The sequence below is a fragment of the Rhododendron vialii genome, chromosome 3a, assembly GCF_030253575.1.
Source record: "Rhododendron vialii isolate Sample 1 chromosome 3a, ASM3025357v1".
Classification (NCBI taxonomy): Eukaryota; Viridiplantae; Streptophyta; class Magnoliopsida; order Ericales; family Ericaceae; genus Rhododendron; species Rhododendron vialii.
The window spans coordinates 9,325,054-9,384,852 of record NC_080559.1 but is presented as its reverse complement, the minus strand read 5'-3'; the positions used below and the strand labels follow the sequence as shown (position 1 = coordinate 9,384,852).

At 38.0% G+C, this 59,799-nt stretch overlaps 7 protein-coding genes across 13 annotated transcripts; 4 read left to right on the top strand and 3 right to left on the bottom strand.

The window, feature by feature from the left end:
- The first annotated feature begins 3,345 nt into the window (after positions 1–3,345).
- On the top strand, positions 3,346–7,624 carry LOC131318901 (large ribosomal subunit protein uL1). Its single transcript, XM_058348940.1, has 6 exons — positions 3,346–3,424; positions 3,557–3,593; positions 4,942–5,161; positions 6,138–6,303; positions 6,777–6,982; positions 7,366–7,624. Exons 2-6 carry the CDS (start codon positions 3,589–3,591, stop codon positions 7,417–7,419), a joined length of 651 nt encoding a protein of 216 aa, XP_058204923.1. The 5' UTR covers positions 3,346–3,424; positions 3,557–3,588; the 3' UTR covers positions 7,420–7,624.
- Positions 7,625–8,099: 475 nt separating this feature from the next.
- Positions 8,100–14,019, bottom strand: LOC131318903 (iron-sulfur assembly protein IscA-like 2, mitochondrial). Its single transcript, XM_058348945.1, has 4 exons — positions 13,595–14,019; positions 12,796–12,926; positions 11,717–11,825; positions 8,100–8,374 (listed from the first exon to the last, which is right to left on the bottom strand). Exons 1-4 carry the CDS (start codon positions 13,763–13,765, stop codon positions 8,312–8,314), a joined length of 474 nt encoding a protein of 157 aa, XP_058204928.1. The 5' UTR covers positions 13,766–14,019; the 3' UTR covers positions 8,100–8,311.
- Positions 14,020–14,801: 782 nt separating this feature from the next.
- Positions 14,802–18,244, top strand: LOC131318902 (glucosamine 6-phosphate N-acetyltransferase). 3 transcript variants are annotated; one of them, XM_058348942.1, is made up of 3 exons: positions 14,830–14,892; positions 14,943–14,963; positions 17,493–18,244. In XM_058348942.1, exon 3 carries the CDS (start codon positions 17,537–17,539, stop codon positions 18,011–18,013), a length of 477 nt encoding a protein of 158 aa, XP_058204925.1. In that variant the 5' UTR covers positions 14,830–14,892; positions 14,943–14,963; positions 17,493–17,536; the 3' UTR covers positions 18,014–18,244. The 3 variants fall into 3 exon arrangements, with proteins under 3 accessions (XP_058204924.1, XP_058204925.1, XP_058204926.1); XM_058348941.1 differs by having other exon boundaries at positions 14,802–14,963; positions 17,512–18,244; XM_058348943.1 differs by lacking the exon at positions 14,830–14,892 and having other exon boundaries at positions 14,905–14,954; positions 17,510–18,244.
- A 1,110-nt stretch (positions 18,245–19,354) lies between these two features.
- On the top strand, positions 19,355–24,669 carry LOC131318894 (uncharacterized). 2 transcript variants are annotated; one of them, XM_058348929.1, is made up of 5 exons: positions 19,355–19,770; positions 20,547–20,682; positions 20,758–21,486; positions 23,542–23,740; positions 24,216–24,669. In XM_058348929.1, exons 1-5 carry the CDS (start codon positions 19,694–19,696, stop codon positions 24,239–24,241), a joined length of 1,167 nt encoding a protein of 388 aa, XP_058204912.1. In that variant the 5' UTR covers positions 19,355–19,693; the 3' UTR covers positions 24,242–24,669. The 2 variants fall into 2 exon arrangements, with proteins under 2 accessions (XP_058204912.1, XP_058204913.1); XM_058348930.1 differs by lacking the exon at positions 19,355–19,770 and having other exon boundaries at positions 20,545–20,678.
- A 686-nt stretch (positions 24,670–25,355) lies between these two features.
- LOC131318892 (pentatricopeptide repeat-containing protein At2g36240) lies at positions 25,356–28,679 on the bottom strand. Of its 2 annotated transcripts, none has more exons than XM_058348926.1 (2): positions 26,123–28,679; positions 25,356–25,633 (listed from the first exon to the last, which is right to left on the bottom strand). In XM_058348926.1, the coding sequence occupies exon 1, from the start codon at positions 28,672–28,674 to the stop codon at positions 27,214–27,216; it is 1,461 nt and encodes a 486-aa protein (XP_058204909.1). In that variant the 5' UTR covers positions 28,675–28,679; the 3' UTR covers positions 25,356–25,633; positions 26,123–27,213. The 2 variants fall into 2 exon arrangements, with proteins under 2 accessions (XP_058204909.1, XP_058204910.1); XM_058348927.1 differs by having other exon boundaries at positions 25,356–25,571.
- Positions 28,680–31,579: 2,900 nt separating this feature from the next.
- LOC131318898 (uncharacterized) lies at positions 31,580–32,490 on the bottom strand. The gene has a single exon (XM_058348937.1). It carries the CDS (start codon positions 32,389–32,391, stop codon positions 31,894–31,896), a length of 498 nt encoding a protein of 165 aa, XP_058204920.1. The 5' UTR covers positions 32,392–32,490; the 3' UTR covers positions 31,580–31,893.
- Positions 32,491–45,810: 13,320 nt separating this feature from the next.
- LOC131318895 (uncharacterized) lies at positions 45,811–56,343 on the top strand. Of its 3 annotated transcripts, none has more exons than XM_058348933.1 (13): positions 45,811–46,217; positions 49,067–49,131; positions 49,470–49,542; positions 49,746–49,764; positions 50,703–50,822; positions 52,035–52,104; positions 52,522–52,565; positions 52,656–52,697; positions 52,899–52,958; positions 53,087–53,154; positions 55,372–55,429; positions 55,856–55,972; positions 56,317–56,343. In XM_058348933.1, exons 1-12 carry the CDS (start codon positions 45,925–45,927, stop codon positions 55,943–55,945), a joined length of 1,002 nt encoding a protein of 333 aa, XP_058204916.1. In that variant the 5' UTR covers positions 45,811–45,924; the 3' UTR covers positions 55,946–55,972; positions 56,317–56,343. The 3 variants fall into 3 exon arrangements, with proteins under 3 accessions (XP_058204916.1, XP_058204917.1, XP_058204915.1); XM_058348934.1 differs by having other exon boundaries at positions 56,289–56,343; XM_058348932.1 differs by lacking the exon at positions 56,317–56,343 and having other exon boundaries at positions 45,812–46,217; positions 55,856–56,198.
- The last annotated feature ends 3,456 nt before the right edge of the window (positions 56,344–59,799 follow it).

Sequence of the window (59,799 nt, the reverse complement as noted above, 5' to 3'; positions counted from 1 at the left end):
ATCTCTCAGTTGAACGGTTTGGTTTATATAGGGTTTCATGTTTTCTCTTAGTGATCTGAATACAGATTTTCATGTTGTTTCGTACAAGATTTTAAGCCCTAACTACGATCATGGATTCATTGTACACTAATTTCTCTATCAAACACATACAAAGAAAAAAATACAATAAAAGTTAGGGATTTCATACCTGAGTTGCAAACCAGACATAAAACGAGAGAAGAAATTCCAAGGATGAAAGGAAATCTTACCACAAAGAGAGAGAGAGAGAGAGAGAGGGAGAAAAGGCAGGAGAAGGTGGGAGAAAATCATCGTTGGAGAAGTGAAGCGCGCAAGAATAAATTGATAGAATATGGGATTGCTCCTGAACAGTTCCTTTGTAGAAGAAGCGAGGTCAGGGCATGTACATCAAACTAGCAAACAGAACATTTGTAGCCATTTTACCTATTGAACACACCAAAAACAGTTTGCACCAGCCTAGCAAAACACTTATCTACTTTTCCTTTCCGAGAAAACCTCGGTATTAATACCGAGCTCCTGTTCATCGGCAGCCTATTATTTTGATTATACTAATACTCTATCTCTCTCTCTCTCTCGTATTATAATATATAGACTAGTGCTTGCCCATGCCTACGGCACTACGCAGCTCGATTGAAATTGAAATTACCCTTTGAATCTTGATAGTGGCTCAAAACATTATTTCAATTTGTAGGTAGCTAAAATTTTTTAGGTAGTTCCAATTTGCTGGAAATTAACCCATTTTTCTTGAATGGCGAAGATTTTTTTTATTGATATAAAAAAAAGGATTATCCCGCGACAATCATCTGCAACTCAGCACAAATTTGATAAAATAAAAAAGGAACAGTACAAAGCAAAAAAAGGAAAAGAGTTTTCAGATCACAACCCAACACAGAATGTGCATAAACCCAACTAAGAGATAGGAGAGCACAAACCAACTTGAAGTATTGATCCAAAATTAGCCCCTGTCTGCTTGAAGCATGAAAATGCCGAGCACCACCTAGAAATTAGTGCAGCAACCAAAATCAGTATTGATCCAAGCTACCAGGGTATTGTCCATAAGCCAGAGCAACCAAGCATTTTGGTACTGAATCATGTAAACACCATCAGGTGTCCTAGAGATAAGAAAAGTTCATAAAAGTCTGAGGTACACCGAAATAAGAAGCTAAATAAATATGACAGTTCAAGTGTCGGCCTCCAAAAGAAATCACCTTAAGAAGGGAATCATTGAGCTACGGTCTCCAAACAAAAGACCAAAAAATTATAAGAAAAAAAACTCACCGAACCACCACATAAGCAACCCACCAAAATAAATAGAATTTGTCAATCTTTCTTGTCAACTCAGGCCAAGAATGTAAGAGCGCTAAAACCATCAAGGAAGAAGGATTATTGGTAATCATTAAAGCAAAATTGGTTCCCATGCAACAATGTACAGTTCCACAGCATCAACCAAAAGTTATAATGTATAAGAAAGGTGTGAAGATTATTACTCGAAACAGCTGACCTGTCAACTTGTATATGCAAAAATAGGCTTCTTGACCACAATTTAAGGGAACAAAAGGAAAAAGACTATTGGATCAAGTGAATTCGAGCTTTTGGGTCCTTACACTTCCCGCGATTTCTTTCCAAAACTATTTTCTGTTTTTCCTCGGGGCCTATTCTGCTTAATTGGCTTAAGAATACTTCTCTTGCACCAGAATTGCCAGTAAAAATTGATCAAAAAAATAATGTTGGTAGGTCTTTTTTTTCTTTGAGTTCTTCTTTTCGTCTACAATTTGCTGCTTATTTCATTTCATTTTGTTTTTTTTTAAAAAGGGATGGGGAAAAAGAGCCTATAAGCTGGGGAGTTTTGAATGATGTTTGGAATTTGGAGAGCCCATAATTTTTTTTTGCTTTTGTTTCCTTGGCTTTTTTTAAGATGTCTGAATGGAGTTTATTCTATTTCTACCATGCATTTTAACAAACACCTTGAAAGCAAATGTATGCCATGGGTGATTAATAAGAAACCGAAAACCCAACAATAATTGCAAACTTCAAAACAGAAAAGGGTACTAAACGAATAAAACATTGAACTTACAAAGGAGGGAGAGAGGACGATGGTGATGGAGGTGGTGCCTTGAGAGAGAGAGAGAGGAATTCTGGCGTGGCGGTTTCAAAAGACGAAGTACGGTGAATACATTTTGAAATGTGGTGGCGAGGCATGTATAGCAGTTGTGTAATTTGCTTTAAAATGTGGGTTCTTTAATGAAATGGGCTCTTTAATGAGATGATGAGAATGCCTCTCAGCCATTGGATCAAATCAATCCTAGCCATTCCAACAACTTGTCCCCACACCCTCATGTTTTATAATAGAGATAGTAGTAACAGATTTAATTGATAGCAATTGAATAATATTTTATATAGTATTTTATAAAGATAGAGATAATAATAGAGATGATTGTTATGGGGTTGAGAGAGATTTGAGTAGGTAAAATGAAAAAATGAATTGTTAGATAGGTAAAATACCTATTCCTTTGTGTGCATGCTCTCAGAAGGCTGAGGTAATATACCGATGTATTAACAGAGGCCGGTGTGAGAGCCTTTTTTTCATTTTGGTAGCTAAAATAGCTCAAAAGCATAGTTTGGCTATTCTGATGTACATGCTCTAAAATCCTTATTCTGTCAACTGATCCTTTAAAACTATCGGAGTTATGTGAATGTGGTACTAAACTGTTCGTCCTCCATGTTATCGACGATCATGTAGGAGTAAGACACCGTGGTGCCACTGGATGACCCACGTGGAGAGCCACATTTCATCCACTCATCCCACATGGAAACTCGGCATAAAATTGTCTTCATACCCTCTCCCCCTCTCTTTATCAACAAAGCACTTGACCCAAAATAGAGGAGAGAGAGAGAGAGAGAGAGAGAGAGAACAAATCATTGACTTCGTAGACAAAAAGTCAATTGGGAGGCTGTGGGATGGGAGACATCAGTGAGCACGGTAAAATGACTTATACGAGAGCTTTCGCTGTAAAAGTCATTTCCCCTTAACATTCCAAAAACATTTTATAGCAAAAGATAATTTAGTCTATAATTTGTACAACCATAAAACGAAAAATAGGTCATATATTACGGTCCCAAAAACGGAGTCTATATGTTAAATGTGGGAAAAAGAAAATGGGACTAGAAACAAATTTTTCATACTTTAGAGATTCAGTATAAGATAAAAAAAAAAATTTAAATTAGTACTTCATAGATTCACTAGAGTAACGGAGTTTTTGCCGTTAAAAAGAGTAACGGAGTTAAGAAAAGACAATTTACGGGGTATAAAAGACATTCTGCAGCCGTCACTAGGGTTTTTATTTGCGAAACTGATGACACACACTTCTCTCCCGCTGTTTCTTGGCGGCGTTTCTCAGACCATCGAGTACTCTCTCTCTCTCTCTCTCTCTCTCTCTCTCTCTCTCTCTCATTTTCGAGTTTGGATCGCATTTTACACCTTATGTTTTTTTTTTTTTTTTGTCAAACCTCTCATATATTTATTCGATGTTGTGGACAGGTAGTTCCCATCGAAACCATTAATCTTTCGCCATGAGGTACTTCGTCTACTCCTAAATTTCTAATCATTTTGGTTTCAAATTTGATGGGTTTTTTTTTTTTTAAAAATATGTTCTTGCTGTTATGTTTGGGATTGTAATTAACTGAGGTTTGGCTTCAGTATTTTTCTTAATTGTTTGCTAGCTTAATTTCAGACGTATATTTGTGAGTCCGAACTACGTGTACCTAAATACATAGGCTATCTATGTGGCAATGCCCAACTTTGAATTGGGTCAATGTGATTTCCCTAAGTCTACATGCATAACTCTCGACGAGAACTCCAGATACAACTGTGTTTAGAGTATGCATTGGACGACTCCGAACGCAGTTTTGTTTGGAGTTTTGGTTGAGAGTTGTGTAAGTACCATTCGTCATGTGATTTAAGTGTTATATATACTATCATGTCCAGAATCAATTGGGTGCCAATCCAAAATTTGAATTGGGTCAATGTGATTTAAACAACTGATAATTGTGTTTTTCCCCCCACTGCAAATCCAAAATTTGATTAAGCCCCACTTAACAACCACTCCAGTCTTTGACTCCGATCTATACCAAATTGAGTGTTACTCAAAATTCAGAATCCTATTTTGTGTGCTAAGCTTTAAATTTACGATTATGCCATTAATGATGTCATGCTTCCCTTTGGTACCCCGGGGAAACGTTGTACCATGAAGGAAGGCTGAAAAGAACCCTCTTTATCCCGACGGGAACAAGAGTAACAATATAGTTTATAATGCTACAGCAGTGGATATAGTAAGCAAAATCATATGAAAAGGAAAAGGGCGGCACAAAATAACCATAGAGGATGCATCAATGAAGCTGAAATTATGGTTAGATTTGAGTTTTCCCAGTTGGACATTTATCGAATTGAAGATTTTGTGTTATCTACTTAAATGAGTAATAAGCTTTTTTTGCTTTGTTTTACATCATATGTGTCCTGGTAATTCTTTGTACTTAGTGTAGTCCGTGTCCACAATGCGTTACCATCAGATCATATGTTGCCAGAGCTGCTTAATTTTCAATTAAACTCTGTGGTTTCTGAGAATCATTTCGTATACCTAGCAGGCTTCATGTGTTGCCTTCTGCATGATGGCATTTCCTTGTTTGTGTCTATTTAATTGTCGACTAGGTTTTTCAAATTTTCTAAAAAGCTTGCTGCTTGTTTATCATGATGACCTGTGCATTTTGTTTGGGCTCGTACTTTTCTGATGGGTTTATTTTTATCATATGTATATGGTCATCATCCTGCGGTAATTTTATTTGTGATGATATAAAGAATGAAGCTTGTCCAAATCTAGTTTGGTCTGATTGTGTGATATGATCTTCTGTGTATTTTTTGGCTTGCAGTAAGCTACAAAGCGATGCTGTAAGGGAAGCCATCTCCCAGATTGTTGCAGAGGTGAAGGAAAAGAAGCGTAACTTTGTTGAGACCATTGAGCTCCAAATTGGTTTGAAGAATTATGATCCGCAGAAAGATAAGCGTTTTAGTGGTTCTGTGAGGTTGCCGCACATCCCTCGTCCTAAGATGAAGGTCTGCATGCTTGGTGATGCTCAACACGTAGAAGAGGTATGTTGAACCCGTTGATTACTAGTGGGGCACAGTTGTCAGAATTCACGATTCGATTTGCGATTCAAGCAAAAATGATACGAATCTATAGGTGAAGCAAGGAATATATAAAATTGTTGGTGAATAATCCATAGTTAAAAACTTAAGATAGAGGATACATATCTTACGACTTGTATCCCTCCTTCGAAAACTGTAGGTATCCCACCCCGTATCCCTTTTGCATAGAAATCTCACGATAGAGTGACATATCTACGCGTATCCCAGTTTTGTACATATCCTGCAATTACTCACTGAGAAAAATTGGAGCTTATTTTCCGATGTGGAAATCCAAACGCATTTTAAGTCGTCTGATCTAATTATGGCGACCTTCAAACCATATCAAGGAAACTGATCAACGTCTATTCCTTCGGATCAAATAGAAGAAACAACCATACTATGTTCGTGTTTCACATGAAGGATATAAGGGCTCTTCTTTTCTTTCCATGGCGAAGGCAAAGAAAGCTTCAATGTGATATACCCCCACTTGGGAGACTTGGAATTTTGCATCCTAAAAACTTCTTTCATATATGCAATAGATTTTTGGTTTGTTAGAACTTGGAAGATTAGATATAAGTTATAACTATTTTAGAACTGTATATGAACTCTTGTTTACAACTTAACATATCTTACATCTCCAGATACCATGCATAAAATGAAATAAACGATATACTATACGTATCCAGATTTGAAAGCATTGGGTGAATTGTACGGTTCGCGGTTCAATTCACGATTTCATTTATGATCCACGCAAAAACGATACGAATCTATGGGTGAATCAAGGGTTAATGTCCTTTTGAAACCAGACTGGTTTAATGTGCATTGTTAGATAAATAATTACTGTTTGTCAACAATAATTACCGGATAGACACCGATTAGCACACGGACATCTTGTATGGGATGAACTTCTTTGTTTAATTCTTTCTTTTTTCCTCAACAGGCAGAGAAGATAGGATTGGACTACATGGATGTCGAAGGACTAAAGAAGCTTAACAAGAACAAGAAACTGGTCAAGAAGCTTGCCAAAAAGTACCATGCCTTCCTAGCATCTGAAGCTGTTATCAAGCAGATCCCTCGTCTCTTGGGCCCTGGTTTGAACAAAGCAGGCAAGTGCTTGATTTTATTACCATCCTTTTGTTGCTTCTGTAAAATTGAATCTTCGGGCCGGTTTTGATGCACTGGTAGGCCTGATCATAGTTGAGTATGTGGTCGTGAATTGTGATTGCATGTGATATTTGGCAATAAGCTGAACTAGTTTGCTAGCTATCAAAATTGATGTGTCGTGATTAAAATTTGATGTGTTTGTTGTTTTACTCTATTGACCTGTTTATCAATCGATCTGTTAGCTTGTCTCTGCTTTGTATGTGCTTATTTTGGTGGTGATCTCTGTATTCAGAAGTATTACTCTTCCTCCTACACTCAGAAGTGTCTGAACGTCATAGTACTTGCGTAGTTAAGTTGGATATGAATTTGCTGTCAGGACCACACTCCCACTTCCAAGCTTGTTGTCTTGGAGGCGCTTCAAATATTTGTACATTTATATATTGTATTTTGTTGACATTCTGATTCTGCATTTCAGGAAAGTTTCCAACGTTGGTGACTCATCAGGAATCCCTTGAGTCAAAAGTTAATGAAACAAAAGCAACTGTGAAGTTTCAACTCAAGAAGGTTCTGTGTATGGGTGTTGCTGTCGGCAACTGCGGTATGGAGGACAAACAGATCTTCCAGAATGTTCAGATGAGTGTAAACTTTCTTGTGTCGTTGCTGAAGAAGAATTGGCAAAATGTGAGTTGAACCTCAACACGTAAACTGAACACTTTGTTTGTAAAGTTATCTGCTGATTAAAAAAACTAAAGACTTTTCAACTGAAATTTAAATGGATAGCCTGGCCTCTTTAAGTGAACTTTGTATTATGAACTTGCTGTTGGAAAACTATTTCACTGGAAAACAAGGAAGTAGCCCGAATTTTAATGTCATGACTTTTGACTGCTTCATCTTAAATTTTAGTAGTTTGTTTCTTTATCATTCAGCAACGAACATCCATTGTTATTATCTTTATATTTGAAAATTTTCCGTGTACACTTTTTCTGTCACATATCTACTTTAGATTTTTTTTTAATCAATTTTGTCATTGTTTATTTGTTGCGATTTTGTTTTCTGAAAACTAGGTGAGGTGCTTGTACCTGAAGAGTACCATGGGAAGGCCAGTCCGCATCTTTTAAGTGGTTATATACTTGTGGAAGCTGCATAGTGAGTGTAGGCGCAGCCAAGACTTTACAGTTTTCTGGGTTTCTCAGATAGTCTTTTTGTTTTTCAGTTTTCTGGGATATCTTTGTTGTCTGAAAGTGGTCAATTCTGTGACTTCAATTCTAGTTGTGCTTCTTTTGGTGGTTGAGAAAGATGGAAGTATCACCGCGCTTGGTTTTATTTCTTATGTTCGTGGTGTGAATTGCTCCAACTTAAACTTCCTACACATTGACAGTGTTTCTGCCTTGGTCTAGTGAACTAGAGGGCTCTGGCAGTGTTTGGATTTCGGATTTCTTTTAAGGAAAACAGAAGATACGGGATTCTACTTAATTGTTAGGTTAGGATGCCTTTTGCCTTCCAAAGAGTATTTCAGGATGTTAAAGGAGCCTTTCAAAATATTAAGGTAGTTGGCAGAATTCAGTTACTAAGGACTGCTTACATGAAGTAGGAATCACAGAGTTGGCTTCTGAGATTGGGCTATCCTAGGCACGACACGTCCTAAACTCATAAAATTTCCAGCGTATGATCGTCTTCAGTTTTTGGTCCATGTCATGTACTGCAAATCCACATAAATTTTAACAAGAATAATCTACTTCGTGTATTTTCACATGCACCAGTGGGATCATTGTATGTATCTCATAAAGAGGAATTTGAATTGATCAAACATCACCCTTTTATTTCTAGTCTGGAATAATTTTTCAAAAAGGCGTACGATAATATGGTTGGATATGAGACTAACAAATACAAAGAACAAAATTTGCAAAAATATAAGACATCTCCACAGTTGCCCCATTTAAGCCAATGGTCTCTTGGTCGCGCTGATGGATAGAGAAGGAATTTGGCAGTCGATATCGGCCGCACAAAAGTCTACTTAACCATGAAAGAACTTTTACAGCTACAGCCACCAACTGCACTTGGATTAGTAGCTACCTGCAGATCAACAGGACCTATTAACTTCATTGCACAAGGACCAGAGTTGCCTTCGGGAAATTCATTAGTGAAAACAAAAGTTACAGCACGAAACTAAAAATCCACCGCACATGAGCAGTTGCCTCTTGCAAAACACCAGCAACAACAAACATATAAATGCATCGGCGAGGGAGGTAATGCAGCGGTCCCAATAGAAAATTGCATGCAGGTAAGGGATAAGCTGCCTATGGTGGTTCCCAATTGATGTCATCTTCAACAATAAGCAATCACCTAAGGGAGTAGACTAGGTTCAAAAAGCAGCGATCTTAAGAGCAAGGTCTATCATCACTCCCACATCTAGAGCCGAAGAAATCCAAACTTACCCTGCTGGAGTCACCTAATTTAACTTTAGGACTTAAACAGCTCAACTAGGGAGGCACAAATCATTAACACAAGAATCAAATTTTCTTGGCCAAAGCATCATCCACATAGGTCATATGACGCGTATACTAAAATTGGAATCTAATTTCTTGAACTGAGACTTCAATCCACTTTAACCATCCAGAAAACAGTCAATATCAAGATTAAAGAATATAATTAATGGAAAACTACCAATGTAAAGGGAAAAGTGTTCAGCATGAACGCAAATCTTTATGTAACAGTAGAACTTTTGACCTTAAGGGTTTCTGTTCGAGTAACTAAAAGTCAGAAATGTGATCGTCGAAGTCTGAATCAGAAAGATAAGATACAGTAGCTGTATGCCAAGCCACTGTTGGAGATATCACAGAGCAAAGGGGCATGTTGAACTAAATACTACTTAAATTAGAAGGCTTAATTGCATGAACACCCCCTTAACTATCACTTTTTGGCAACTTCACCCCTTTAACTATCAAACTGCCCAACTACACCCCCTTAACTACCAAATTCGAGCAACTTCACTCCCTCCCCCATTTTCCGTTTAAAAAATGGACGGACTGAAAGAAAATGACCAATGTACCCCAAAGTTTAAAAAAAATAGTTTCAATAGGAGTTGGTCGTGAGAGGGGGCGCTAGGTTTAGGTCAGGTGGTGTAGAGGGAGGAAAGAGATTGTGCAAAGAGAAGAGAAGATCTGGTGTGGAGGAGAGAGAGAGGGGGGGTATAATTTGGTGTAGAGGAGAGGAGAAAGAGAGGGTGTTGTATAACACCCCAAAAGGGCATTTTGGTATGTTGAATTAATTTTCCATCCAACTTTGCAATTTTCCATCCAAATTCCTAAAAGAATTGGACGGAAAATGGGGGAGGGGGTGAAGTTGCTCGAATTTGTTAGTTAAGGGGGTGTAGTTGGGGAGTTTGGTAGTTAAGGGGGTGAAGTTGCCAAAAACTAATGGTTAAGGGGGTGTTCTTGCAATTAAGCCAAATTAGAATCCTATTGCTCATTGGACCACTTCAAATGTTGAGGTGAAATATCTGGTTTGGAGAATCAAGCCAATAAGCTGAAACACAACTTATTGGGTACTCCAGGAGTTCCATGTAGCATCGCTTATGTAGTCTCCAGAACAATTTCTCAGAACACACGCTATGCAGGACCTGTCCCCTAACAACTAAACAAGAGTGATTGTTGATATCTCAGCCGTAAAATCTGGCCCCATATGATTTGTTGGAGTACCATGCGGACATGGTACTCCAAGAGCGTCGACAAATTATCCAAATAAACAATCGTTAATAGCAGATACAAACAAAGGTTGATCAGTTGCCAAGTGGTTACTTAATCCTGATTCGGCCATCAAATGAATGTTAATCAACCAATAATCACCACTACAGCTGTTAACCCCGATAATGCAACTTGATATGTTTCTCAAATTTAGACGACAATATTAGACCCAAAAAGCTCAACAATTTAGCTTGCCCCCAGAACCGGTGGATTCTTATTTGGACGAAGCTGATTAACAACATTCAATGCTGAAATGTGTGCCACACATATTCTTTCTTCCTCCCTCCTAAACTACAAAAAAAAATGAGTTTTCTTTCCGATCACTAGTTTCTTTTCGATCACTCCTACGCTAAAATTCAAATCTGTGCTATAGCTTAAAATCAACATGCAAAATAGAATCTAATATTGCTTCATAACCTGTCATGCTCAGAAGTCAGTACTTTACTTAACTATTAGTATCTAAAATCAAAATTTCAATGCCTAATCAACAAAAGAAAAGTTTAAGGTATCTATCCTCAGTAAAGGGTTTAAGATCAACATACTATCAGCACCAACCACAAACACACAATAACCACCAGGTCCACCACCCATGGCAGAAAGTTGTAGGGTTAGGTATCCGTGTCTACAATGAAGGTATGGTAAAGGTTGATGAAATGGAGAGTACGGCGCAAAACCATATAAAAAGCCTATTCTCATGCCCATGCAACACTGTCCCGGATGCCAATCACAACACCAGAGAAGAAGCCCAACCTATTCAACACCTTTAACTTTCAAAATATAACTAGTAACTCAGGAACATTCATCAACTGATCAAACCCTGCTAAGTAACTATTCGAAATGATCGTAATCAAGTGGCATTATGCAAAAAAGCATTGTTAATGCCCTTGAACAATAAGAGAAACTCTAATATCATTTTGTACACTAAATCTGCACAGCATGGGTTTGGGTGGGTGGGTTCCACAACTTTGTAGACCCACCCATGTATGTATGGTGTGCACTGTGCGCAGGGACGGATTCAGGAATGTATCCTAGTGGGGGCAGCTGTTAATTATAATGACGAAAGTTTATTTTTTTAGTCAACCATAGTATGATTGTTCAAAATTATAGCATGCAATACTAATTACAAAAGTTTATAAAGTGTACTTTAAGTTAAATTAGGTAAAAATGAGCACAAAATCTCAGACACAATTTTTAAAGTATGTTTTAAATGAACATTAACAAATTTTAGAATGATCGAGTTAGTTTTGCTAATATCTTTATTTTAAAATATTTCTCCGAGACGGTTAAAAACAAAGAGAATCAAGAAAGAATAGCTCCAAATAGACAAACAGCTCGTAAAGTAACAAGTATAAATGCATCATATGATGAAATTAAGGCATAAAACTAATTCTATATGTGCATTTTCGGGATATATACAAGTGTGTATGTTTATAAATTAGCATACTGTCATAATTATGCTAATTTATACATAAATATTCTTTAAAAAATATTTTTATTTCGAGTGGGGGCATGCGTTCGAATGGGGGCACGTGCCCCCGCGTGCCTCCATGTCCGTCCGTCCCTGACTGTGCGGCTGTGCAGAGTTAGTGTACAAACTACAAAGTGAGTTGAACCTATCTTTTCCAAACAGTAAGCATAAGGCATGCATACCAGACAAGTTACAATGACATACCTGGAAAGCAGAACGGATCAACTCCTCAACATAATCAACAGTTGCACCTTTTACAAAGCCTAGTGAAATTTTATCGACCACCAATTTAACTCCATCTTTCTCAAAAATTCTACAAGGTTGAGGAATGATATCATAGTAAGTGGTAAATACAAATGAATCAAAGTTGCAAGATATACTAAATATCTTACTTCTCAACAGAAGCTAAGGTTGCAAGTGGACCGAGTACTCATGCACAACTTAGGCTTGGCAAATAGCGGGCCCAAGCACAGGTTGATGAACATCATTTGATGTCAGCAATGTATTGTGAGATTTAAGTTTCTTTTTCTTCATGTGTTGGTACAGATATATCTATATGCTATTCCATGCTTGGACTTTCTGTAAAGATCTGGTGTCATATCTAGGTGCGTAAATCATCTTCATTGTCACTTTTTCTTCAACCTTTTTGTGGTTCAGTAAATGATATCTCTAGCATTAGGCACCCTAGCATTAACTAGGAAGCTACAAGAAGCAGAAATAAGAAGACCTTCAGCAGATTTCATGGTAAGCAAACCAAGCTCTCAGTGAAGGCCAAGTACAGTGCAAACAAGCATTCTCCAGCTGGATTATAGACTGAGCTAAGCTTAAAGCTGGGGTCTGGCAGTTATTTTGAGTTGCAAGATTAGGGTTAACTTTTGGGTTCTCCCTCAAAGCTAATAAGTCTAAGTGACCTGCAGGGGTGCAGAGGATTAGGTATAGATTGGCTAATTGACAATTAAATATCTTGCTACAGGACAGGTCAGCATGCAACTCTTGCTTTGGGCACTGTCGTCCAACTTGACGACCAAATTTATGTCTCTTTTTTCTAGGCCTGCTTCTAGTCCGCTTCAGAAATTGATAGGGAAATCTTAAGGGACGGGTTAGGAAGGAGTTTACTTATCATCATCTGAACCCCCATTTTTTGAGCACTTCTAATGCCGTAACTTATGCAAAAAACAGCTGAGACTCAACTTGGTTCGGTTCATTTGCAAGTCTAACGGAAACTACATTTAGAAAGGCAGGTAAAAAAATCATCTGATCAGAAAGGAGGGTAAAAAAAAAACCTGTCATCTGAATCGGTTTTGTCATCAAGAGAGAAGTTGTACTGGAACCCAGAACATCCACCGGCTTCTATGCTAAGACGCAGCATTTTTTCCCGTCCCGAGGTTTCATCAGATTGCAGATCTTTCATTTTCTGCAAATTACTTCTGGAGTTAGCCCTACTGGATGCAGTCTTTACATGAAAATCAAAGCATCTCTGATGTCCAAACATTTGAAACACATAAATCATAAAGTTACCCCTTTCTCTAAAAGCTTAAGCTTTAAGACTGAGTTGGTGGTTATCAAATTAATATGGTATCGCAATAAATCCTTGTTCAAACCTCACCACCTACCAGATAATTACATATTTGCATGTCGTTAGGCCACCTATGTAGGAGAGCTTGGTTAGAGGGCGTGTTAAGGATATAACTCATGAAGTTACCCGTTCTCTAAGGGCTTAAGCTTTAGATGAGTTTGAGGTTATCAATTTAGTAGGGTATCACAGCAGGCAATAAATCATGAACCTCACCGCCTACTTGATAATTAAAAATTTTTGCACAGGTTTAGCCCACCTGTGGGGGTCGGAGGAGAGCCTGGCTACTCATGAGGTATCCGTGTTAAGGATATAAATCATAAAGTTACCCCATCTTGCTTACCCCCAAAAGTTTCCCAATCTCTTAACTTTTTAGACCAGTTGGTGGTTAATAATCTAATAGAACGCGCATGACTCGATAAATTATTTGGAACTATCTATGTGTTCATATATGCGACTGATTCATCTATGTTTTCATATATGAGACCGACACAGAGAACAGAAAGTACCCGAACGCAATTGTCAGTCATGTGGATTGCATCGAGCGACGGAGATGGAGACGGCAATTGATCCTCAAGCAGCGCAGAAGGAGAAGAGCTCAGGAGCCTCTGATTTTGACGAATTCGCGCCACAAACAGCGGCGTAATTCGACGAATCAACGATCTCGAAGACGACGACATGGCTCTTCCTTCATTTACCTTCCCTCCAAATCAATCAACAGTCAACACACACAAATATCTAACGTACGTACGTATGCCCGTTTGTATGGAAGTATAGACGGCGATTCCTCGAAAAGGGCTCCGAATTATCGAATCGAAGGCGGTGGATTTTTTTACGCCCTCTGGATGTTCGAAGAAATGATTCTACCGAAAATCCCTTCGCAGTCGGACTAAACAGGAAGGAACAAGAAACACACAAACCGTTGTGCGTGTTATCCACGTGACATGCTCCTGATCGCTGGAACATAGTAGCAATATTCACTCTTTTGCCCCAAAACTATGAAGTTTCGCTCTTATTTCCCATAAAAGCGAAACTTCATATTAATCAAGACTGTCTTAACTTAGGCCTATTTTAGCAAAAATAAGTCACTTAGTTCCTACTATTTTTTTTATCAAGTTTTTCAATATGTGGTTGAAATTATGTTAATGTCTCGAGAAGAAATGAAAGAGTAAAATGAATATATAAGAAATTTAGAAAAATAATTCCGGATTAAAAATTTAAAAGAACTTATTTGTTAACTTACTAGAATTCTTGATTTTCTTAAAAAAAATGAAAACAAACTTTTTCTCTAGTATAAGAGCATCTCGAGACCTGATTCATTTTTTACACACGTTTGGATAAAAATTTCTCTTTGGTTCATGTTTTGGATTGGAGGAGACAATGTATTTTGGCAAAAATAAGTCAAGTGGCCTATTTTTTTTTTTTTTTTGTCTTTATTCAAAAAAATTGAGTTGAATTATACTTTTTCAATTCCTAACGTTGATATGAATAAACAATTCACAAAAATTTAACGCAAAATTAATAAATGCGGGGGCAGAAGGTTTGAACCTATGGAAACGAAATAAAAATAATTTTTCCCGGTTTGGTTTGAGAGGAAACAAAAAGGAAAATAACAAAACAAAGAATAATTTTCGTCCCTACTTTCCTCCCCACTTTTCTTTCCTTTTTTTTTTTCTTATCTTTTCTCTAAGTTCCAAACAGGCCCTTAAGTTCCGGATCAAATATGTGATATTCACAGATTGCAGGGTAAATTTTGTGAAACTAACGTATAATGTGTGTCAGCCCTGCTGCTGTTCGACCAGAATCAGAACCCCCCATCTTCTTAAATCGCACAAATCTCAGCAGCTCCGGGGACGATCGGCGGCTCCTCTGGCAACGGTATGAACAGTTTCTTCTTCTTCTTCTTCTCTCTGTCTCTCTCTCTCTCTTTCTCTGTTAGTTGTTTCTTATGGGCCATGTTTCTGTTCAGAAATTATATATTTTTTAGGTTTTCTAAATGAAAGGATTAAACATTGAGTCCTTCTTTTGAGAATTTCTATTGGGGCCTGGAATGGGTATGACCAATTGTGTTGCAATGTGCTTCACCAGTCCCCTAAGCGAACTCTTGAGGATTGAGAATGTTTTTCACTGAACAAAGTCAAACGATGAAATCATTTGCATAAAGAAACCAACTTGCTACAGTTCAAGAAGATAAAAACTAAGAATTACTTTTGATTTCAAGAAGTATCACCTAAACATTACTCTTCTTTGTATTCGCCCATGGTTTGATTTTGAGCTTATTAATCGATTATTGGTGCTAAACTTAAGGTAGATGTAGTAAAGTTAAAATCAAAATGGGGTATTGATGCCCAATAGAAAACGTTATTTTATTTGATCCGTGGCCGTGTGCATTATTCCCGGAACCTGTTGTAAACATATCCTGGTTTCTTGTTGTGATCTTATTATTCTTGATGCTATTGTGTGTGTGCATTTCGTTTGTAGCCCGACTTTGCCAATTGGGTCTTCAATTGCTTCTAATGTAGCTGAAATAATTTGTCATGCTACTGGTTTCCTCAATTGTCACGAGCGTATGTTTGAGGATTTTCTGTTATGCCCCCAAGCCCAAGGATCCCTTAATATAATTAGGGGTAGGCGAATTCGTAAACTTTAACCAGTTCCTCAAGGACATGAAAGATAGATTCGATTACACTCTTGATGTTTTTTTTTTTTTTTCCTGATATTAGCTTGCTTTAAGTAAAGTCCAATTAAAGTTCATGAGACATTATCAATCCACGTCTGCATAAAGTTGGACACAAGGTCTGTTGCCTATGCTAGAATACTATTTGGACGAAGTTCAGTTGTTCCTCTAATTAAAATGTGTCAGATGATGATGCAATGGGGATCGACATCAATGCAATATGGGAAATATTATTTTCGGAAAAGCATACGGTTTTTATCCAGCGGAAAGTATCGCATTAAGTTGTAGCAAGTATGGCACGCAGTTAGTGAAGAATGTAAAAGTACAGTTATGCCTATTACTGATTTATTTTTCCAGTTCTTTACTTGGTTTGGAGATGGCTTGATGAGAAATAGAAAAAGTTTCCTATTGAGGTCTCTTCAGTGTTTTGTCTGTGAATTTAGAGTTTTGGGTCTCAAAAATCTTGTAAAGCTTGTAAGTGCCATATGATATTTTATGGCTGGTATTAAGTACAAATTCCACCATTTGGAGCGGTCATTTTTGCTGGGATTTGTTATAAATGATTGAGAAGTTACATTATTAGTGTTCTTGTCTTGTAAATGAAGAAAGTGAGAAGTGATTTTCATAGCTTGTTGCAAATAGTGGGTTTATGTCTGTTGTAAATAAAATCATGAAGGAAAGAAACTACTAAGTGCTTGTACTGCTAGTTACATTGGCAAATTATTACTAAAAATTGTAATTTGGGCTGGGTGATCAGGTCTTGCTCGTTGTGTATTATCCCTAGAAAGTGTTGCTGAAAAGGACAAGGGTTTTTTAGAAGTTTTTAGTCAAATGGAATATTAGGTTCAAGATTGGTTATTTGGAAGTAGCGGTCCTTCGACTGAGACTCGTGCTTTCATTGTAATTAATGTGATGTTAATGTGTTGGTTTACTGTCATCCTTACTTATTATATAAATAAGATGCAAGGAACAACAATCTATTTCTGTTCAGCAGCCTCCCAGATTATTATAAGAACATGTTGTTTTCCTTTGTCTTAAAGGTTGATATGTTTCTTATATTATGAACCATACTTGTATTCTCAAAATTCAAACACTGTTGTTCATTGAGGTTAGTAGACCAATTACATTTGGTTTCTTCAGAAATTGGACCTTACGCTTCTATTGGCTGGAGAGTGTTGGAAGTGCTTGGTATTTTACTATTTTAAATGACAATTGCCATCATCTATAGGTGAAGTGAGGACGGTCGGGACTTACTAATATTAGTCACAATGTCACATTTCAGTTGGTATATTTGAGTATGAAATATTAGCTTCGTGTACTTTTTGATTTTCTTTTTGCTGTGTTTTTGTCTGAATAAGGTTTCGTTTGGATGTCTAAAAATGCTTCCTTTTTGTTTCTTGAGCTAAGCTATTTGGGGTGTCTAAAGTCAAGCTTTTTGTCATTTTTGAGAAAGAAGTTGAGCTCTTTTAGGTGTCTTTTTACTAAGTTGCTTGGGCCACCTTAGGTGTTTTTTTTGGCTAAGTTTGAACAAGCTGCTTGGTGCCAATTAATGGTTCATATAACAAAAATTAGGACTTCTAATCCATGCGACTAGAAAGCACATTATAATCACGTATTTTAAATTTACGGTGTATGAAAAACTCAAAAAAGTAATGATTGGTTTTTTGTTTTTGGTTCTTTTCTGGCAAATCTAAAGGCCTCTCTATTGATCTGAGTTTTCCAATTCTCAGTAACACTGAAAAACAACAGTGAGTTTCTGCTGAGTGCTGAAAGGATGCAGAGCAAGGAATCCTCCCTCAATGAAGAAGAATCATTTCCCGTTCGAAAGCTAGAGATTTCAGACAAAAGAAAGGGTTTCATTGAACTGTTGCAACAACTCACCGTATGTGATTCCGTCTCCGACAAAGAATTCGAAGGAAGATTTCAAGAGCTCAGTTTATACGGTGATGACCATCTTGTTTGCGTTATTGAGGATAATTGTTATGGGAAGATAGTTGCCACTGGAAGCGTGTTCATTGAAAAGAAGTTCATAAGGAATTGTGGCAAAGTTGGGCATATTGAAGATGTTGTAGTTGATTCGAATGCTAGGGGAATGCAGTTGGGAAAGAAAATTATAGCGTTCCTTTCGGATCATGCTCAATCGATGGGTTGTTACAAGGTGATTCTTGATTGCAGTACCGACAACAAAGTATTCTATGAAAAATGTGGCTTCAAGCAGAAAGAAATTCAGATGGTGAAGTATTTCACTTGAGGCACTATTTATTTTTTATTTTTATTTTTTGCTGTCATCTGGATTTGAGATGCAAGTCCAGCAGTAATTGTGGGTCTATTTTTACGTGAAGAGTCTCTCTCTCATCTCTCCCTGGAGTTCATCTTTTGGAAATTGCAATGCATTGAAAGGGTTGCAATTTGCTATTATTCCTTGGGTAAATACGGACGAACTAAATTCGGAGGGTGAAATATTTTCACTTGCGGGACTAAATTATTTTTTCTTCTGGATTTGTGACACAAAAATGCTACGCGTACAACTGCTGTGTTGATTGTGCGCGTAATTCTGACCGTCCAGATGTATTTGGACGGTCTAGATTTTTAAAAAACTCTTCCATTAATTTTTCCGTGAAAGAGTTTGAGCGAATCATGTGCATTTATTACAGTAATGGACGGCTAGAGATTAGTTTTGTGTTAGTATTTTACACAACCTTAGCTGGGCAAAGTTGAATGGGAAAGAATAATAGTGATGATTATGTGATAGAATAGCACTAGCTCATTGGCCTCATATTATGAAATTCGCTAATCGGTTGCATACTATGAAAATTGCTAATGATCGTGACAATAAATAGTCTTAATTGTGGTAAAAGATAGCCACGTGTATAAAAATCGATCAAGAAAATACAGTATTAAAAGTCTGGAGAAGTTAAAAATTAGGGTATTTATGGAGAAAAAAATCGAATAATATATTTATCTCAAAGTTTTTCAAGCATTTTTAAATATTTTGGGAGATAACTCTAAGGTTCCGTTCCGTTAAAATTCTTATTTTTTTAAATATTTATTTCTCGTTTTACGAGACAGATCATTCTCTCAAAATACATCATTTTTAATTCAAAAAATAAGTACTCCTAAGTCCTTAATCGGACGAACCTGCAGTTAAGGGAAGAATAAAATCAATTTCAAGAATGAACTATAAAGTGTAGTACTAAAAGTTGTGAGTAGTGTAAAAATAAAAGAAAAGTTGGGCGTTTATCAACCTTTTTGTCTTTACTTTTTTGAAAACTAATGAAGAAAACTTGTTTTACTTTTTTAAAAACTAACGAAGAAAACTTGTTTGGTAACAAATTTTTTCTTTTTTGTTTTTCATAGATTTTTTTATAGTTTTTATAAACTATGAAAACTACAAAAAAGTAGTATTACATAAACCTGTTTCTACTTTTAATTTCTTATTAACAAAAAACTGAAAACTGAAAATGTTACCAAACGCACTTAAAAAAACGGTTTTTGTTTCGAAGTTAAATGTTTGACATCTTGGACGGTGGTGATTGTGTATGACAATTTAAAAAGTAAACTTGAACTATGGACGCTAGCGCAGACGATACTATCTCTCTCCCTCCCTCGAATAAAAAAACGGCGACAGAAATACTGCTCTCCCTTTAACCATTCTTCTCTCGCAATTCACTCCTTCTCGTAACCCTAAACCCTAAAATTGTTCTTAATTTCTTTCCCAAAAAGGGGATTTACGCATATACATACACGATATATATTACACACGGAAGAGATGGGACGAGTATAAGCTTATATAGAGGCGTCGTTTGTTCAAATATTCCTATGCTGTATACATACTTTTGATTTTCAGTCACGATTTATTATTATTATTTTTTTTAATTTTTGTGTGGATGATTCATATTGTCGGAGAATTCTAAGCCGGATTGCGGCGGAAATGGCGTCGAGTTTCCGGCAGTGGGAATCGGACCCGCTGTTCTCTGCCGCAGAAGTCGTTCAAGACTCGGCCGACAGGTCAGTTTTCCTTAATTTACGCCATTACTTTTTTATTTATGTAATTGGCAAGTTTCGGTGCGCTTATACACGAGTAACCTAAAAGATTCAGATTTGGTACCAATTTTGGAGGAGAAAATTTCTCTTCCAACTTTTTAGGTCAGTTTTCCTTAAAGTAGGCGGCAATAGTTTCGGAAAGGAGAGTTGAAAGAGGAAGGGGCAAATTGGGAAAGCCAATACCAATTAAACGGCCAATTATTCTGTCCTCAAAATTTAGGCGCCCCTAAACGGGCAAGCATTGTGGGATGGAGGGAGTTAATTTGAATGAAGCTATGGGTGCATATACAGGTTTATTATCTTGTCCGTGTTTTCGTTTTGGTAATTTAAAAGAAGTTAATTTGTATTGAGCTATAGATGCACATTGTTCTGTGCAAATGTACATTGTGGTAGTGAACAAATTACAAGTTGGTTCATGCTACTGTCGTCCTTTTTCATCGTAGGTGCACAATCTAGAAACTTGCTTTGATGTTGGTTTTCCATCATTTCCTTGCTAAATATATCCTAACGGGGTTCATTACCCATGGTGGTCCTTTTTGTACATCTGTTGCTCCAAACTATAGTGTTGGTTGAGGGGCTTCTATTCTTCGATATATAACTTCGTAAGAATAATTATTGTCATCTTTTATTTATCTGGGCAAGCTTTTTCCTTTTGTGTATTTTGTATTATTGTTATGCATCCATGTGGAACGGTTTGGATTCACTCATATTGATAACTTAGCATTTTGTTACGACTTTAGGATGGAATCTCTTTTTCGTCTTTTATTGCATGAGCAAAATCTTGTTCAAGAGGATCATACAGACCAGAAGCTGCTCAAGTCGGTAGAGTATCATTGGCGTGATCTTGCAACTACACTGGAGACAGCAAAATGGCAGGTGCTTGTCAATTTTTCCGTTGCGTTTTTGTTATATTCTGCTGTTACTTTACCTTAGTCATTGTTTTCTAAGCAGTTGGAAGATTTTGAAAGAGAGGTAAGCCTGTCAGCTACGATGGACAAGTCTCACACAAGAGAAAATGTAATTTCCAGACACAAACAGTTTATCAGGGCCATTAGGGAACAAATACTTAATGTGGAGAAAAGCTTGGGGGACACATCAGTTGAAGATTTACTTAAAAGTACTCGGGGTTTGAATTTAGATGAACAAGACAGAAATGGGTTGCAATTGTTTATTTCAGGTGAAAATCCAACTGAACTTGTTCCGAGCCATGACTTGGAAGATAGTAATATCCTGAGAAGATTTCTTGATCCAGCCGCAAAATCCAGTTTAAATGGTGAGATTGTTGAACACAATACAGAAGAAACTGAGATCTCAAAAATGAATGGGGTTGTGCATTTAGACCATAATTTTGAGTTTGAGGACAATAAATTAAGGAAGGTAGGCTCTCATTATTCCGAGAAGCTGGCTTTTGAAGCGCCATCATCTGTTTTGGAGACAGCTTCTGATAGACACGGTGAAGATGGGAGTTGGGATCTGGAGGCTAATCAGGCCACTGATAAAAGCTTCTTCCGTAAGAACAAGTTGAGAGGATACTACAGAAGAATCAACGTCTTTGGGTCGTTGGGTAACTTATGGCCCCCATATCGCGGAAGGGATAGGAGGAGTTTCACGAAGAGATTGAAAGACGGAGAAGAACAAAGGCATTCCCATTCCTACGATAATGCTTCTTATGGTGCACAGGTAATATTATCACTTAGTCTATTTTTATGCGTCCTGTGTGTCACGAGGAAGCATTAGAGGATAAGACTAGATTCGCGAACTTTTTTCTTAAAGAGTGGCCAAATTCGAATGTTTGGTAGTTGCCCAATTTTACGACTCTGTCCTGTTGATTTGGGTTGTCTATGCGTATTGCAGATGCTGTTTTAGGTCTGAACTCAAGAAATTGAAACAATTCACTTTCAACTTCCTAAAAAGGGAGATAATGAATAGACCTATTCATTCTGTTGTCTAATTTCATTCACTGAAAAGTGGCAAGAATTTTTTGGATGAAATAACACCTGATAATGCTGTAAGATGAAAAGCCATTGCAATTGTTGCGCTACCCTCTTTTTAGCCGAGCGAGTTTTGTTGAAGTAAATGCAAAAGGTACTAGGACTATGACAATGTCACCTTTCCCAAAGGTGATTTGAAGATGGCAAATGAAGAGTGTCTGGAGACAAGGTTCTAGATTCTAGTACTGGTCATGCACTGGTTGTAAATTCCGTTTGTGTGGTAAAGCAGTATCAAAATAGTTGGTGGTGCTAGAGACCCTGAATATTGTTGAGATTGCTGGTTGCGTAGCAAAGATAGGTGGTGGAAAAGAGTAGTTTGAGGTAAGTTCCAAAAGAGAGGAAGAAACTAGGAGAAGTCAAGCAGCAGCTCTAAAGAGGAGAATGTCTAAGAAGCAAGAGGAATAGAAAAACGCTAAAGGGAGAGCAGGATTCGTACCTAGGTGCCTGTTAGGGTTTGCACTGCTGGTGCTCCAGCGGACAGAACATGCTGTATTTATCTAGCATTTAGACTAGAACTAATTCATCCAAAAATGAACATGCCTACAGGCCCTAATGAAGTAGAAGCCAAGTTGAACAGGTAACAACTTCAGTAAAGTAATTGCCAAGCTCGTCACTCAGTTTTGGACTAGAAAGAACTACTAAGATGTACAAATTAAAAAATACAAAATGCCACCTAGACGTTAAGCATCGTCCTTAAAGTCAAAAACCATATGAAATTTTATGGCTCTCAGGTAGTTTTATTAATTTCTTTGACTTAAGCTGCCTCATAGGTTTGCATTTTCTCAGCCTTTATTGGTGCTATGATTGGTAGTCATTTAGTATTTGTTAGTTTGGTAATATTTTACTTGTATTCTTGTCTGCTACATTGGACTCAAGTCATGCACTAGGGTGTTGGTTTGTGCTCAGGCACTTGTCTGAACTTCAAATCTTAGGGGCAGGGATACATGCTGAGAAGATGCATGGTCTTTGTATGTTTGGTCTTATTTAATTATGTCTGTTTCATACGCTGGTAAACCTGATATTGATGCAGATATATTTAAAATCATAATGTGCTTTTTGCACTTTTTAGAAACCATAACTTTCCAAAAATTGAATGGAAACGAAACCGGGAGTAACTGCTTCCACTTGGAACTTTACTGTAAGCAGACAAGTGCCTTTATAGATCAAGACCAATGTGCATTATTTGTGGCATTACTCTAGTGCATGCATTTCTATGAGAATAGAATCATTGTCTGTCCGATGGACCAAGGACCAGTAGATCAATTAGTCATCTCAAATGATAGTAGGGAAGAGTAGGGTGGGAGTTTTCTGGACTGTTTGGGAAGATTATCCTTTTTGTATTCAATCTCTAGGGGGATTCATATTAGGCGGGATGGGGTTTTGATTTCCCGTTTGATTGGGACTCAAGGCTCTGGTTGGGTTGGTTTGGTTTGGCATGTGTTTTGATTGGGTCCAAGATGCTCACATATTAGTATTTTCGGGGCCAATTATGCTTAACTCTTTAATAATTCACCTCTAATGGAGAATTTAGGGGAACATTTTGGAGAACTTTTATGTTGTGCTTTCCTTCCAATTTTCATTTAGAGTATTTATGGTCTCTTTCTAGTGCCCCATATCGCGTGGATTTGCGCTTGTTTGTGGTGGTAACAGTATTTTATGTGTTGGTCTTTATAGAGAGAGATGTCATCAACTAAGCTTCAGTTTTGTTCTTCATTATTCTTACGACAATGCGCTAAATTGGCAGGGCAATCTTCAACAAACGAGCTTAGCCTCTGGATACAGCTATTTTCAAGGACTGTTTTTGGAGTTATTAGCAAGACTCATGCAGTATGGCTGGGTTGGGAATTGCAGGGCGAGATATCAAAGATCCACTTATTTTCTTCTAGTCGGTCGGCATTCCAAGCAATTGATATCAGCAATACTGGTTGCTCTGATAATGTTAGGTGAGCGCAGCATTCTTGAAGCAGTTTGACCTGATATGACACATGCCCTGCTTGAGTTTTATGGGCAAACCGTAATTAATTGATGCGCTGTGAGAACCTGATGCATAGCTACTTTTCAAGATCTTATATCTTTTCACTCTCGGATATACTCTAGTCTGAATTTGGACAAAGGAAGTGTAGGGATTTACTTTCACAAAATTGAAATCTTTGCCCGTAACAAGTTCCTCCAAAAATCCTTTTTTCCAAATTGGATGTGTGAATGGATTCACGAAGGAAAGAAGACCAGGGTCAAGGGAAACGTATAAAAGGATAATGAAGTAAAGAAACTAATTTGATTTTGTGGGTTACCCTAATAAATTTCTTTTCTTGGTAAATACCTCCACAAATCTGACCCAAAACCCTAGTTCATTCCACTTGCACTCAAAATTGAAATTCAAAGATGTGCTTATCCATCTTTGCTGTTTCCACCATGCAGGTATCCTGGCACTCTTGGTTGCTTGAGCCTTCTGTGTACCCTGTCAGCCATCTTATGTTTCTGCATGTGTGCATGTCTTTGTCGAAATATATGTCTGTGGGTGTTCATCTCCATTTAGACCTCATTAGACCTTGTTTTGCCAAGTCTTATCCAAAGAACATGCGTGTGGAGCGCAGAATCAAGTGATGACTATTTGGTGAAGTCTATAGCAGTGCTGAAGGATTCTGTTGTGTAATTGCAGTATCCTTGGTCCTAATTGGTTATGTTTCAAGAGCAACTGTGGATACAGAAACTGTGCCTTGCGATGATGATTTCATCTGTAATCATGTACCGTTCATCATTTATAATCATGTACTTGCTTGGCCAAATCCTGCAATTCTGCAGTTCCCATTCTGATAAGACTGCTACACTGGTTTACTGATTTGACATTTTGCACATATTGGTATTTCAGATTGATTTTGCAAGCCTCACCTAATAGGCTCATAATTAATTGAAGAGTAATAAGTACAAGTATGGAATCAAGCTCCCAACAAATAACAGGACCAGTCAAATGGAAAGCCAATACGTAAAAACACCAACAGGAAAACACAGTTGTCTAAGGAATATGGTTTTGTGAAGGGTTTACGGAAGGAAGGGATTCTTTATGGTTGTCGTGGAATATGGTTTTGTGAATGGTTTACAAAGGGAAGGGATTCTTTCAGAAAGTGATGGCAAATGCTTAAAACAGAAGCTCCTGCTAAAAGCACACCTCAAGTCATTACAAGTAACAAAGCGAGGACAGAAAAAGTAGGACCAATGAGTTTAGAACCCCATAAATATGTTGCAAGGCTCATGAAAATTGAAAGATATCAGAATCAAATATAAAACATAATGCTTTCATCTTCGGAGCCTGTAATTTACACAGCCAATAATTTGGAGGCGTTTCTCATCTCCTCCCCTCGTGTTCGAATACAGTAATACATGGGCAAAATGAATACACCCGGTCATTCCCTAATCCTTTCCCGTTCGAATACAGTAATACATGGGCAAAATGAATACACCCGGTCATTCCCTAATCCTTTCCCTTCCCCGTCGCCATATTCCATCCTGGGGGAAGACGGAAATGACATCAAAAGGAAAACATAATGCATAGAAGGAAAATATCTCAACCTCTATTCATTTTATCAAATTTAAGGCAAAATATACAGGCAAACATCCATGAAATCCCAGCGTCACAGTCAGAATTCCCAGTCTCCCAGACACTCCAATCACACCTCCAGGCCTTTGTAGTCTGACACAAACAAGTTCTTACCAGCATACAGACATTTCTACCCTTCCAATGGGTGTTCTCTTGCAGATATCCCTGTTACGCTGGAGCTGCAGAAATTGAAGGTACTTGGAAATGGAGTACCTGAATTTGGTCTATTGTGAAACCCCCCCTACACAAGTGGAATTGAACTCATCAACTTTTGGGGCATCTAAAATAAATGCTTCACTCTCTTGTTTAAACGGAAGTTCATTAGCGAAAGGAGGAATACGTCCAAATGTAGCACTCAAAAGAATGTCTATTTACAGGTCCTGCAACATGCATTCTTAGCCCAACTAAGTGTCCATATAAAGGAGCACATGACAAAAATAGAAAATGTCAAATCTTCCCATATGTTCTTGATTAGACGCTTGCATGAATGTTGGGCAAGAGAAAGCTTGCTGAATTGTCGAATCTTCACTACTTTTTGGGTACATATTCACGAGGACAAAGCAAAATTATTTGTTTCAAAGAACACAGTCCCGTCTTGAGATACACTAGCATTCATGCATCTTCAGAAAACATATCATTTGGTGGGTGGGGCATGTAACATAAACATAGGTCTCACCCTCCTAGACACCATTAAAGGTACATAACAACTGTGAGATAAATTCATGCATACCCAGTCTGCAGCTTCACCGAGATAACTCCAGAGACAACTCCTTTGTTATGTGCAAGGAGAATTGATTGGTCATCTCCCAACACAGTCCAGTGAGTCCACAATTGCACCATTCTCTGTAAGATGATCAGAAGGGCTAGGAATGATTTCCGCATTGCTTTCTCTTTGATTTTCTTTGCCTCAATCGTCTTGTACAGCACAAAGCACACACTCATAACTACGGATGTGTCCCGTATTTTCCTAGAAGATGCTTGCATGAATATTGGGCAAGATAGAACTTGCTGAATTGTCAAAGTTTCGCTTCCTTTCGTTACATATTCAAGAATACAACACAAATAAGTTTGTTTCCAAGAATGTAACTGAGTGTTGAGATACGTATTAATTCATGCATCACCATAAAACATTTCTTTAGGTGGGTTGGGCATGTAACTGAGTGTTGAGATACGTAACAATTCATGCATCACCATAAAACATTTCTTTAGGTGGGCTGGGCATAGAACATAAACATAGTCTCACCCTCCTACATACCAAAATTTCCATAAATACAGAGAGAATAAACATAGCATGTCGTGGTGGAACCGCAGCTGTATTGAGAGAAGCCTTGTTGTCATGTTCAAGCAGAACTGATTGATCATCTCCCAATCAGGTCACAGTCCACAAAAAAGGGACAAGGAATAATATATTTCCCTTTTTGTTTGCATGCATTGCCTTCTCTTTGATGTACTCTACACCTTCACCAGGGATGTACCTTCTCACGCCACATATAAGTTACGCTACCCACTAAACATATGTTGGCAATGGACACCGAAAGGAGTTGAGTTTTGTTCACCCTCCAGAGGGTGAACATCACCCTCCTTCCCATTGGTTGAAATGGTGTGGATCCCACACAAAGTGATGTCATGCTTACCAAAAAGTGTATTGCATGGTAAGCATGACATCACTTTGTTGTGGTAGGATCCATACCATTTCAACTAATAAGAAGGAGGGTAATGTTCACCCTCTTTTAAGGAGGGTGAACAAATTGCACTCCACTGAAAGGAGTGCAACCAAAACTTTAAACGCCAATAATTTCCCCCACAAATTACATTGCATTCTCATCGAAGAGTACTTTTTCCCTTTGAAAGTCCATTGACCAACCTATTATAGGTAGCAATATCAGGTATAAATCCCCTATCCAACATCTCATCCACCAAAGTTTGCCCCTCCTTCCTTCTACCTTCCCTTGAATATCCATAAACCAAAATGTTGTAGGTCATGCCATCTGGATCCAAACCCTTGCTCGAACCCAGAAGCCTCAGTTTATTTGCTTCTGTTGCTTTTCCCGCATTGCACATATCTCGAAGAAGACAATTATAAGTCACACTATCCGGAAGAATACTCTCTTTTAGCATCTTCTCCATCAACATAACTGCTTCTTCAGTTTTACCCAATCTCCGTAAGCCTTCAATCAAAGTTGTACAAGCAACCAAACTAGGAGCATTCCCTTTCCTCCATAGCTCATCCATTACCTCCACCGCTCTCCCTGTACTCCCATCCTTACATAGCCTCTCAATTATACCAAAACAATCAAACCCCTTAGGCATTACTCCTTTCCTTGAGAAATCAATCAAGAGATTGCAAGCCTCCAAAACCCTACCCGCTCTACAAAGTCCACCAATCAAAATATCACAGGTGACGGTCGAAAACTCACACCCCAACTCAATCATCTCAAACGCCATCCCGATTCCTTCTTCAAACTTCCTCTCCCTAAAAAACCCCTGAATCAAAGTATTAAAGCTGACGACATTCGGTGCACAACCCTTGATCCTCATCTCTTTAAACATCTCCAAAGCTAGCCCGAATTGCGAATTCCGACAATAACCATTAATCAAGATGTTAAACGTAAACACGTCCGGCTTAACCCGATCCTGAATCATCCTATCGTAAAACTCCAAAGCCTTTTCATGTTCTCCACACTTAACATAACTATGAATCAAGACATTGTACACAGCAACACTAGGCAACCCATCAATCAATTTACGCATATAATCAAAGCAAACCAAAGCATCATCATATCTACCAACCCTACAAAACGAACTAATGGCGCAGAGGAAAATGGGTTCAGTTCTAGGGCATGAGAAAATACCGTCAGCGCACGGGCAGGGGTTGGAGACCATGAATTGGAGGAGAGGGAGGACGTCATCGAGGCGGTCGGTGGCGGCGAGGGTTCTGGCCATCCACTCGAAGGTGGAGTGGTGGTGGCGGAAGGCGTCGAGGGACGCGGCGTGGCGGAAGACATGGAGGTCGAGGTGGGTGAATTTGGGGTGGTGGTGGAGGTGGGTTTTGAGGAAGGAGAGGAGGTGGTTGGGGGTGAGGGGGGAGGGGGGGAGGTGGGATTGGAGGAAGTGGGTGAGTTGGGATTGGGTGGGGGTGGTGTGAGAGAGAGAGTGGGTGGGGAGGGGTGGGGTGGTTGGGGGGGAGGGAGGCGGAGGATGGAGGGTGGTGGTGGGAGGCGGAGGAGGGAGGGGGAAGGAAGGTGGGTTTGATCTGGGTTTTGGAAATTTCTTGAGGACCATTGTTTGTTCAGGTTTCAGCAAGACATCCCCCATTTCAATGTACTTAACTTCTAATAAGAGTTTTTCTTACAAAAAAAAACTTCTGAGTTAAATTATACTTTTTTCCGCTTACATTTTACCTCGACTAATTCCTTGGGCATGTGCAGTCCTCCTATCTCACATGTACGAATAATTACCGGGCCTAAACCTAAGTAACCCAAAGAGGAGTGAATTATGGAGTTTCACCATAGTCACACTTTTACAAAGTATCATATTTTTTCTTTGGCAAGTCACAAAGTATCACTATAAATTCTAACACTAAATCCTTAATCTCACACTTCCGACTCTAGGGCTTCAAGAACATCTACTGGATTGAATAAGTTTAGTTGTTTTTAGGTTTTCTTGGCCATTTCTAGATGTACATAAACCATTAGAGTCTGTATTTGTTATTGTTTATTTTGAGTTTCGGGAGTGTTTTCATTATCTTATTTAGATACTCCGCCCATTGAACAAGAATTCTTGTGATGTCAATGTCATGCAAGTGGTTGTGCTTAAATGGAGGAGGTAAACGCATAATGCATTTCATATACATTCACGTAGTTGTTCCTTGATGCATTCTTCATGGATTCTTCATATTCCATATATCAAGGGAGGTTGAGGGGTGCGCCTTTAAGGCTATGTCACATGTTGATAGGGTGAGGGCGTTGGCCTGGGATGCATTTTGATCGGTCATATGTTAGGGCTCGTATTTTAAGGTATAAATACGCCCTTTTTTCCCCTTTAGGGTAAGTGGTAAGTGTGTGACCTCTCAGCCCACTTTGGAAAGAAACCATTTTTCCATTATATAACTTGTGAGTTTAGGTGAATTAATTGCATACTTTGTTCATCTTTAGAGCAATTTAGAGTCATACTTACACTTCATGGATGTCTTCATCATCTAAGATCTCTAAATTTTGTAGTCATAAAAACTTTCATCACTTCCCATCAGATCATATCACATTTCATTCATTTATGCTTTCAATTCTACTCGGCTGGATAGATCCGAAGTGAGTGAAGATTGAGGTGTTGAACTCGTGGTGGCTATGATATCAAGAAGGGGCTCAGTGACCTCCATCAAATTTGAAGAGTTAGGTTAATTCGGGATTAGTTTGTAATTCCTTCATTATAAGCACTTGTAAACCTTTTGATTTATAGTAATTTGGTAGATTAGGCCATGATTTTCTCTCCTAGGAATATCTGTCCCTAAGCCCTTTCTCTCTTTATTATATTGGCCCTTGGGATTTCACTTGAAATAAATCAAGTGCCTTGTTATGTTGGTCCTACAAGAGTTCACACCTTGGAAATCTTGTTCTCCATATTTAAGTGATATCTGGTCATGATTTATCGAGGTGACTTTAGGTAAATGTAGCCTATAGCTAATTAGTTTAATGCACACTTAGCCAAAAAAAAGAGAACAAATTAGTTTAGTATTCCAACTTGTCTTTTTCTAATATATTTTTGCCTTCTCTCATGATCATTTTGTAATGATTTCAACAAACATCATTATTAACTTGCTAGCACACACATGCGTTTTCTTTTAATTTTTCAATATGGTTTAAGCAATAACACGGCAGTGGAATCACTTTTACTTTATTGCAAAGACGAAAGATTTAATATCTGCATATTTTATTGCGTAAGCATATGTTTCATATGGGGCTGGCCCTAACATTTTAAGGGCTTAAGACGAACTTAGAAAATGGAGCTCTTTAAGCATTTTACGAGCAAAATTATAAAAAGATAACTCAATGTCAGGAAAAAATAAAATAATTAAGATTCAAATAGATTGAATTATACAAATATTTAGTCTTACAAAAACAGTAATGCTACACACACAGATTTTGTGCACAGATTTTTTGTGGGGCCTACTACGGGTTCCACACAAATAATCCAAGCCGTTCATTAAATGTAAAACATTTTTTCAAGGGCCCCCGCTAAAAATCAGCTCAATCCGATATCTATAAGTGTTTGATTCAATCATTTAACTTTTCATTATCCTGAGATTCGAATGAAAAGTTAAATGATTGAATCAAGCATCTATGAGTATCGGATTGAGCTGATTTATTGCAGGGGCCCTTGAAAAAATGTTTTACATGTAATGAACGACTCGGATTATTTGTGTGGGACCCGTAGTGAGCCCCACAAAAAATTTGTGCACAAAATCTGCGTGTGTAGCATTACTGTTACAAAAATTCGAAACGGTCACTTAATTAACGATCATTCTTCTTGCATTTTAGGTGGAAAATGTACTCATCAAACTTGTATAATCATTTTTTTCTTAAATGAACTTAATTTCATGAGCCTTTATTGAAAGTGCCTTTATTGAAAGATCACTACACCATTTTTTTGGGGCCTCTCCTTTTGGCAATTTTTTCATGGACCCAAGGCGAAAGGTTGAATGCTTTTTTGATTACTTTAAAAGTTTTTTAAAATTGTAGTACTCAATTTGATATTGTGAATGTATGGATTTTGCGTTTTCCTCATTCATCTAGAGCGTAATTAATAGTTTCTTTGCGCTCATTTTTTTTTATAACCGGATGTCTGGGCCAGCTTGTATTAAACACGCACCATGCAAAATACTCTCCCTGTTTGTGTTAAACACGCACAAAAGAAAGAGTCGTCCCGTGCGCGAGACTCCAGCTGCTGCGTCGCAACATAACGCTTCTCCCTGTGCCAAGATGCTCTACCTTGTAGTGCTGCAAACTGTTTAAGTCGTTTTATCAGGAGATTGTGCAGTAGCACTCATGGCGGGTACACGATATTGACTAGTGGGGCATGGTGCCTCGAAGCCCAAGTGAAGGATGTGAAATGGATTCCACTCTGCTAGAAAAAATGGCTTCTAAAACTGAAAAAAAAAACGGTATTCGTCCATCATGGGCGACGAGTAAGATGACTTGCAAAGTATGTTTTCATTCGAAAGATTCGAGGACAAGTGAAGATTAGCATGTCGCAAGGGCGATTTCTAGTTAAATAACTTCTCAGCAACAGGGCATGGTTTTGCATACATAATGAGCCTTTGCCTCTGGTTGTAGATGTACCAGGGTGGGAGCAAAGACTCATGAGGCTTCGTTTCCGCTAAACTACAGGTAGTAGTCTACGACTTGTAGTTTAGTGGAAACGTGGCCTGAGATCGAGTGATATATTGTGAGGTTCTGTAAATTCAAACTCTAGAAGTGAAAAATATACCAAATACATATAAACTAGCTAGATTAATTCAGGTATGCTTTCCAAAACAGGCTTCCATCCTTTCGTGCTTCCGTCGCCGTCTTGGTTATTTTCGAACTTGTCATTCTGATCATCTGTGCTTTGTTTCTTCTGAAGCTGAGAAACCATGTCTTCAACTGAAATTCCTCCTTTACTCAACATCATTTCAAGCTCTTGCCTACTGATAACCAGCTTTATCCTCACAACTCCACTTCCTTCACTTGCTTCTTCTACCTCTGGATTTGCAAATTTGACCCTTTTCTTCTTCTTGACTTCCGGTGGTACCACTGGAAGAGGGAGGAGGTAGTACAAGCGACCACCAATCATAGCGGAGTCCGGCCTGAGATGCCGGACGACATAAAGCGTGTCAGATATTGCATGGCCAGCAAAATCTGACAACACTTGGTGAACCTTGATAGGGGATTTGTATTCAAGGACTTTCCCATCTGTCTTCATGACTTTTATAACCCTTTCCTGCATAACCAAACAATTCCCCATGGTTATTATACCTTCACCACAACCTCTTGCTTAATGAGGTGATCTAAGTGTCTAGTTTGGTAATAGCTAGGGTGAATTCTGAGCAAGGTTGTGGGGAGAATAAGATGTTTGTATTTATAGGAAAGATTTTGTAACTGTGCCCTTGTCCTGTCTGAATATTACAGAAGGACCATATGCCACTGTGGATCCCACCCAGTTGATTTGGTTGGAATGTTAGCAGAAGGCAGGAAAGTCCATTAATGAAGATTACTCAGAGTTTTGAGTCATATAGAATATTGTTGGGTCTTCCTTTTCCATTGAGATAACCAAATTTAAAATTGGATAACCAAACAAAATCAAGTCTTAAGTCCCAATTAATTGCAACCAGTTAATGTTCTAGTAGTAAGTGTGATGTTTTGCGTACTGGCTGTCAACTACCTGAAATAGAATTTTTTTTTTCTTTATGTGGGCTTACCGGTTTAGAACTGGTTACGTGAAAGATAAGATTCTAAGTATGATACATAAGGTGGTTACGTGAAAGATAAGATTCTAAGTATGATACATAAGGAATAATAGGTAAACCAGGATAAAACAATTTTTTTTTTTTCAGAATTGGTTATTATTTGGGCCCTAGGCGTCCTATCATGCTAAAATAATTAAGGATCACAAATGTTTCTTTTTTCAGTTTTCTTAGTTTCACATTGATTTTTTCTTTGGTTATTGAACTTCTTGTATGTCATTTTCTTATCAACCCAACATGGCAAGAGTGTGAAACCTGTTCCTTGCTTTCATTTGGAGCATTGTTAAAAGTGAAAAAGAAATCATTTAAAGCATGAGCTTAATTACTCTTCTTATGACTTACGGAGTATTAATTCAGGGTGAGTTTTCCCTAAAAAGTCACTTGACTTTTTTTTCTCTATTCAATTTTTTTCGTTGTTTGCTAGTTTTGCGTTAAGTTTTTGTGGATTATTAATTCGTCTCGATTTTAAAAATCGACAAAAGTAAAATATTATGATCAAAACTCTAAAGTTTTTCAAAAAAAACCAATAAAAATCTATTTTTTGGCTTATTAATTCAGGGGGAAAAAAGAGAGAGAAGCCAATTGACTTTTAAGGTAAAATTCAGCAACTGTATATAGCAATTGCGTGATAGTTTACTTATGTTTGAGTGACAACCATGGTTTTACTGTTTTTAGTGGTTGGTGGGTTAGCACCAGACACCACCACAGAGCCTATCTAGCTAGAGCCAGTTGGGCATGTACACAAGAGTAAGTATATGAAATATGTTAGGTAAAATACAGAGGAAAACCAAAAACTCGCTAGTTTTACTGATGTACACGTAATGTATCTACTCCCTCCGTCCCAAAATGATTGTTCGGTCCGCAAAACGGAGTGATAAAAATAATGCAATTTTTTCAAAAAAAAATTCAAATTTTTTTTCACAAATTAAAAATACTTATTGATATCTAGTAAGTTATTAAAAAACTTTTGATTTTTTTTTGCAAAAATTCTATTATTTTTAACACTCCGTTTTACGAACCGAACAAACATTTTGAGACAGAGGGAGTATTAAAATACTACAGTAATTTTCTTCCTTTTTGTCTCCTCCCGGGACCCTACCACTCCCTCATTCTCTCTCCTTCATCCACTCTATCAACGAGATCGACGGCGAAGTCCAGGACAAAGAGGGTATCCCACCGGACAAGGATGATGGAGGTCCGACGACCTCAACGACGTAGTTCTTCCTCTCTGCAATGAGATCGGCGTCGGTCTTCTCTCTCCTCTCCTGGTCCTTTCTCGCCCTTTCTAGAAGCCCTAGAGGTAACTCGTTGACTCGCTGTGGTGACTCGGTCAAATTCGCACCTATTCCGAACGATTCTCACCTGTTCTGATCGTTTTCTGCAAGTTGAGATGAAGGTGGCATCGACAGCAGAGCCCAAGAAAGCTACGCGTTGGAATACAGAGCCTGCTGTAGAGAAGGCTTGAAAATTGCCTAGCTAATGAACTGTTCATAGCAATTGTGGCTCAAATTTTACCTAATTTGGTGTACATGCTATAGTATCTAGTTAGTGGTTGACAGTTTCTAGTTAGTGGTTGACCACTGTGCACAAGAGATTAGAAATTCCCACTAACGGCCCCTTTGACGGTAAAAAACGAGGAGAAAAGAAAGGGGAGCTTTTGGACGGTGAGAAAGAAGAAGGGTTAAATAAGACATTTTTTTTTTTGTATTTTTCACTTCATTTTTTATCAAAATGTTCAATCTAAATGAATAATTTTTTAAGAAATCACAATCCTTAATTTTCTTTCTTTTCTCATGAAATCACTTCATCCACACGGGCAATAAGTTGACTACATGAATGCGTCATTGACCATTATAAAATCTCTCTTCCTTATCAGGTGCGATGCCATCATGCCGACTTCGAGTCTTACCTTTGCGAATTACCGCTTAATTTCCGTTCCTTAGTGGCCTACTCCCCTCCTTTCAAAGTAAGGCCGTAAATGAATTAAGCTATTTGTGAACTGTTCGAAGTTCGACTCGATAAAAACTCGTTCGAATTCGATTTGTCTACTAAATGAACCAAAACTGAGCCTTAATTTTAGGTTCGTTTCATAAATGAGCCAAATATGAACCTAACAGTATTCGGCTTGATTAGGCTCGCGAGCTTGGAGTTTATGTAATCATAGGAATTTTATACATGTACCTTATGAAAATTTTAGAACTTGAACAAGGATAAACATTTACAATTACTAAAAACTTATTTATGTATATATTTTTATCATTTTATATATGTATGAACGTACATCCCAAATTGTTTGTCCGGTCTGCAAAATGTTAACTAAAAAATAATGCAATTTTTTTAAGAAAAAATTCAAACTTTTGTCACAAATTTAAAGAACTCATTGATATTTAGTAAGTTGTTGAAAAACTTTTGAATTTTTCTTGCAAAAATTGTACTATTATTTTTAAGACTCAGTTTTGTGGATCGGACAAATATTTTGGGACGGAGGGAGTATTTATGTACATACAAAAGTCTAATGGTATACATATGTACACGAAAAAAATGGTGCTTGATCAAGCACCCTACACACATCAGATGCAGTTGATTCCCGCGTAGGGCCCCCTAGGTTTTTTTTAATAGAATTTTTGGACGGCTCGGATCGGCCGTCCGGTGGTCGGAGACGGCCCGGCGCGGCCGTCGGTATGATTTCGATAGGGTTCTCACCGGTACCATTAGCATCACTCCTTAAAATTTTAATTACACGGTTAGACTTGTATGAGAACATAAATATTATTGGCTCATTAAGACTCGTGAACAAGCTCGAGTTCGACTCAAACCTAGGCAAGCTCTGCTTGAACTAGGCTCATCAAATTTTCCTTCAGCTCGAGTTCGAGTTTGCTAAAAAAAACTTAACGAACGATTCTGAACATTTTGATATTCAGCTCATTTACGGTAATCAATTGTTGACTATATTTTTGTTTGGTTCTATTGGGATTACGCTTTAGTTTTAGGCTTAAGAGTTGTTCTTGTGTTTTTTTTTTTTTTTGGTTTGCCCTTTACCCTTTTTGGGGCTTCGGTTGACGTATGATTGTCGAGGGTTGAATGCCAACCCATTTTTCGTGTTGTTGTCACGTGTCCCTTTTACCCTTTTTACTTATTTAATTAAAGATTAATGAAATCCTTTTTTTGCTAGCTGTTGCGTGCGTATGTATATATTTGGGTACTGCATGTATAGCATGAAAGGATATATATGTAACGACTTTTGATCTTGTTTTGATTCTTTATCAATTGAAAGTGATTCCTCTTAATGAAAATGGAAGGGCTAATTATGTGCTGGTTTAATGACCTGATGTCAGCTCTTGAAAGGCATTTTTGAAGTATTTGCTGGAGCATGTTGAAAGACAGTGAAATTTTTACATTTTAATAATAATAAGATGGATTTCAGTAATCTTAGGGCCTGATTGGATGCATTAAAGGATTAGAGATATACTATTATCTTATCCTTTGGGAACAATATATGAACACGATATACTATTATCTTATCCCTTGGGAACAATATATGAACACGTAAATCTTGTGTCTCGTGTCTATCATTCCAAAAATGTAGTAAATTTTTTTTGTATTTCAACAAGGTTACTTCCACGTAACTTCAAAAGACCCTATTTTGTGCACTGCTGCCAGAAATTTGTTCGCTATGTATGTGTCAAATCTAGGGATGCTAAACGAACCACATAGCTTGAGCTTGGCTTGACTTTTGGCTCGTTCAAACAAAGTAGAAGCAAAGCTCAATCAATTTTCATTGATTGTTTATAAATTTAAGCCAAGCTTGAGCATTTAGGTGTTTGGCTTGATAGGCTCGTGAACAAGAGGTCAATTTGTAAACATTATAGAGGTAGGGGTAAATCAGTAAATATCCCAAATTGTGAAATCATCCCTTCCATTTACATCTTTTCACCAATCACCATTACATCTTTTCACCAATCACCATTACGTTTCCAATAGTATTTTTGTGTAGGCGTATAGCTTTTTTTTCTCCAACTTTTGTCATTTTAGAAAATCACAAGCTTAAACTCAGACTTGAAGGCTCGAGATTGACTTGCATATTTCACCAACCAAGTCAAGCTTATCACGATCACAAAACTTCAAACGTGAGCCGAGTTTGAACAATTAGTCTTTAAAAATTTTGACGCTCGAGTCTAGCTTCAACAAATATAATAAGAGTTGAGCCAAAAGCCTGAGGAGCAATGTAGCATTTGGCTTGATTAGAACCCCTACTAATCAAAGCTCAAGTTATTATTGAATTACATTTTTGCTCAATACACAGAAGGCTAGAATAAAATGATCCATCAATCGCTATATACTCATAGGCTACAATTTCTTATACCTTTAATCGTATCTAAAGTGCAGGTTTTTTCTTCTTATAGTAAAAGGCGAAAGAATAATTCGATTTGTGCTCACCCCACAGCTCCGTTTAAAGTGAAGGTTTAACCAGCCTAATGTAGGAGTTGATTTTGCTGATGTGGGATACGTGCTGTCTAGTTATTACAGATTTGTACTGAATGGCAATTGCCGTAAACTGGGGTGAGAAAGTGGCCAATCTTTTTCTTGAACAAAGAGAGAGATAATAATCACAAGGCCATGAAAACGACTGAGACCCACTTGCTGAGTTAAATAAGACTATCTACCATGGAATGAATCACCCACTAATGGTGCAGGGAAAAAACTAAATAGGGTTTGGCTCAGTGCCAAGTGATGTTATCCTCACGCATGAGTGACAAAGGAATTATTGCAGATCGAAAATTCCATAAAAGAAGGGTGGGGAAAACTAACGAAAGATGACAGAAATTGCACTCGAAATTGAGATGGGGCTCCGGTTAACGGTGCGGCCGGGGATTGAAGATTGCGGTTGGTGAGATCGGCCATGAGTTATCCACACGAGAAAGAGAGAGAAAAGGAAAAATGACTTCATGCATTTGCTATATTGACATGAGATTACTCTGGAATGAATCATTGGGAGCGTTGTGGCTACTAACCATCTCTCTCGGGTAAGGATCGTGCGTCTTTTGGTGCACTTTTTTTTTTATGTGGATGAAGACCTACCATCTTTCTAATCTATCAAAATGAAAGGAAAAGGTACCTAAATGAGGCTCCGTTCCAGAACACCTTCTTAAAAAATAAGTACTTATTTCACATTTTCAAACTCAAAAATAATATAAATAAAAAATTATTTTTCAATTTTATTTTCACCGTATAAAAGATCTCAATAAGATCTATCAAACAAGATCCATATTGATAGGAAAATTATTTACGTAAACATATGATTTTTGAACTTGAAATTGCCTTCTTAAAAAATAAGTATTTATTTCCGTTTCCGGAACGAGACCTCAATAACATAGACACTGAAAGGGGGATTGGGATATGCTGTCAATCACTCCGTGCTTGGCAGTAGTGTCGAGCGATCAATCCAGCCGCTCGTCTCGACAATCGACAGCTTTGAGCTTGATTGAGCAATGAACGACTCAGATCTGTATGCGCGTAGATTCAATTAAAGGTAGATAACCCCTAAGATAAAGCAGTCAACATCCACCATAATTCTATCTTATTCCTGGTGGGATAAAATAGAAGTTTGCCATCAACTCATTGACGAGATCAAACATCGGGTCACTGCTCATCAGCGGTGGCCCATCTAGCTAGCTAGTGGAGCCAACCTTTTACTATGCCGAAATGAACAGCATCATGCCGTTGATGTAAGTAGATGCGTTTGAAACTAAATTAATTAAACTTTTACATAGTGAATAAAACTACAACACACACCCCTTATGGATGTGTATTATATGCACATCCAAAATATTACGAATCGTATTGTTAAAAAGTTATGAATCGTATAAAGGTTACGAGATACACCAAAATGTTATGAATAATAATAAAAATGTTACGAATCGTACTGCTGAAAGGTTATGAATTCTAGAACAAAAGTTACGAAACACACTAAAATATTATGAATGAACCATAAAATATGTGCATATAGTACACCATTTTAAGGAGTATGTATTGTAGACTTTCCCCGGATAATTAAACACCAATTCAATTGAACATAGGTAAGAACTTAATTAAGGGACCCAAAATCGAATGAACCGATTATCGATTGAGCTGAGTTTTTACTGGAAACCTTCAAAAATACTATAAACAAACTAAACGACACGGATCATTTGTGCGGGACTCCATGATGATTTTCTTGTACAATCCGGTGTACATCCGACATACCCGTAATTATTTTTGTTGTGAATGAGATGTGGCCCCACTTGATCTTACTGTTTGACAAAGTTAAACAATTAGCACGAGATCAACTCTGATCACTCTTCTCAAAGAAGTGCTGTTCAAAAAAAAAATTCTCAAAGAAGTAAAATTCCTTTTGGCAGTAAGCAAGGCCTACTACTGTTTGTCCAAGTACAGAGCACTGCTTTTTCAACTCCCAAGAACTCAAAATGGAAAAGCAAACCTCATTTTCCAATCAGACAAACATTCCCTTCCCATCATATTTCTCCTAAATTTTCCATCTCTTTTTGCCACCCCCACTCAAAAAAGGCCCTTTGATTTTCCTCTTATAACGTTTTACTACGTTTTCTAGTTGTAACTTTTGTGACTTTCTCTAGATTGGCCGGGGGGGGACCCTGGTCGGCTGACATGGCGAAAGACATTTGTAAACATCTGTCCATGTAACATTGGACGCGCGGCACCGCCAATTAGAAAATTTTATAGTGGGCGAATGACTTTGTACTTGTATTTTTTTAAGTGCTCAGAGACGAGTTTTCTGCTCGTGCAGTCTTAAGAGTTCATGAGAAGTTAAGGACAGAACGAGCCGTTTACCCTTACGTCAAATGGAATATCATAGCGCTGTACACAATTTACATCCTGATAATAAGTATGTTCGAAGACATCCGATAACTTACCAACCCATGTTTCTAATTGTTTCGAACGATGAAATCATTATTACCATCTTCTTACCTTGACACAAACATATGTATATATTTTATTTTTGACCAAAATACTCAACAAATCCTTGATCCAAGCGCGATACCTTGCAAACATGGAAAATGAGTTCTCTGCACCGGTGGTGAATTGATAGAATGGATTTAGGACAAGAAGTTTACAAATACAAGAAAAATAAGACTCAAGAATGCACAATACTCATCACATGGGCTATGGCACAAACTTCAAGTGAGCAATATTGCTTTGCTCGTTTTGGGTTTCTAGAATCGCCCCTTCTCTCTCAGCACAATATTTATAGAACTAATTTCTCTATTTATCTCTCTCTACTTATTACTTCAGAAATCTTTCTTCGAGGGAAGGTGCTTATAGTCACACATGCTTTTACAGTTTACTTTCCTGGGCATGGAGGGTTTGTTCTAAGGTATGAGTGAGATACTTAAAGTGGAACTTAAACTGTACCACTTGTAAAGACATGCTACATGGTCAAAGGTATGGGGGAAGAAGGATACAAAAGAATCATGGCTTGCCTAACCCTTTGTTCTAACGTATGAGTGAGATAATTAAAGTGGAACTTAAACTGTACCACTTGTGAAGACATGATACATGGTCAAAGGTATGGGGGAAGAAGGATACAAAAGAATCAGGGCTTGCCTAACCCTAGATAAGGCCTAAGAAGAGCAGGTTGTTTACCAGGAGATGTGCCATGATCGAATTAGACTCTATTTCCAAGACAATCTAACTTAAAAGTATATTTAGAGAAAGGTTTGAAGTACACACTCCAAAAAAAAAAAACACACCGCGTTCACTCGAAGGACAACCGAGATCGCGTCACATCATAAAAAGACAACAACAATACTCCATATAAGATGAACTTGGAATGTAGCAAAACTCTTGTGTCTCATTAGAAGGTCATGAACTCGAATCTGAAATATATCGCCTCACCTGCGTGTGGTTGTTCTTCCCTTTGTGTTTGTTGGGATTATTTCTCCGCCTAATAGGGCTTGTAGTTGGGTTTAGGGTTGTAAACGAACCGAATCGAGCCGAACCCTGTTAAGTTCGGCTCGGGTTCCTTAAGGTATGAGTTCGGCTCGGGTTCGGCTGGAGTTCGATTCGAGCCTGAACAACTTGGCTCGAGTTCGGCTCGTTAAAATTTTTCAAGGCTCGGGTTGGCTCGGTTGGGTTCGTTAAGAAACTAGTCTGGCTCGAGTTCAGCTCAGATTCGGCTTGGGTTCAATTCGAACTTGAACATCTTGGCTCGAGTTTGGCTCGTTAAACTCAAATGAATCGAGCCGAGCCGAATCTAAGCTCGAATTGAGCTCGTCAAGACTCATGTTTGATTTGGCTCAGCTCATTAAACTCAAGCGAACCCAAACTCTCTCATTGATCGTATAGAATTTGGGAGAAAAATAAGGATTGAATTATATATACAACCTTAAAAATTTTTACATTTACAAATAGACCCCTATTAAATTATTAATTAAATTTAAGTATAGGTTCGCGAATCTAACCGAGCCGAATACCGTTAGGCTCAGGTTCGGCTCATTTACAGAACGAGCCTAGAATTGAGGTTCAGGTTCAGTTCGTTTAGCAGACGAATCAAACTCGAACGAGCTCTTACCGAATCGAGCATCGAACAGTTCGCGAATGGCTCAGTTCATTTACAGCCCTAGTTGGGTTGGACATATAGTAATTGAGGAATTGTTTTGAGAGTGTCTCTCTCCCTAGTGAGAGTAGTAGTTGGGTTTATAGTGATTATGGAGTGTTTCCGATTTCACATAAATGAGCCATAAAATAAAGTTTTGTGGTGGTGGAATTTTGAAGAATTTATTGCGGCTGTTGCGCAGCTGAATTTGGAATGTAGCAGAACTACAACATTCATATTTAAGTTCTCTAGAAAATTTGGCTTAAAGTTAATTTGATCTATTTAGACTATTGTGAAACTAGAAAATTCATCCTCTGGGTCAAAAACACATAGAATGTGTAAACTATTTTTTTCTCCTTTTTTTTTTTTTTTTTTTAACGAGCAAGCTCAATGCATTATATTAAAACACAAGATTACAAGTACAACAAAGTTGCCCTCGCTTTCACATGAGCAGCCTGCACTACTTGTCTATTCACCTTAGGTCCTTAACAACTTTAACTACAATAAAACGAGTACATAAGGAACAAAAATCTATAAGAGCCGTTTGCAAGGTAAACTCGGCATCTGCAGGATTGAGAAGCCCTGCACAAAAGCTGCATAATCAGTACAAATGCAAATCTCCCGCAACCCTTGACCAAAGGCCCATTCCAGCACTAACAAACCAGCCCTGATTTCTACCATAGCTGCCGAAAAGGAGCTACACCTGGCTACTTGATATGCCACCTCTTGCCCACCATCTCCTACTTGAACCCAAGCCATCACACCCCTCTTTGTATTGGCCTGCCACGCACCATTCGTAAGGAAAAGAAACAAACCCCGTACATCCTCCCCTCCTCTTCCAAACACAAACTGCAACTCAGACCTCTTGGAAGCAGCCCCACTATCAACACTAAAATGCCAACCATCCTGCAACTCACATTTCTTCCTGAACTTGCATAAATTCTTGAGGCTTGAAAAGCAGGCCAACGCATTATCCAAAGGATTAACTACGTCGCAGTCAACATTATGAAATACAACGTCATTACGCACACACCAAATAGACCACAAAATAAAAACTGAGTCCCAAACCAACTCCAAAGAGGGCGCCTCCGTCAACCACTTCGCAAACCAAACCCCAAACAAAACTAGAGAGCCCACATCAAAATTAAAAACCAAATATGAAAACCGCCACACCCTTTTAGCAAACCAACACTGAAAAAATAGATGCTCAATCTTCTCCACCTCTTGACCACACATAGGACAACTCGGATCAACACTCACATTCCTCCTTAACAAAGCATCCTTCACGGCTTAAATCCGGTGCAAGACCTTCCAAATAAACAAGAAGTACTTTGGAGGCAAACCCAGCCCCAAACTCTCCCCCACGGCAAACAGATCTCCAACCTTCTTAAGAACTTGACTATGAGATTTTGAAAACTGAAACAGGTAAGTTGGCTTAACCAAAAGAACACTAGTTTTAGAATGCTCCCACACCACATTGCCCTCCACATTAGAAATTGGAATATACACCTCCGAACTGATTGTTTCGAATGATGAAATCATTATTACCATCTTCTTACCTTGACACGAACATATGTATATATTTTATTTTTGACCAAAATACTCGACGAATCCTTGATCCAAGCGCGGTACCTTGCAAACGTGGAAAATGAGTTGCTTCACCGGTGGTGAATTGATAGAATGGATTTAGGACAACAAGTTTACAAATGCAAGAAAAATAAGACTCAAGAATGCACAATACTCATCACATTGGCTATGGCACAAACTTCAAGTCAGCAATATTCATAAAGACTTGCTTTGTTCGTTTTGGGTTTCTAGAATTGCCCCTTTTCTCTTAGCACAATATTTATAGAACTAATTTCTTTATTTATCTCTCTCTACTTATTACTCCAGAAATCTTTCTTCGAGGGAAGGTGCTTATAATCACACATGCTTTTACAGTTTACTTTCCTGGGCACCGAGGGACCCTGTTTGTTCTAAGGTATGAGTGAGATACTTAAAGTGGAACTTAAACCTTACCCCTTGTGATTGTGAAGACATGCTACATAGTCAAAGGTATGGGGGAAGAAGGATACAAAAGAATCGGGGCTTGCCTAACCCTAGATAAGGCCTAAGAAGAGCAGGTTGTTTACCCGGATGTGCCATGATAGAATTAGACTCTATTTCCAAGACAATCAAACTTGAAAGTATATTTAGAGAAAGGTTTGAAGTACTCACTCCCCAAAAAAAAAAAAACATACCGCGTTCATTCAAAAGACAGCCGAGATCACACCACATTATAAAAAGACGACAACAATGTATAAGATGGTGACTACTTTTTGATAAAAACAAAAAATTAAAATAATGGTGACAACGCAGACATATATGATTTTATCTATGAAAATTTGGACTATGTGTTATGCCAATAACATCACCAGATAATGCTATATGTCCAAATCTGTTCTCTTTATCTTGCCAACAACTCAGACAAATATAGTTATCTATGAAAATCTGAACTTCGTGTTATGCCAATAAAATCAACAAGTAATGCTATATATCCATATTTGTTTTCTGTATCTTGCCAACAGTACAGACATATATGATTATCTATGAAATCTGGACTCTGTGTTATGCCAACATCTTGGTCGGTCAACATCTTCTTCCCTATCTCCGGTCACAAAGGCCGACGTTGGTCGTCGGCGACCAACTCCGGTGCCGTTGCGAGTGACTTTCAGTCGCGGCAACTTCCGGCGGACTATCAGCAGCAGCAATTTCCGGCCAATTTTCCGATGCTGACCAATTTTCCGGCCAACTTTCCGACGCCGACCAATTTTCCAACGATGATGTGGCTGGAACTTTCCGACGTCGACCAATTTTCCGACAATGATGTGGCTGGATTTTTTTTATGAGGGTATTTTACCATTTCATGAACCGTAGCCTCTAAAAAACATGCGTTAATGGACCGAACACCATTCAAAAACTTAGGGTGGGCTAAACCCCTTATTGGGCCACTCCTTTGGACTCTAGCCCAATTGTCCGAGTACAAAAAACCCATCTATAAATCTAGAAAAGAGAAACAAACTAAACGGTACCCCTTCCAATATGGGATCCCTTATTGAGTTAAATTAAAGACGAGTACCCTTAAAATCACGTTTTAAACAAATTGAACGATTCAGATCATCAAAATTTGATCGGAAACAATGTCAAACTCATGAGGTTCTTAACTTAGCAAGTTAAGAATCTCTAAATGGAAACTCTATATATATACAGTCTCCTTCCAATAAGGGATCTCTTATTGAGTTAAGCTAAGGACTTCTCCTTTTCCGATCAAATTTGAATGATCCGAACCGCTCAATATCAAAAGTCAACGCAAAGTTCACTACTCCGAATCAAGCTTGACTTTAGTTCTCAACAAGTTTAATTTTATTTTCAAATCGTGGTTGTTTGAGAAGGTAAGTAGCGACAACTCCAGGTATTTTATCGGTAAGAGATAAAGTTTAGTCCAACTTCTTCTTTTTTGTCACTTGCTGATTTTTTAGTTAGTGGAATTTCACTTTGCATCGCTTATTATATCAATTTTTTCTAAGATTTTGTCAATTGTAAAAGATTATGTAATACCATGCACGCTAGTTGATAAAAAATGTGGATGCGGAGAATCAAAATGGGACAAAGTGAATAAATAAATGGCACATAGAGATAGATCTTCTCTAGTTTACTTAACGAACTCGACGATACAATTTCAGCTTGTTATGATCCCTTCCCGAATCCCGACCCACTTAATGATCAATGTGATTCACATTTTAGAGCTTGTGAAGAACTTCAATCACGTCAAAAATCACATTGATCAAATATCGATTTATAGAATTTCAGAACCTAAATATCTTGAAAGAATGAGTTCCAATCTATTATTGAAACTTTTTATCCTTCAATATAAATTTATTCCAAAATCATGTAAAACAATATTTGATTAACACGATTCTTGACATGCTTCGTGGTTTCGAAGTACTCGTAAAACTAGAAAATGTTTCAATCACCAATATAAGCCACACCCACCCACACCCCCCCCCCCACCCCAAAAAAAAAAAAAAACGTAATGGACCAACCAGTCCTTTTGGGTCGGATTTCCTTTATCTTGATAATTCCTTACGTCTGTGCCGATTTACTAATCCATTAGAGTTTGTGACGAGAGGTTTTTCGATCATTAAACTGTATTTTTTTATGTTTTAAATTCAACGGACCTACTAATCCATTAAAGGCATCGAAATTTTCGACACAGATGTGAGCTAAATTCCTACAATATATTGTCGGTCATAACCGTCTTAACCATATTACCTGTCGTATTTTCGACCCCTCGCATGTATCTCTACACCCACACACAAATTCACTTCAGATTCTACACACAGCCACCTATACTCTCTCTCTCTCTCTCTCTCTCTCTCCGCCAATGGCCGGAGTCCTGAACCTCGCACCACCTCCAATTTTCCGGCCGATTCCAATTCGAAGACACCCAAAAACGACCAGATTTTCGATTAGATCATCGGCGGAAGTCTCGGAAACGCCTTTGGCTGCTGTGAGCACAAAAGAAGAAGAGGAATCGAAATTAAGGTTTTCGGCTCCACCCAATTTCAAGCCGCCGCAGCCGAAGCGGTTCTCGGTGAGGCCCGATAAGATTCTCGACATCATGGGGGCCGCTCTCGCTCTCTTCTTTCGCCTTGGCACTGGTGCTCTTGTTTCTGGGTATGAATTTACCACTACATCCTTTTATTGTTATCTATGGTTAATGGTTTGTTTTTTTTGGGTAAGTATCTGTGGTTAACGGTTGTAGACTTATTTTTTAATTCAATGGAATTTCTAATTTGATCTTTTAGTTTAGGAAAAATTAATTCAGTGCCCCGGGGCTGCGCAACACTTGGCGGTGCCCCAGGGGTGCTAATGTCTCTTTAGTTTAGAGTTTTCCCAAATTTACGATATACTTGGTTGGAAGACTAGCAATACCAAGTAATTTTTTGCTTAATTGGATTAATAGCAGTTTCCTTAAGGGTTTTTCAGGGTAAATGAGAATATGTTCAGCTAATGTATCGCTGAAACTTATGTACAATGGTACAATTGTTATGCTTAGCGTTCTTAATTAAAATCCTAAAGGTGGTCTCTTTTCTTTTTCTTTTTTTTTTTCTTTTTTTGTGGGGATTTAGATTGGGCTTCTTTTAGAGCTATAGTATGTTATCTATGATATTTTATATTGGGCGTACAAACTTTAAAAACCATATGCTGCGAATCGATACTTATTTCAAGCACATTCTGTTTTTAAAAACCATATCCTACCATGGTGGTGATTGCTTTTCTTCCATCACTAACCTGAAAATTTGCGTTAGTTTGAGTATTTACGAGGAATAATTAGTTGGCTTCTATTTCCATTTAGATGTCTCTTATCCAATGGCCCAAAGGTAAAGCATGTGTAAATTATTTTATCGAAGAAGAGTGAATATATTTGCAGGAGGGTTACCCCGTTAAAGCATAGACATGAATCTAGTTGCTACATTGTCAGATCATAGCCCACCAATCAAGAAAGTATGCTACTGTACGAGGAGAAATGGAGGTTTGGGCTCTAGAGGGATTTTGTGTTCATATTTTACAAGAGAATCTGATCATACTAGAGCTCGTCACAAAAATATCTGGTGTACTATGTTCATTGGATGAATAATACCGAATCCTAAGGGGGCTCCAGAATCATTTTGATTGCTTGTTCAAGAACTACGATTTTTGGCTCTGGAACTGAATCATTTCCTTATATCTGAGAAGAACTTCCAGATTAATATCAAAACTTTTCTTGTTGTGTGAAAAGAACCACCGGAAGATTGATGTAGAAAATATTGTATATTGAAGTTCGCTTCAAACTACTGACAAATTGTGATGATAGTTAAAAAAGATTAAAAAAAAAAAAGTATCTGTTCTGATGCATCAGGACAGAAAACATTGAATGACTTTTCAAGAAAATCCTATGGTTTGTTTGGTATAGGTTTTAGAGGGAGGTTTTAGGAGTAATAAGTGGAGAGAGAGAGAGAGAGAGAGAGAGAGAGAGAGAGAGAGAGAGAGGTTTTTAGAACCCCAAGTGAGAAGTTGGTCTATGTAGTGAAACGGAGATTACACTTCTACCTGTGAAGACGGTCTGATGAGCACTGGGCAGAGACCGAGTCCATACTTAAAATTCCATTAGGGATTGGCATTAGCAACTCATACAATTATATGGGTACAAGTATTATTGTTGGAACCTTTTTCAAACCAGCTCCCAGTCCAGACGCAGCATGGTGTACTCTTTCTACACCTATGGTAAGACAGAGATGGTTTTGTTGACTCCATAGGAATTGCAATGCGAAGAGCTTGCGAGAAACATGTGAAGTGTATGGCTAGCGAAAACTCAAATGTATCTTGTATTTAGGAATTGAAAATGTACCTGATGCGATGTAGTCTAAATTTTAGTTCTCGGGATCAATTTACTTGATCTTCCAGCTTGCCAGATGGAGATTCCTTCAGGGGGTTGAGAAAGGTATGATGGATGTTTTTATATGGCTTCGTCTATACAACAGGATCTGAATATCCACACTCCACTGCAGGCTTGATTGTGTTCTCTGGTTGGTACATGACACAGATCAGATGCCAATGTGGCAGGCTGGTAGCTCATCATTGGAGAGCTGACATTTCGCGTGCAACGGCAAATGGTTAAGCCGTACGCATAAACAGAAAAACCAAAAAATATAGTCTCTTCACCCTGCAAGAGGCAAATGTTGTTGTTACCTACAGATTACATGCATTGGTCACGTTCGATTTACCTGGATAAAACTAAGGCAGCTTCTGCTTCTAGGGAGACAATATGAGCCTAAAGATGATAAGTTTGTGCTACAGTTCGTGGCTAGTTCTGCTCATGATCTGATATGTGGAGATTTGGGCTGTTGTTGGATTTAGAGTTCTCTATGAAAGTATTCTTGCAGGCAATTTAGAGAATGTCATTATCTTAATTGGAGCGAGACGTACCAACTTGAAGCTCCTAAATGCCCCACTGTACCCAATTGGACTCATGTTGTTGTACTGATGTTGTAGCTTATTGACAAGATTTAATTCTGCTTGTTATGAAGACGTTAGCATTTATTGCTCATATATCTGAAGATTTAAAGTAATACTCCTGATAGAACATGATCTAGTTGGAGAGATGTGTTGTCTTTTTGTATAGGTCCTAGTGGCAGGGCGTGTAGAATTCCTTCTAGCCCACAATACATTAAATCATTAAACAAACTGGTGGTTGCTGAATATTAAGTGGTTATAAGTAATCTATTCCCACTAATGATAGGAAGTTCATATGCAAAGGAGTTGATAATTTGACACCAGGCCATACCGAGCATCAGGAATAGAAGTTAGATGCTTTTAGAATTTCTAACTTCCCCAGACCCACAAAAGATGCTTTATACATCAGTATCACACCTTATGTTTAACTTAGGTTGCAGGAGATTTATTTGTTACCGCTTACCACATTTTTTATAAGCTTGACTGTGAAATCTTCTGGGCTTGCTGAAATTTCTTAAAACTTTTGGCAGGTATTCAGGATCTCTAGTGGCAAAGAACGAGATCCCACCTGACAAGTATGCACTTGAAATTGCTGGTAGCTGACAATTCTTCTTGTTACTTTCGTGTCATGTAACCCAGAGTTACGATGGAAGTAACCCAGAGTTACTTCCATGTCATTTTGGAAGTTTGAAACCTGAGCCAGTATTTTAAATCATTTTTCTGCTTGCTTTTTGAGCAGTTTTGGCTTTCTCCAGCTTTAAACAATTTTTTCATGGATACATGTTACCGCAAAAGGGGATGTTCCAAATCTTGATAATTTCGCCACTGTGAAAGTTCCCACTGATATTTTTCTTTTTCCTTAATTATTTTACAGATAATTTCTCAAAAAGGAGTGTTTCTTTTGTTTAATTACAAGTTAAGTTGCTTGAACAGGTTTCAAGTTGAAAGAGACTTCAAAATTAGGTCCTCGCCCAGAGAAGCCTATTGAGATATATGAGTTTGAAAGGTACTTTTATTAATATCATTTTCTTCTCTATTGGGTACTGGTAGGCTAGTTCATGCGGATGCTTTGGTTTTTAAAATGTTCTGGCTTTTAGTTCTCTTCTGTATTTTCTCCCATAACTATTCATACATTTAATTGATGGTTAAGACTGATAGCTTGTGTTGCTTTCTCCCCATATGGATAATCATGGTACTCGTGGAATTCAGCTGCCCATTTTGTCGGAAGGTAACGACCATCCTGTGGGATTTCCATTGTCTTTTTCCGTGCAACATTACAACTATATGTTTGAATTCCCTTTTCTCTTTTCTTTTCTTTTTTCCACGTATTTCATGTTGAGTTGAATCATGGGCATTATGTCCTAGTTTAAATGAACACCAGAGACAAGACTTCGCTATGAGTTGGTCTCTCAGATGTATTACGTTTAAAGGGACATAATTAAAAATCATGGTGATTTACTCGTTTAATTTTAGCTCTGGAACTGATCTAATGGCTGCAATAGCAGAGTACTTTGGGGCTATGTAGCACCGACACTCCAAAAGGGCGCCGTGTCCACGTATTGGACACGGGGACACGGCGGGGACACGCCCAAATACGTATTGGCGTGTCCAATAATTTTTATTATTTTTTGATGGGGGACACGCCGGGGACACGGCTGAGGGTCAAAATGTCATATATATTTTTAATTTTGAGGGGTTAATATGAAATTATTCAAAAATATTTGGGTTAAATTGTAATTATGCATTTATTTGGACCATGGTAATCTTATACATTCATATAGGACATGTTTCCATCAACAGTGGAAGAAAAGAAAAAATATATGTATATATGTATATATGTATTTATATATATATATATATATATATATATATATATATATATTTATTTATTTATTTATTTATTTATTTATTTATACACGTGGTGTGTCCCCCGCCGTGTCCGTATCCCCAATTTTTTAGAATTGCCGTGTCCCGTGTCCTTATCCGTGTCCGTATCTGTGTCCGTGCTACATAGCTTTGGGGCTTTATCATCTTTCTACCTTTTTCTATTTTGAGATAGGACATCAGGGTCCATCTTGGAAGCTGTCTTTGCAGTTGATTTCTGTTTGGTGGCCAAGGTTACATGCTTTGCGCTCTTACCTGTTAGTGGCACTTTGATCTATACAGGTCAGGGAAATTGTTGCAGTATTGGATCTTGATGTCCTATTTTATCCATGCCCAAGAAATGGTCCAAATTTCCGTCCAAAAGTTGGTCAGATGGGTGGAAAACAGCAGTTCCCTTACATGGTTTGGCAAGATTCTTTTTTTCCTCTCCTTTATCATTTTCCAATTGGCTTTGTGTGCGTAACGAAGGAAAAAAAAAAATGGAATACTACTATACAGTGCAAGGAATGTGTGTGCTTGGATAATTTTGCTGAATAACATGGAAGGTTTAGTAATTTTCCATTCTTGTTATATTTCTAATTTCTGGTTCCACCATGGTCTGTCTGATATTTAACTCACACTATGCATCCCATCTCTAAGCACCATTTGGGCTAGCAATAGGACGCTTCTTTGCCTTTGTGACCAAACAGATGTGGCCCACTGCCCTGCACATTTCGGGCAAATGGGAAAGAGAAATGGATGGAGGGTGCTTCTCTGCTAGAGAGGATCGCCCAAAATGCACAATATCCAATGCATGCATCTAAAGACGTACTACTTCTCTCTCACTCCAATTATAAATTTTCCAGTACTTAAAAAGGGTTGATCTTAATGAGTTCACAGTTGTATGAGCTTAGGTTTGGGCGTATAGTTTCTGGTAAAAGTGCTCCTGTAAGTTGGTAGTGAATAATTATTATCCTAATTATAGACGGACCGATGTTGAATCTTAATAAATTCACACTTGTTTATGAAGCTTGGGTTAGGCTGTAGAGTTTTCTGGTATAGGTGCTCCTTAAGATGGTAAATGCAAAATTATTATCCTAATTATAGATTGACTAATTTTGAATGGAGAGAAGATTGACTAGTGAAGAAGGAAGTCGTACTAAGGGGCATATAGCATTTTCTGGGTGCAGAGTCAGTAAATGGAGAGCTCGTCGATGATTTTACATGTATGCATCTCCTTGTTGCTGATGCATGATAATTTTGTAACTAGTTTATTGTGAGAGAGGGGCGGGAGGGTCTGGATAATTAGATAAAAACTTAAGCTTCCTACTCTTTAAGATGCCAATTCCGCTGAGTTTTGGGCCTTTGGGTTTAGATGAAAATTTAGTCATCTTTCTGTCCATTGCAAATCGCGAATAATTTAACTGCTTTGTTGACCAGCAGGCTTCTTAGTTGCAATAAACTTGCACGTTATTTGGCCAATAAAAATTCTTTAATTTTGGATAGCTTCTTCATTTTTATTCCTCCTCAATTCTTTATTTTATATGATGCTATGCTTGTAATCTTGTATTCGTTAACGGGTTTATTGACATGTGATATAAGTTCTTGCAGTCATTCTTTTTTTCGCTACTGCAGGTGGATCCAAACACCAGAGTTGCAATGTATGAGTCAGATGACATAATTAAATATTTGGTTGGGAAATATGGTATGTGCAGCTATGCCAGTGTGGGTTCCATGTATTTAAAAAAAAAAAAAATCATTTTGCTGATCATTTCTGTGGAGGAGGGTGGGTATTGTAATTGAATTTGTTTGTTGCAAACTGATCTCCTGAGAATGCCTTCTTTTAAATTATGATCCAAACAAGTCTCTAGAGCGGGGGAGCAACCTCTTTAGAAGTTTAAGAAAGTGTTCCCAAATTTTCCTGGTTTGGTTAGTTATGTTCATCTTGTACACTCATAAATTAGCTTCCAAGTTAATGACAATCATTTCTAGTAATCTTTTGTCTCGGTTCTGGAAATGCACGTTTTTGTAACTAATAGACTTCAACAAGTTCCCATACTAACTCATTTTCCGAATTCATTGAACACTTCCTGCATCCCTTACATGGCCTTCTTTTGTGTAGGTGATGGAAATGTCCCTTTCATGTTGTCACTTGGTCTACTGACGGTTAGTATTAGTCTCCCCCTTTATTAGTTTTGATAACCACGACACTGTCAAGGCATAAAATGAAGATCTTCCTGACTTGTTCTATTGCAGACTTTGACAGAAGGATTTGCCATGATTGGTCGCATGGGAAAGGTATAATGGTTTTTGAACTTCTTACTACATTCACTTTGGAAGTGTTTCAAAAATCTTGAAAAGACCCCTTTGTTTGGGTGCCTAAAGCAGGGATTTACATTTTGTTTCAAAAAACAGTCCAATTTACTTCGCTTTTATTTTTATTGTACTTTCTACCAAGATTACAAGCTTGCTTTCACGCTCATCTTGTGATTCCTGTAGGGGTCTTCTTATACTCCATCAAAACTACCACCCAAACCTCTTGAAGTATGGGCATATGAGGTTAGACTGGGTTACTGATTGTATATCAGATGTTTGCACTTCAGCAGTTCATGTTTTCCCATCTTTCGGCGGGACAATTTAAATGCAATGTCATCTGCGTAACTGTAATAATTTAACTTTCTTTTCAGCCATCTCCATTTTGCAAGATTGTACGTGAAGTACTTGTAGAGTTAGAGCTGCCACACTTACTTCGAAGGTAAAGTCCAATATTGCTGTCTTGTTTGATGTTTTTTCATATGATTGGATGTCGTTGGAATTTGTCCTACATTGGTTATTATCATCTCGAAAACCAGTATATGAGCCTGGGCAGCCTCTCGCCTTATTGCCAATTGGTTTTGAGTTGGATGCTTTAACATGGTATCATAGCTTTTCAGAGGCTTTTTTCCCCTTTGTTTGTGCCATAGTTGCACTTTGTTTCATTGTGATTCGTATGTTCCGGATCCTTTGTTGACCTCTACATGTGTGAGTCGGGGGGTCACACGTGCCGTTGGGTGGGGGGGATCTCAGAATTTGTCATTGGTTATTTTCTCCTCAAAAACTCATATATGAGCCTGGGCGGCCTCTCCCCTCATTGCCAATTGATTTTGAGTTGGATGCTTTAACAGATTTGTAGACCTAAAATTGTAGTGCTAGGGGTAGTAGCATAGGTAGACAGTTTCATGACTTTTGTTATTCCTTATGCTAGAGCTATTAGGAGTAGTTGGTCTACATCCGCAAGGTAAAGCTACTGGGACGAGTTTGTTCATACCCAGTGACGCTCGTGGATCTTTTGTCTTTTGGAATTTGCATCACTACACTTCAGAGTGATTAGTGGAAGCGTCAATTGCAGCAAGAAGATAGCACAGATGGTCAAGGAAGAAGGCTGTCAAGCTTTGGACAAGTATTCCTTTGGAAGCAGCTTCCTCTTCATCAGAGAGCTTGGGCAAGGAGATTGGCACGCCTAGTAGAGCTTGGAGTTTCGAAGTTGTGTCCACAATACGGTTGACCTGACCATAGGTTTGTGGTTTTAATGAACTGCAGCGCCTCGGTGGTTGAGCGGAAGTTTTTTCTGTCTTGGTCTACAAGTCGACCAGACCAGATACTTGGCCAACCAACAATGTTTATGTCATATGTCCCTTAAACTAGAACGCTTGGCTTGTCAACTTGAAAGAATGTTCACTCAACTGGCTTCTTAGTCGACCAAGATGAAAACTTTGGTCCACCAATCTGTTCTGGATTTAGAATTTTTGCCTTTACAAGTACTTTATGCTTGGGCTATAAACACACCCAACGGCCTTTTAACAGCCAAGGTTGATGAGTGAGAAATCTAGACTTCGTACTAATTTCCTCTATCTTGATTCACTCATGCATGGGTGTTCTAAACCTTGTGTGAGTGGAAAGTGAGCTCCGGTTACCTCTTTGTAGCGTGTGGCTACCTCTGTTAGATCGGCTAGCTAGACTTCATCTGGCTGTATATTCCTTACTAACCTATGATAATTAAGTACACGTATTACCTTCCCATAATTGCACGTGTCTCATGTAGAGTCTTATTCGGATGCTCATTGGAGCTATTCTTCAGTTGTGTTAGTTGTTGATTGAGATTGGTTGGTTTTGGGGAGAATTAAGAAAATTCTACGTGTATGTACATGATGATTTTGAAGGTAGGGGGACGTGGGTAACCCTTGAAAACCCCTTTTGGGATTTGAAGGTTTTGAGTAAACTTAGTGAATGCCCTCTTTTGATTTCGGAAATCTGGCATGGGATGGTGGAGGTGTATGTGAATGTTGCAATACATGAGATGTGTTAAATGGCTTACACGCACTTGCTTAGTATCCACTTACATTTGTGAGATATATTCTATAGAATATTCGCTTTTAGCATAATAAAAATGAAGGGCACTTGCACAATCATTTCAATCACTTATATAGGCTTTAGTAGTTGCATCCAATTATTTCCATTCACTTGCAAAAACCTTTTTGACACTAACTTTATGTTTGTGAACCAAAATGAGACACCAAAAGAAATGTAGATCCTTGGGTATTGAAAGCAGTCATAGAGAAGAGGATGATAGTGAAGAATGTAGCTAGTCAGGCGATGAGAAAAGACATCCTGCGACCTCACTGGCAAAAACCATGCTGATAAATATAGCAAATGGGCAAAATAAGATTCGTATGCAACTGAATCAGTTGCAGATATTGTTTTTTATTGAATGGAAAATAAATAACTAGAGTGGATTGTCTACGGGGAGATTACTACTAGGTATATTGTAACCAATTGATGAGCTGCTTGTGTTATTGCCTTGCTCCAATAGCTAATATGCTGTTTTGGTATTTCTCTCGCTAAAATATAGTTTGGAATTTTTTGGTGGATTTTTTCCAGTAAAATATTGTTTGTTTGCATTTGAAACGTTTGCTTAAAAACTTCTCTGTTTCAGTTGTGCTCGTGGCAGCCCAAAACGACAGATTTTATACGAGAAAGCTGGACATTTCCAGGTATTCTCCTTTTATTTCTTCAAGGAGTTGTCATTTTTTTAATGGATGTTTTCTTTGTGTCCTATTGTGCTTCACACTTGCAGTAGGATAGCACTAACTATTTCTTAGAGACTATTCCAAACAGTACTGTGGATCTTTGAACACATGTATTCCAGTAGCAGAATTTACTATGTTCAATTATGCGTAACCCATTTAATGAATTTAAAAGGTCTACGTTGGTTTTTAAGCACCTTCTTACCCTGAACAAACCCCATTTACATGAACGAGCACATCAATTACCCTGAATATAAAAAGTCAAGTTTATTCGCTTTCAAGATATGGGTACATGCCATGCGACAGAGCAGAAGTATGACAGTCTAGATATTATTTGCTGTATCACTTGGTATTGCATAGTAAGAGTATTACTTTCACTGCATCTCTTGACAGGTGCCTTATTTAGAAGATCCAAATACTGGGGTGCAAATGTTTGAGAGTGCAGAGATAGTGGAATATCTAAGAGCAACATACACTCTTTGAAGGCAAAAGTTTCCTATGTGTTTTCAGGTTTTGCATCTTATGCTCTTGTTGTATACAATTGTCTGCTTTACATCCATTTCCTGATCTGGATCATTACACAGCAAAAACAAGTTATTTAAAGGATGTACTGAATGTGTTTTTTGTTTTGGGCAAATGGTAAACGAGGTTCCTTCGCTTGGTATTGATGTACAAGAACAGTTACTCTCATGAATGTATACTGTACTTCATCCTGAATGTATACTGTACTTCATCTTGCACTGTTTTTGGTTCTTCGGTCTACTGTGGTTGGTATTTTAAGTGAATTCTTTCATACGTGAGTTAGTTGAGTCATCTTAATGTTAAGGACATGTGATTCTAAATTGGCGAAGTAGGAGGCAGAGGTGTGGTCTACAGAAGAATCCTTTCCTACCCTGCCAAATTATCCAACCTGGTTATGGAAGTACTACTCAACATGAGTGGTTTTTACGAATGATTTTCTTCAATGTGCACATGTGTTGATCTGCGATAGAGAATTTTCAAAGTTTTTGGAGTTAATGAATATTCACATTTACTTTTTTCCCTGCATATTTTGCTGACAATAGCAATGCATAATTTTTATTCGCATAGCAATTATTTTTAATTTCGTAAGAAGCTTCTGGGTCATGATCATATTCTTACTTCTATTTCCATAGCAAATCAGTTTTACCACCTTGGAAGATTCTAATTCTGTAGTTGTGTAGGTCGGAGCTAATTGGTATTATTTTGTTGACGTCACCTGCAGCATTCTTCAGCTTTTGTTGATGGAAGCATCTTCCTCCATTACTTTACTTCTAGTTCTAGCTTTTCTTCTCATGTAGAAAGTTTAGCTAAAAGAAATGTACTCTAGAATATGCAAAAGAAGTGAGAGGAAACTATCACCAGAGGAAAACCCTACATGGTTCTTTCGGGGGAGTTTGTTGACATTTAGAAGCTCTACATGAACCTACACTTAGAAGTATAGGCCATTTCCATCAAGTAGATTCTGCTGTGCATATAGAAACACATAAGATGTATGCTGATTCAAATTAGTGTGTGAGAACTGTTGGGTAGCTTGATATGGTACACAACTAGATAGTCTTTGGTCTTCGATTTTAGAGATTCATAGGGACGGAATTTTTTTTCTAGAGGTTTAGATGGGACTCGTCTTTGCAAAATTACGCAGTGAGATAGGAAAAAGAAAGATGGTGTCAGACATGCTTTCCAAAGGAAATACTAGGTAATCCAGAAAGTGTCATGAAAGAAAAGCGTTATGAAAAATCTCTGGAATGCTGTTCCAAAAAAAAAAAAAAGAAGAAAAATCTCTAGCATTAAACCTGATGAGAAATAAGTGACAAATGGTATATCGCACTAGACATTGTTCACTGTGCAATATTATTATCTTCCTGGTGAGAGGAAAATTTGTTGATTTGAGTGCTCAGGTAAGGGTTTTCATTGGTAGAAAAAGATTCGAGTCCATCAGTGAAAATTCACAAAAGCATTATCGGCTCATGTAGTTATTCACCACCTCCACTTGAAATCAACATGGGATAAGTGATTAGTCTAGAAAGGTCTGGGTTTTGAGGATGTTGGATGACTAGACTAGCAAGGTGTTTGGTCCTCACAATGCTGGTCTGATGGGGACTGAATCCAAGTTGAACCGACTTTAGTAAGGAATCTGTATCTCTATTGTGAAGCTCAGAACAAAAGAGTTGTCAACAGTTAGCTTTACTTTACTTTAGCTCTAGCCATTTTCTGTGGAATATGGAGTGCTAAATGTTCTGGTTTAACTGTGTTCATAAAATGGTCTTCTTCAACATTCTCACCTTTGCAGAAAGGTATTTCAATCTTTTATTATGGTGGGGTCAGGTAATTGATTCCAACATTTTCAGGAGGCTTTTTCCTTTCCTATCAGCAAAATTTGTGCCCTTGAGGAGATAACTTTAGTTCAGCGTCTGCATGATTTGTGCCTTTTTCGGCATCCAGATGATCCTATGCTTCTAAACTAATTACCATTAAGATCCTATTGTTGGGTTTATGCAGCTTGATTCAGTTTAGTTTGCCACTTCGCCCACTATTACCATTGGGTTTCTTGCTTGATTATTCTCCCTGTGATCATGTATTGATTTGGATTGAATCTGCAAGCACTATATTTTTCGAGATTTCTATTGGAAAATTTCAATTTCTGTAGGATAAGTTAATGTCATTGATAAGACTTCGAATCTGGGGGCCTGTAGTGCACCTGTGTGCTATGGGCTAGCAGTGCACCCAAACGACGCCGTTTTCGTGCCTATTTCCATCTCCAACAGTTCTCTCTCTCTCTGATCTTTGCATTGCCATCTTGTGAACTCCTATGCATTTTCATCAGACCCTCTAATCATAGTCAAATTTGTCAAGGTTTTGGAATTACCCAATAATTTATGACCACTACATAAATTATTTATGTAGCGCAAAAAAACTATGAGCAGAGGCAATTCACAGAAAACCACGCAGAGACAAACGCGTTTGGCCCCATTTCGGGTCCCAAAAAAATCTAGAAAAATATCCATAAATTTTTGAATATTATTTTATGGGGCCCTCAGTTTCGCCCCTACGAATCAAAAAATAATACTTACCAATATCCACTGGAGCTGATTTTTTACAGGGCCCCATAAAATAATATTCAAAAATTTATGGATATTTTTCTAGATTTTTTTGGGACCTGAAATAGGGCCAAACGCGTTTGTCTCTGCGTGGTTATCTGCGAATTGTCTCTACTGTTAGCAGAGCTGTAGCGGCTATGGCCTATGGATTGGGGAGAACTGAAATTATTTGTTTTAGTTTGCATTTGCAGAATTATCATTTTTTTTTTTGGGGGTGCACTGCTACTCTGCTAGCCTTATTTTGTTCAAAATAAGCGACTTGGATCATATTTGTGGGACTCGAGACGGGTCCACAATCCGTATGTACGCGTTGTATGTACATTTATGTATGTAACTTTAGCAGCTCTGTTAGGTTTACTTATGTGTGTTCAGCAACTTAGATTTTTTGGTGTTTACCCTTGTCCCTCACATGTACTTTCTCTGTAGCCAAACATATGTCGAACATTAATTCGATCAAAAAAAAAAAAAAAACCCGGCAAGATTGAAACCTTATGGGTGTGCTTTTAAAAGGGTAAAGAGAATACAACGGATTTGGTTTTTTCATGTCTATGTTCGTTTTGGATCTTTAAATCCAACTCCTCTCCGTGGATATTTTCTCTCCAACTATTATTCTAATTTCTCTATCTATTTATTTCCGATCGTTACCCAAAAACCTTGGGCAAAACCCAAGCCAAACTTGGAACTAGGGGCTTACAGTGCCAAGTTCAAAAAGGGGGCTTACTGTACCCGTGAGGTTCAACAGGCTTTTGGGCCGATTGAATGGGTGTCATCCTGAGTCCGAAAAAGTGATCCCCCTTCAACTTGTAGAGTTTAATGTGTAGGATAGCCCGATGAAGAATCAAGTTTCAGACGTCGGTAACCGAGTGATCGAATCAAATTATCCTTCATTAGGAGGAATTAGACCATCTCCAATCCAATACTCTATTTGAGAGTATCAAAATACACTATTTTATTCATAAAGTAATTTTAGAGAAAATCATTATTCCTATTTACTCCAATCACAAACCCTCTATTTTTCCCTCTAAAATTTTCCTCCAAAATTAACCTCTACCAATTCCCTCCAAAATCACCCTCCAAAAATTCCCTCCAAAATTAACCTTTGCCACAACAAAACAAGTTCCCCTCATGTTTTTTTCCCCAGTTTTGTAGTTTTTGCCACAACAAAACAAGTTCCCCTCATGTTTTTTTCTCCAGTTTTGTAGTTTTGTAGACCCCATG

Bases quoted from the DNA above. Each gene is read 5' to 3' on its own strand.
- LOC131318901 (XM_058348940.1), top strand. The intron at 6,304-6,776 runs GCAAGTGCTTGA...TCTGCATTTCAG, and splicing joins CCCTGGTTTGAACAAAGCAG to GAAAGTTTCCAACGTTGGTG. The intron at 6,983-7,365 runs GTGAGTTGAACC...TCTGAAAACTAG, and splicing joins TGAAGAAGAATTGGCAAAAT to GTGAGGTGCTTGTACCTGAA.
- LOC131318903 (XM_058348945.1), bottom strand. From the start codon at position 13,765: ATGTCGTCGTCTTCGAGATCGTTGATTCGTCGAATTACGCCGCTGTTT. The intron at 12,927-13,594 runs GTACTTTCTGTT...AGTAATTTGCAG, and splicing joins TGACTGACAATTGCGTTCGG to AAAATGAAAGATCTGCAATC. The intron at 8,375-11,716 runs GTATGTCATTGT...GTTGATCTGCAG, and splicing joins TGATCCGTTCTGCTTTCCAG to GTAGCTACTAATCCAAGTGC.
- LOC131318902 (XM_058348941.1), top strand. From the start codon at position 14,857: ATGTGTGTCAGCCCTGCTGCTGTTCGACCAGAATCAGAACCCCCCATC. The intron at 14,964-17,511 runs GTATGAACAGTT...GAAAAACAACAG, and splicing joins CGGCGGCTCCTCTGGCAACG to TGAGTTTCTGCTGAGTGCTG.
- LOC131318894 (XM_058348929.1), top strand. From the start codon at position 19,694: ATGGCGTCGAGTTTCCGGCAGTGGGAATCGGACCCGCTGTTCTCTGCC. The intron at 19,771-20,546 runs GTCAGTTTTCCT...TTACGACTTTAG, and splicing joins GTTCAAGACTCGGCCGACAG to GATGGAATCTCTTTTTCGTC. The intron at 21,487-23,541 runs GTAATATTATCA...CTAAATTGGCAG, and splicing joins ATGCTTCTTATGGTGCACAG to GGCAATCTTCAACAAACGAG.
- LOC131318892 (XM_058348926.1), bottom strand. From the start codon at position 28,674: ATGGTCCTCAAGAAATTTCCAAAACCCAGATCAAACCCACCTTCCTTC.
- LOC131318898 (XM_058348937.1), bottom strand. From the start codon at position 32,391: ATGGGGAATTGTTTGGTTATGCAGGAAAGGGTTATAAAAGTCATGAAG.
- LOC131318895 (XM_058348933.1), top strand. From the start codon at position 45,925: ATGGCCGGAGTCCTGAACCTCGCACCACCTCCAATTTTCCGGCCGATT. The intron at 46,218-49,066 runs GTATGAATTTAC...AACTTTTGGCAG, and splicing joins ACTGGTGCTCTTGTTTCTGG to GTATTCAGGATCTCTAGTGG. The intron at 55,430-55,855 runs GTATTCTCCTTT...ATCTCTTGACAG, and splicing joins AGAAAGCTGGACATTTCCAG to GTGCCTTATTTAGAAGATCC.